Source organism: Furipterus horrens, unplaced genomic scaffold, assembly GCF_987537825.1.
Source record: "Furipterus horrens unplaced genomic scaffold, mFurHor1.1.pri manual_scaffold_33, whole genome shotgun sequence".
NCBI classification, from domain to species: Eukaryota; Metazoa; Chordata; class Mammalia; order Chiroptera; family Furipteridae; genus Furipterus; species Furipterus horrens.
The window spans coordinates 1-52147 of record NW_028327203.1 but is presented as its reverse complement, the minus strand read 5'-3'; the positions used below and the strand labels follow the sequence as shown (position 1 = coordinate 52147).

General features: G+C 46.5%; 2 long non-coding RNA genes across 9 annotated transcripts; one reads left to right on the top strand and one right to left on the bottom strand.

The window, feature by feature from the left end:
- Nucleotides 1-5434: 5434 nt before the first annotated feature.
- Nucleotides 5435-27952, top strand: LOC149990038 (uncharacterized). Of its 5 annotated transcripts, none has more exons than XR_016508983.1 (4): nucleotides 5435-5588; nucleotides 7473-7580; nucleotides 10875-10966; nucleotides 14753-14812. It is a non-coding gene; the product is annotated as an uncharacterized LOC149990038 (long non-coding RNA). The 5 variants fall into 5 exon arrangements; XR_016508985.1 differs by lacking the exons at nucleotides 5435-5588; nucleotides 14753-14812 and adding exons at nucleotides 5595-5674; nucleotides 27867-27952; XR_016508986.1 differs by lacking the exons at nucleotides 5435-5588; nucleotides 14753-14812 and adding exons at nucleotides 5595-5674; nucleotides 17625-17666.
- A 5382-nt stretch (nucleotides 27953-33334) lies between these two features.
- LOC149990037 (uncharacterized) lies at nucleotides 33335-45559 on the bottom strand. 4 transcript variants are annotated; one of them, XR_016508995.1, is made up of 4 exons: nucleotides 45330-45409; nucleotides 43424-43531; nucleotides 40038-40129; nucleotides 33335-33379 (listed from the first exon to the last, which is right to left on the bottom strand). It is a non-coding gene; the product is annotated as an uncharacterized LOC149990037 (long non-coding RNA). The 4 variants fall into 4 exon arrangements; XR_016508993.1 differs by lacking the exons at nucleotides 33335-33379; nucleotides 45330-45409 and adding exons at nucleotides 36192-36251; nucleotides 45416-45559; XR_016508992.1 differs by lacking the exon at nucleotides 33335-33379 and adding an exon at nucleotides 36192-36251.
- Between the last annotated feature and the right edge of the window lie 6588 nt (nucleotides 45560-52147).

Below are 52147 nucleotides of genomic sequence, written 5' to 3'. Positions count from 1 at the left end.
AGGAGCGCGGACAACTGGGTGCCGCTGGCGGACCAAGGGAAACTGGCCACCTGGGGGAGCTCTGAGCTGGCCCCCTGGTCCCCAGGGCGGGGGGTGGGGGCAGAGTGCACTCAGGCAGTTGCCCATTGGGCGCGTCTGGGAGCTCTGTCCGGGAGCACAGAAACCTTCCTCAGCAGCCAGCGAGAGCTCGCCAGGAAGTATCCGTTGGGGCTGTTGCCTGGATACACTTGGAACTCCCCGGTGGGGGGGCGCGGGGAGGGCGGGCACGAGGGGGGGCGCGAGGATGGGTGCGCGGGGAGGGCGGGCACGAGGGGGGGCGCGGGGAGGGCGAGCACGAGTGGGGGGCGCGGGGCGGGCGCGAGGAGGGGGGGCGCGGGGAGGGCCGGCAGGAGGAAGGCGCTCGCGCCAGCTTGCCCAGATTCTGTGGCAAGGGCGCGCCCAGACGCCTCTCGAGGTCGCTTCCGTGCTTCTCCACCTCGAGCTGGGGCACGGGCACCGGCCGCCGCGGGCCCTCCGACGGCCTCTCCTACCTCCGCCGCCGCCGCTGGGACCGCCGCCGCTACCACTCCAGCCGTTGCCACCCACCGCTCCTGCCGCTCCCGCGGCTCCCGTCACTGCCGGCCCCGTTCCGATCGCCGGCGCCCCCGCTCCCGCTGCCCCCGGCCCCGGTACCACCGCCGCCGCCCCCGCTCCAGTCGCCACCGGCGCCGGTCCCAGTGGCGGCGGAGGTAGGAAAGGCCGTCGGAGGGCCGGTGCGGGGTCGGTGGCGCCGCCTGTCGGATCAGCGGCGGCGTCTTTGACAGAAGCGGGGACGGCGGCGGAGGTGCTACCGGCGGGAGGGCCCGGAGCGGCGGCGGAGGAGGCGGGAGCGGGGGCGGCGGGAGAGCCGGTGGCCCATAGCACCTCCGCCGCCTCCCCAGCTCCCGCTCCCGGCGCTCCCGCCGCCGCGGCCGCCGACCCGGTCCCACCGCCGCCGCCCTCCCAGCTCACGCCGCCGCCGGCCCCGGTCCCACTGCCGCTACCCCCGATCTCTCCACCACCGGCTCCGGACGCAGCGCCGCCGCCCCCGCTCCCGCCGCCGCCGGCCCCGGGTCCCACAGACCCCGCTCCCGCTCCAGCCGCCCCTCCGAAGGCCTCTCCTACCTCTGCCGCCACTGGGACCGCGTCCTCCGCCGCCGCCGCTCCTGCCGCCCCTCCGACAAGTTCTCCTGCCTCTTCCGCCGCTGGGACCGGGGCCGGCAGCGGCTGGAGCGGTAGCGGCGGCGGCGGAGGTAGGAGAGGCCGTCGGAGGGCCGGTGGCGGGCGGCGCGGGGTCGGTGGCGCCGCCTGTCGGATCAGCGGCGGCGTCTTTGACAGAAGCGGGGACGGCGGCGGCGGTGCTATCGGCGGGAGGGCCCGGAGCGGCGGCGGCGGAGGCGATGGGAGCGGGGGCGGCGGGAGAGCCGGTGGCCCATAGCACCTCCGCCGCTGCCCCAGCTCCCGCTCCCGGCGCCGCCGCCCCGATCCCACCGCCGCCGTCCCCGCTCCCGGCGCCGCCGGCCCCGGTCCCACCGCCGCCGTCCCCGCTCACGCCGCCGCCGCCGCCGCCGCCGCTCCGGGCGCTCACACCGACCGCACCTCGGCCGCCGCACCCCCCCTTCCGCTCCCGCCACCGGCGCTCCCGCTCCCGCCGCCCCTCCGACGGCCTCTCCTACCTCCGCCGCCGCTGGGGCCGTCGCCGCCGCCGCTCCCGCTCCGGCCGCTGCCACCCACCGCCTCCTCCACCGCCGCAGCTGAGAGTGCTCTGCGGGCCCCACACCAGCCCACCCAACCTGAAGGCTCCATCGCCGCGCCCCACCTTACGCTAGTGACCTTACACGGCTGCCCTTTGTCCCCGCCCCTGGCTTCCATTGGCCGAGGGCTTTCTTTGGTAGCCGAAGAGCGGCGCTGCCATTGGCCGAAAGGGCCGCCGATCACTGCCCCTCTGGCTTCCTCCTCCCCTGCGCCCGCCCACCAGACTGCCCCGCCCCGCCCCGCCCCGGGAGTGGGTAAAGGCTCCGGTGTCATTTGCTGCGGCCGCGGGGCGCCAGGGGCACTCACTGGTGGTGGGTCCGACCGCAGGGACCCGCAGCGGCCCGGCACCTGAGAGGCGGGCCGAGCACAGGGAGGCAGCGGGCCCAGGAGGCCGCGTCCATGGGCCCGCGACGGCCGGGCGCTAGGGACCGCGCGCTCTATGACTTCTCTATATAAGGACTTCCTAGTTACCTTTTGTTACTGGTTTCTAGATTAACTGCGATGACAGCAAGAAACATACTTTATACAGTGTCGAGCTCTTAAAGTTTATTGAAACATGCTTTATAGTTAAATAGAGTCAGTTTAAAAAATGTTCCAAGTGTGCTTTTCTGCTGCCATCTCGTGTATGTCTTCAGCGTAACACCTTAGTGCAGGTCAACGGGAATGTTGTTGGGTATAGTGTCATGTGTATGAACGTTGACTCCAATGTGCTGTTTGTATTAAGTTGTTTATATCCTTACTGATCTTTTGTTGGCTTCTATTGTTTCTGAAAGAAGTGTGTTTATCCCTGGATGAGAGAAGTGTGTTAAATCTATTATGATTATATATCTGACCCTTTCTCTTGATCTCTTTTATAATTCCAGTTTACATTAGGGAGTGCATGCAAATTTGGAACTTCTTGATATGAAGTGCTTTTTATTTCTAGGAATGCTTTTTATTTTATTTTATTTTTTTTGTTTTTCAATTACACTTCTCCCATTTTCCCCCTATTTTTCTCCCCCACCTAGCCCACCCCTTCTCCCACAAACATCTACCTCCCCGTTGTCCATGTCCATGAGTCATTTATACACGTTCTTTGACTAAACCCTTCCCTTTCTTATCCCCCTTCTCTCCCTCCCCCCTCCCCCCTCTTGACTGCTATAGGAATGCTTTTCGCCTTCCAGTTGACTCAATGTTATTATATAATTTTATTTTTGTTTATGATTGCATAGTATACCTTGTCCCATTTTTTCATGTTCAGTGTCTTTATACTTTCATATTTTAAGGAGTTGTCAGTGTTTTATATTAGTTACGAGTGGCTCTTAAAACCCATAAAGAATTGGTTTTGATGGGGGAGTATGATGTAGGGGTCAACTCTTTTTTCACATTCAGTTTTCTAAACACCATTTACTATAGGATCCATATTTTCCCGCTGATCTAAGGAGACATCTTTATTGTTGAAAACTTCTCTATCATTTTGAGTCTATTACTGGAACTTCTGTTTCATCAGTTTGTCCGTTCACAGACCATTATCACATTCTTGTAATGACCATAGCTTCATAATACAATACACTTTTATATCTACTTGGGATAACTTCTATTCATTACTTTGGTTTTTCAGAATTTCCTTTTAAATTCTTTATTTTAACAGGTAAGCTTGTTTGGAAAACCTTTCTAATATTTATTATAGATTATATTAACCATATAAACAATTATGAGAAATTGACCTCTATGCATGATTTTTCTAATCAAGAATATGTTGTTACTTTCCACTTGCCCAACTTTCTTTTATTTGGGTAGCACTTAAGAATCTGTTCATCTAGATCATGAAAATTTTTAAGTTGGTTTTGTTGCTATTGGTTCTTTTCTTTGATTGTATCTTTAAATTACTCTTTGTCTATATAAAATATATTTATTTCTGCATGCTATTTACCCCCTTTACTAAATTGTATTATTTGTACTGTCTTAAAAAACACTTGGTTTATTTTTAGAGCAAGGGGAAGAGAGAGAGAAAGAGGCCGGAGGGAACATTCAATGTGTGTTTGCCTCTCATAAGCCCCCAACTGGGCACCTGGCGCACAACCCATGCATGTGGCCTGACTAGGAATCAAACCGGCAACCCTTTGTTTCTTAGGCCAGCACTCAATCCACTGAGCCACACCAGCCAGTGCTCTTTGTAACAGTTTTTAAGTTGATACTTGTGAGTTGTCAAGCTAAATAAGATATCATGCAATAATAAAATTATGTTGGTTTAGCTATATAAAACGTGAAAATGAGTTAAAGCTCAGAAGAAAACATGAAGAAATGAGGAGTTGAACTTTTGTGTTATAATCATGTTAATAATTGAATACATTAGCGTTTTAAATTAGTTCGGGACCCGGAGCAATGGTGTTCTATCAATCTGAAGTGTTTTGTAAGTAGAAGTGTGCCTTGTGTAGGCTATCTGAGGATCTCACAATACTGCAAACGTTCACATTTTCAAAGAGGAGAACATTAGATGGCGAATTCTGGAATCTAAAAGAGTATTCTAAGTAACTTTAGGAAAGTCATTAAAGAGCGATTTATGGGCAATGAAAAAGCAGCAGGTGACCCTCAGGTGTGTGCTGTGGTTTATGGCAGTGCGATTCAGTCTGCTAAGGCGTCAGTCGCCTCAGCCTCTGAGTTTTTGCCGCTGCTTCGCCAAGGACGCTCCTCCCCGGTCTTTGTAATGTGGCTCCCTTTTCTCGTGGTGGTTGTCCTTGAGCTCTCAGCTTCCATGCCGCCTTTCCAAAAAGAGGCACGATTTTGCAGAGTCACGTGTTGTTACTATTCTAACTTGACTCTTCATCATGCTCCATATAGAGCAGGGTTTCTCGTTCTCAGTACAATGAGTAATTTTTCTCGGTATTGTACATGTTTATTAGCATTCATGACCTCTATTCACTGCATGTGAGTAACAGCCCCCCCCCCAACCACACCCTAATGACAAGCTAAAAGATCTCCACACAGTCCCAAATGTCCCCCTGGGGGCAAAATCAATCTCTGGTTGAAAACCATTGATCTTGAATCTTTGATCATTTTTGGAACCTCAATGATCTAGCCTTGGTATGCAATATTCCTATTATCATTCTGTTCAAATGATTTCTTAACCCGCATTGTGTTTTATTTTGGGAGGGTAATTTGAAGTGTATTTCATGACTTTTAAGTACTTTTTAGTTACTCATTTCTAGATTAATGGCAATGACAGCAAGAAACACTACACACACGTATATAAATAAATGAATGCACAGATATAAATTTCAAGCCTTTGAAATTTGTTGGCACTTGCTTTATATCATAATATGGTCAGTTTTGAAGAAGTTACAAGGCCGCTCAGAAATCATCTGTCACTTGCAGCTTTTGGGTACAGCAGAGTACTTTCACAGCCTCCCCGAGGTCCTCACCCCCGCAACGGCCGGCCCGCTTCCGGAACCCTTCTCAGTCCGCAGCCTGTGCCGGTCCCCCGCCCGCCGGTGCCCTCCCTTCCCTCCCAGCGGCCGCAGACGCCCCGTCCACACGTACGCGTGCGCGGATGACCACGCCGTGGGCACGTACGCGTGCGCGGATGACCACCCCGTCCACACGTACGCGTGCGCGGATGACCACGCCGAGGGCACGTACGCGTGCGCGGATGACCCCACGCGCGCGTGCGCGCAGATGACCCCACGTATGGAGGCGTGGTCGGCGCAGGGCTCAGGAGGGGCGTCAGCTGCGGTGCGCGGGCGGCGAGCGCTCAGCGAGGACAGCGGAAGGGGGCGGCGCGGGCGCGCTCTGTTCCAGAACGGCGGGAGGAGGACTAGTGACTCGGAGGCTGCCAGGTGCGGGCCTGGAGGGGTGCGACGGGCGGAGGTGAAGGCGGGGCTGCCGTCCCGGCAGGTCGGGGTGGCGGTGAGGAGAAGCCCAGGTGAGAAGGCGGACGGAGGCGCGTCTGGAAGGACGGCCGGAGCCCTGTGAGCCGTGCGGGAAGAGGTGGGCCGGGGAGAAGGCTGGACCGGAGACGTCCGCGGCACGCGGTGAGAGGGGGAAACTGGAGGCGGGGTGGGGGGAGGGCCCGGGCAGAATTGGGGCGAACAGGAGCGGACTGAGGCCTGCGGAGCGGAGACCTGTCGGTGGGCGGAGGTGACAGAGGCCCCGAGAGGCTGGAAGGAGAGCTGGGGAGGCAGGGCACGGGACAAGGGGCCCGCCGCTCCCACAGGTTTGGGGGTTCCTTCCCCGTGCGGAGGAAGAGGGAGCAGAGCGAAGCAGCGTCGCCGCAAACCGGCCCTCCCGCCAGGCCTCAGCCGTGACCGGGGCGGGAGGGCAGGTCGGGCGGGTTTGCGCAGCTGGCGCCGGCTGGGGGTTCACGGCGCTGTGCTGGCCAGGGCCGCCGGGCTGCTGCTCTTTTCTCCCGGGAAGAAGAGAGACGGGGACCCTGGCGCCCCGGGAGCGTGGTCAGGAGCGCAGGACTTCTCCGGTTGCCAGCGGAGCCGGAGGAGGGAGGGAGCGGTGAGCCGTGCTGCCCCCTGGGGGCCGAAGCGGGCGCTCTGGACGTGCGGGCGAGGGGCCGGGGCCCGCGCGCGGCGTCTGGGCAGCGGGCTCGTGGCGTGGGCGCTGTGCTCTCCAGACCGTTCTCCTGCTGCTCCGGGGCCGGGAGGGAGACGTCCTGGGGTTCGTGTCTCCACTGCAGCTGGAATGTCCCCCAACGAATGGATTTAAGCAGGACGGCTAGAAGGGAACCCAGGGCCCGGCTGAACTGTGCGGCGCCGGCCGCCCCCGTGTCCCAGGGGACTCCCGTGCGCCGGCGTCTCGCGGGTCCCCGGGCTGGCTCTGTGCTGTCAGGCCGCGTCCGTGGCTCCGCGCGGTGCCGCTGGGCCGAGGTGCTTCACCGGCTTCTGCAGCCCCGGGGGGCGCCTCCGGGGACCGGGAGGCGCAGGGGGGCGGCGGGAGCGTCATCTACAGAGGGCCCGCAGAGTCGGCTCGGTGAGGACATTCGTGGGGTTTTGAGGTTTTTGTGTGGCGTCAGGGAGAGTTTGGGTGAGGGTTAGGCGGACAGAACACAGGCTTGTTTGTGTTTTGCTGCAAATGATAGACAGATTTAGGCGATTTGAGACTTAGTAAACACGTCTTGTGGAATATTAAAAATGTGTGCTGTGAATAAGTAATCTCTAGAAGTGATCGAATTTGTTTATCAGTGTCAACCTAAAGAATACTGGTGTCCCAGAGAATTGACAATTTCTTACTCTTAGTTTTCACAAGGAATTAAAATTTTTTAAAGGTTAAGAATTCAAGTGAAAGGTCCAGAAAAAAGCCGTAAAGTACTGTGTGTAAGAGAAAGGTATTGAGATACGGGCATGTATATTTCAGAGAAATGTAATTAAGTTTGTTCTAAGTGAGGCTGGTTGTGCCAGAGTGGACAGAGGAAAAGCAGGACAAAAGCTGAATGTCAGGAGGAAAGTGGAAGGTCCGTGATGAGAAATGCAGAGAGAGGACGTTTTCTATACGGTGAAGCCGAATACGATGGGACGAAATTCCATTAAGTAAATGAATGTAAATATGAAAAGTGAGCTGACGTAGAAGCACGGTTCAGTTCTATTTTATTTTGTTGAAATGACAAAAATTTTCCCATATTGTGTAGCACCAGATAAGGTAGTATGAGAGTTTTTCTGCCTATAAAACAGAGATACTATGTTTCCTTAAAATGTTTCTGCTTCATATCGTTTCAGTCAGGTCTTTGATTACTAAAGAAGACAGTCTTCTGCATCCTAAGAACCGAAGATGTGATAATCACATACTGACCCAGAGCTGCTGTCACAGGACCCCTGCTCTCTCAGGTAAGACCCCTCCTGACACTCACAGGACTCAGAGGGGCAGTGACTGGACACCCCACACTCCCTGCCAGGACTCAGAGCTGACATTCCAGCACCCCCTAATCTCTCATGCTGGACTCCTCCACACCGTCCCATGACCAGGGCTCCGTACTCTCTCCGGTAAGACCCCTCCCGGCACTCAGAGAATCCACGGCTGAAGTGACAGGAGTCTCTATGCAGGCAGAGAGAGTGGAACCCCCCACAGGCTCAGATGCACACTCCAGGAAATGCTCTTCCCTGCTGCCATCTAGTGCACATCCTGAGACCGGCGCCTATGTACTCAGCAGCAGCTCTTACCATTTTGCAAGGGCAATATGAATCTCCAAGGCAACTCACGCCACACCTTGCTCGGGATGTCTTACAAACGCATCCGTCGTGGTAGGGCCCGCAGTACCTGTGGCAGGACCCGCTACTCTCACGTGACACTCCTCTCCATGGTGGCTCGGGGGATAGTGTTGCAGCTATGTAGGTGAGATGGAACGCTCTGAAGCCGTGTATAAAGTAAGGAAAGGATTTTAATAATGACCAGGAGTTGGGCAGACCCTGAGCCGGCCTCTAACATGCTCCAACCTGCAATGGAGTCTAAAACGCGGAGTTTTTATACTGATGAGGCCCCCTTTGCTGCTTCTTTGGCGGGAAACGGCCTTAGGAAGAGGGGGCTGGGCAGGACTGCAGGAATGTCTTGGCAGTAACGGGAACAGAAATTGGCAAGGCTATAAGGTTATCTCTGGTGGCAGCATAGCTCTTCAGCCAGGGACGAACTCCCTGCGAAGCAATCTGTCTTCAAAGGGCTAGACATTCTGCAAAGCACAACCTTCACAAATGTTCTAAACCAGACACAAGTAAATGGAAGGTGATAGAGGCTGAGGTCCTTTTAGCTTGTAAATCACCAATTGCTACACTCCTTCTGACATTCCTCTCTTCAAGGCTTTTTAGCAAGTCCTTGCTACTTTTTACAAAGAACATCTGAAGCCCCTACGTGTTTACGTATTTAGCAGACCTTTGAAACTTTTTACAGGGACTATTTGGTGCCCCTACAACAAGATCCACTATTCTGTCTGGTGCGACCTTTCCCCAAACTAACAAGACATACAGCCAGTTTGACCAGACCCCCAGTTCTCCCAGAGAGAGCCCCCTGTTCACAATCACAGAACTCAGAGCTGAAGTGACATGGCCCCTTACTCTGTCAGGTGGGAGCCCCTCCTCATACTCATAGGACCCTGAGCTGATGTCACTGGACCCGCTATTCTTTCTGGGTGAAACCCCTCACCACATTCACCGGACCCAGAGCTGACGTGACACAACCCCTTTTTCTCTCTGATGGGACTCCTTCCAGTGCTCACAAGATGCAGCGCGATTTTCAGAGGACCCCCTACTCTCCCAGACTGGCCGCCTCCACTCACAGGACCTACACCTCATGTCACAGATCTTGCCCTACTCTTGGGTGGAACTCCTCATCACAGTAATAAGACTCCACACCGAAACAACAGGGCTCCTCACTGTCTCTGGTGGGTCAGCCAACGACCACAGGAGCAAAGGCTGAAGTTACCGTACCCTCTGCCGTCTCAAGTGTGACCGTACCCGACAATCACAGGACCCAGAGCTGATGGGACAGGATGACCTACACTCTAAGGGAGGGGCCCTTCCCCACACTCAGGAGACCCAGAGCTGATATGACAGAAACCACTGTTCCCGCTGGTGGGACTGTTTTCCAAACTGATAGGAGACAGAGCCAGTGTGACCGGACACCCTACTCTCTCTAGTCAGACCCCTCCCCGCAGTCACTGGACACAAAGGTGAAAGGTCAGGACATTCCATTTTACAGGGAGACGCCTTTCTGACCCTCACAGGACACAGTTGTGTAGTAACAGGACACTCCAGCCTCTCATGTGTGATCCTCTCCACATTCCAATGACCCAGACCTGATGTCACAGGACCCACTATGCTCTCAGGTGGGGCCCCTCCCCTTGCTCATAAGCCCCAGAGCTGACCGGACACAACCTTTGATTTTCTTTGGCGAAGACCCAGAGCTCGCATTACAGGGCTCCATGCTCTCTTAGGTAATACTTCTCCCAACAGCCAGAGGACCCAGGGCTGATGTGGCAGGTCGCCCTGCCGTGTCAGAGTGGGGCCCCTTTGTACACTCTGCTGCACACTGCCTGCCATCTAGTGCGCATCTGTGGAATAACAGCCGAGGCGAGGCCGCCAGGAAATGCTCTTTTTCGTTGCCATCTTGTACATCTTGGGAATAGCACCTTTTTTCGAAGCATCTGCTCTTATAATTTTGCAAGGAGACTTGAAGCCCCAAGGCACCTTACACCACCACTAGCTCAGTATGTTGTGTACACCCGTGTTTCCATTCCAATTCTAATACTCTTCTGCACGTGGGGTTTCTGACTCTCATGTGAGTGAGGTTCCCATGCCTACGTATGTCTAAAATTTGGTTATTTTCATTGGCTAATCTGTGTCATACCTATTGGGTTATTGGACCAGCCTAAAGATTCTTGAGGTTAGAGGAAAGATTGCTTCTCCACCACGTAGGCAAGCGAGCAGTGAGGTATTTAATAGGTAAATTTGGGGAGTACATATATGTCACCATTTCCTTAAGTAAGGTTTAGCAATTTAGCTAAAGCAACTTATTCTCAAAACTGAGTGATTATGTCAGTGAAATATGGAACAAGGCACCATTTTAGCTTGTGGCTATAAACCTTTTATTCAAACTTTCAAAGGTGGTAATGAAGGGGGCCAGAATTTTCTACTCGGCATGTTGATTTTAAACTGGCTGTTAAGAAAGGAAAGACTGAGAAATTACTTATGTTTATCATCTCAGTTCTTCCTAAGCAGTTTAATGGCCAAAATTTGGTTTAGGAAAAGAGCTTTAGCACAATCACCTTAGCTTGAGACAGTAATAGTCCTAGCAAAAGCCCGTCCACCCTCTTATCTTACTTCTTGTGTGTTATAGTCTTTGGGGGGTCGCCGAACAAAAATTAACCTGCCAGGTATGCTGCCTTTTTTCTAAATTAACCTGAATGTACCCATTTCACCATTAAAGTCCAAGACTCTGTTCTTCCGTTTTCCAAAATGTCCTTTATACCCGATATCACCTCATTGTGTTTGGCATTCATTTCAATATGAATTCCCCTTGTGCACGTATTAAACATTGAGTATCTCCTCTTAATCTGATTGTGCGAGTTTGACTACTATCTCAGGTGTCAGAATTTAGAAGGTATGACAAAAGTAGTTTTTAATCTCCCACAGTTTTGGTGAGCCGGCGCGGTGACATTCATGGCAGGGACACTTAACTTCTGGAAGGTGCAGCAGCCGAGAGATCATGGACATCTCTGGCAAAAGTAAGCACTATTTTTTCTTGTTGTTGCTCGTCTTTTTGGTTTATTTCTGCAGGGTTTGGCGTTATTTAGTAATTCTGTGAGTTATTTTCCTCTCTTGTACATTTACATTGGCCTGAAAAATATTTGTGACACTAGCTGCTCCGACTTAGTGAGTCACACGAGCTCTTCATTAACTCTCAGCTCTGCTCACAGGGTGAGGACTTGGTTCTGCTCCTGCATCTGGCCCCTGGCAACTGGGGTCCATTGTCCAGCTCCAGCTCTGGAGTCTGGCTATGGGTTCTTGCTTACAGATGTGGATTCTGTCTCCAGGGTCCGTGGCCCGGGGTCGAATCTGTATTTGGCTGTGTGTCTGGGAGCTGGGGTCTCTTTGGGTGTGTCTTTGTGCGCTGGGTTTGTGTGTGGGGTCCACGTGCAGTTCTGGCTCATGAGTCTGATGTATGGAAGCTGGTGTCCAGAGTTCGCTGTCAGTCTCTGGTGTCTGGTGTCTGGCATTCAGGGTCCACGGTCTGGCTTGGGTCTTGGAGAGAGTTTTTGGATTGGGGCAGGGGTCTGGGGTTCAGCTTTTGGTTCCGAGTCTGCTCCAGGGTCCAGGGTCCTGAGTCCAGGGTCTGTGTCTGGAGTCCTGAGTGTGTCCTGGGTGTGTGTGAACTGACACCAATTCAATGTCGACAGGAGTTCCAGAGGTGGGATGCGTTGAAGAAGGAAAGCTTATTGAGTGCAAATAGCTCGGTTTTGGTACTGAACGTCTGTGAGTGGGTGCACAGCCGTTAAGAAACCCAGGATTGTTACGGGTGAGTTGTGAAGCGGCACTGCCGCGGGTCAACTCAGTGGTGCCGCTTCTCAGTTATGGAGCGTCACGGCTGTGGGACAGCCCGGGGACAGACTCCCTCAGGCTGCGGTTCTCAGCTCTTCGCTATTTATGTGAGTTCTGTTCCCATCGTTTCCTCTTTGCTCTGCCACCTTGGCACAGAAAGCAGCACAAGTTTGCAAAGGAGCCCCTCTGGGTGACAAGATCAGTGCAGGTGAGCAAACAAAAGGCTTCTGGTGTGGTTATTTTTAAATTATGCCATGTTTTCCTCTAGAACTCCTTTTTACCCAAACCGAGAAAGCCTTTCTTTGTTGCAGGTTACTTACATTATCTAGGAGAATAAAAATGTATTCAAAATCCTACCCAAACAGGTTAACTGCTACTGTTATAAGTTTAGACCCTTCAAGACATCTCTACTTGCATAATTATATTCTTCTGCTTCCTCTGGATTTAATTTTTGTTACTCTGGGTTTGTGATATGATGCAAACCTTGTGAATTCCCATAGGTTCTTAAAATATTACTTCTGTCTTAACTATATTTTTTAGATTTTATTTATTTATTTTCAGAGAAAGGGAGGGAGGGAGAAAGAGAGGTAAAGAAACTTGGATGTGTGAGAGAATCATCCATCGGTTGCCTCTCTCATGCCCCCAACAGAGGATCCGGCCACGGCCCAGGCATGTGAAGCAACCGGGAATCAAACCTGCATCCTTTTGGTTCGCAGGCCAGCGATTAACTCACCAAGCCACACCAGCCAGGGCTCCAGTAGGTTTTAATGCATTTCTTCTTATTATTCAGTTCCAATTATTTTTAACTACAACTGCGATTTATTTTGAGAGTTATTTAGAAGTGTATTTCATATCTTTTAAATGTAGGGATTTCTACTTACCATGTATTACTGATTACTCTGTTAACTACAATGAGAACAAGAAACTCACTTTATATAATTTCAACCCTTTGAATTTGTTTGAAACTTGCTTCAGACTACAATAGGGTCAGTGTAACAGACGTTCCAGGCGTGCATCTCTGCTGTCATCTCTTGTTCATTTTGGGAATCACAGCGTCGTGCAGGTCAGCGGGGAAAGTTGTGTGCGCTTGGTTGTCTGTGAATGTTGACTCCAGTTTGCTGCTCACGTTCCTTATATCCTTACGGAATTTTCTGAGGGGGTCTATTGTTTCTTAACGAGGTATGCGCTATCCCTAATGATTATAAATTCTTCTTTGTATCTCTTCTATATAATTTGAGTTTATTATATTGAGTATGTTGTGAATGTGGATCTTCCTGGTAAATTAAACTTATTTATATGAAGTGCTCTTCCTTTCTAGTATTGCTTTTTGCATCGAAGTCTGCTGGATGGTATTATGTCATTTTCACTTGGTATGTTTGCCTGATACAGGGTGAGACAAAAGTAGGTTTAGAGTTCTGAGTACAAGAAACAAAATTTGTTGTTGTATTATTATTCAGTGTTCATACTATTAAACCTACTTTTGTACCATCCTGTATAGCTTTTCCCATTCTTTCACTTTCAGTCTTTTTGGACACTGTGTTTTAGGTGACTGATGTTTTTGCCCAGTTTTTGTCTTGTCTTTTTATTCTGTGAATAAGTTCTTTTACAGAGTAGTCTTTAATTTTACAAATTATACATTATAAATCCATTTCTTCATGAAACTTCATGTCCAAAAGTATACCTGATTCCTGGCTGATTTTGTTGAAACGGATCACTAAAAATCCAACTTAGAGATGAGGGGCGGGGCCTGTCTTAAGGTGAAAGGCGGAATCGGGCTGGAGGCGAGAGGCAGGGTCAGGCCAAGGATGTGGGTCCGCGCTGGGTGGGAGACTCATTGAGGCTGGCAGGCCTGAGGTGAGGGCAGTTGTGGAGGAGAGATGAGCAACTAGGTGGTCCTGAGATCAGGCGCTGCCCGCCGCCTGTCTCCGTGGGTCATGAAATGACACTCATGGCCAAAGGTGATGCAAGCAGTGAAATCCAGGGAGGTCAGGTGAGCTGCGTGGAGGTATGAGGTGAGGGGATTGGGGAGCGGCTACAGCCAACCTGTAAGGAGCAGAAGAGGGTGGCCAGAGTGTTTGTGGGGTACACATCTCAGGTCCCAATTTAAGCGACACTTCCTGTGGGACAACTTTTCTATTTCAATATAGATACTACATTTAGAGAGAACTTTGGTAAATAGGTATCATCATTCTTTTATCCAAGAACTTGATAATGCTTTTCAGTTGTTAAAGTGTCTGTTATTGGGTAGCATTTTCCAATTTTGTTCATGCAGATCTTGTGCATGGTTGTTAAGTTGATTCCCAGGTTTTTCATTGTTTACATGTTTTGTTGTTAGTTTTTTTAAAAATTATATCTTTAACTTACTATTTCTAGAAATAAAATTTATTGCAGCATGTTATTTCCCCTTCGTTGTAGTAAATTCTATTTGTAATACTTTTTAGTTGATTCCCATTAAATATCAATGTAAATATGCTATCACTCAACAATGATCATTACATTCTTGTAAGCGTATATGATGTAGGAATAGTTAAAACATGTAAGAAAAGAGAAAATGAGGTTCTGTTAGGAGCTAGAAAATATTTTCTGTTAGTCACAAATATCTCCACGACTAAAGAATAGAGTAACATCATTCTTAGCATTTTAAACTAGGCCATAGCCTGGACACATGGTATTATAGAAATCCAAAGTACTTTGTTAGTGGAAACGTGCTCCAGGTAGGCTCTCTGAGGAACACACGACATAACAAAGGTCCACACTTTGAAAGAGGAAAACTTTTGATGGTGAATTCCGGAATCCAAAAGAGTAAGGCCGTTTGTTCTAAGTGACATTATGAAACAGTTATTCAAGTGCTTTGTGAGCAATGAAAAGAAGCAGTGACCCTCAGATGCCTACTGTGTTTATCACAGGGTATAGGAGACTGAATTGTAGTCTCCTAGGTTGTCAGATCTTGTTTTGCCTCCTACTCTTTTCAGGTGACTTCTCAGCCTGGGACAGTCCTCCCCGATATTTGCAGGACAGCTGGCCTTTTTTGTTCTGTAAGTTGCAGACTCCATGCTGCCTAATCAAAGAAAGGCAGCATTTCTGGCCTAGGAAGCAAAGTGACATGCTGTTTTAATTCGAGTGGACTCTTCATGATATAGAGCAGGGTTTCTGGACCTTTTGGGCCAGGTAATTCATTCTCCTGGGGGACTGTCCTCTGCGTAGTAGGTGCTTTTTGGCATTCATGACCTCTGTTCACTGCATGCAGATAAGACCCTCCCTTCCCCTACCCTCATGACAATCTAAAATGGCTGCAAACATTGCCTGGTGTCCCCTAGGGGGCAAAAATCACTTTTGTTTGAGAACCACTGATTTTGAAGCTTTTATCATTTTTGAAACCAGAATGATCTGGCTTTGGTATGCAGTATTATTATTTTTCCATGTCAATTACTTTCTAACTCCAACTGTGACTCATTTTGGAGACTTATTGGAAACATCTAATATAGGGATTTTCTTGTTACCTTGTTACTGGTTTCCAGGTTAATGGCAAAGAAGGCAATAAAGGTAGTTTATGTGGCATTCGTTGGAACTTGCTTTACCGCTTCCGTCAGTTTTTGAAAAGTTCTAAGTGTGCTTGAAAATCATTGGTAATTTGTGTTGTTTGTTGCAAGTTCCTTAAACAATGAGAAAAATAAAAATTACTCAGAATGCTACACTGAGAGGTAAAAACTAAAATAAAATAAAATTGTAATCATTTTATGTATGTACCCTTCCAGACATGTGTGCAGTCAGTGTTTCCTTCCGTTTCCACTGGATTTCATTTGCTATTTTAGGTTCCTAATACGCGTGCAAAAATGCTCACACGTCTGCCCTCAAAGGGTTGTGTGACGCTCACCGCTGGTAGCGATGGGGCTTGGCCAGCGCCGCGTGGCACCCCTAAGTTGGGGAAGTCAGAGCACATCCAGGGGTCCCCTACTTGACCTCAACCCTCCTCCACTCCCCCTTCCTCCCCACCCCAGGGTCGGCCCACGTGTGTGCTTCAGCCAGCCCTGTCTTGAGAAGGTTATGATCTCGTGGTGAAGAGAAGTGAGCAGATCAGTGACTGCAGACAGCATAGAATGACCGGTGTCCTGGTATGGATGCGTGTACACACACACACACACGCTCACACACAGACACACACTCACACACACACACACACGCTCAGACACACACACTCTCACACACACACTCAGACCCAGGCACACACTCATACTCTGGGGAAGGAGAGGAAGTTAATCTCTGTCTTCAAGGTGCTTTCAGTCTAGTGGGAGAGATCGCAGAAATAACTACACCCTGTGACGTGCTGAAAGGAAACAGCCTCGCTGGCGGGAGGGGACAGACCTTCCGGTCTCCACTTAGCAGCTCAGGGTGGCAGTCTCTCCAGGTCCTGCCCTCCCTTGTTGTCCTTCATCTCCTAGGTGTAGCCTTCTGGGGAAGATGTCGCGTGGTCTCAGTGTGCGTTTATCTAATCACTAGTGATGCGCGGCATCATTTCATGTATTGTCCGTTTCTGTATTTTTTAGTAGGAAGGAAATGCCTGTTTACACCCTTTGCCATTTTTAAATGGATTCATCTATCATTTTATTGTTGAGCTGTAACTGTTTAAAAAAGATTCTGGGCTACTATCTCCTTATCAGATACTTGATCTGCAAACCTATTCTTCTATGCCCTAGGCTGTTTTACTTTATTGGTGGTGTCCTTTGAATCATAATTTTTAAACTTTTGACAAAGCCCAATTTATCTTTTTTTTCCCCTTGTGTTGATTCTGTCTTTGGTGTTTTATCTGAGGAATCATTACCTACTCTAAGGTCAAAAAGTTTTACACCCATGATTGATTGGATTTTAAGATCGGTGTGTTAATTTCTGCATAATAGGCAGCTTGGATTATCTAGGGAAACCAGTTGAGGAAGTGTTGTCACTTTAACAATATTAAATCTTCCTGTCCATAAACATGAGTTTTTATTTATTTAGGTGTAATTCAGTTCCTTTCAATGATGTTTTGTAGATTTCAGGGAACAGATCTTCCAGTATTTTCTTGAAATGTTTCCTAAACACTTTATTCTATTTGGTGCTATTATAAATGGAATTGTTTTTCTAATTTCCTTTTCAAATTGTTAATTTCTAGTATATAGAAAGACAATGGGTTTTTGTATATTCATTTTATATCCTTCAAGCTTTGTTTTTATTATAAAATACCAAGTAATTTACATTGTAATTGAATTTTGTTATGCTCTATTGAATTTTTGGGTTGTTTGAATGTATTTCTTTGCTCCAATAGTCTGAGTTTTTTGTTTGTTTTCTTGTTTCTTTTAGAATTCCTTATGATTTTCCACATACAAGAACCTGTCATGTAGAAGTAGATAGTTTCACTTCTCCCTCTCCAATCTAGATGCCATTATCTTCTCTTTTCTTTTTATTGATTTTTTCAGGTGACATTGGTCAATAAAATTATGTAAGTTAAAGGTGTACAATTCTATAACGCAATTTAGGTATATTGTAGTGTGTGTTCACCACCCCAAATCAAGTCTTCTTCCATCACTCTTTATCCCCCAGTGACCTTCTCCTACCCCTCCGCACCCTGCTTTTTCTCTGGTAATCACCACACTGTGGTCTGTGTCTATGAGTTTGTTTGTCTTTTTGCTTAACCCCTTTATCTTTTTTCACCCAGTCCCCCAATGCCCTCTCCCTGACAGCTGTCAGTCTATTTTCTGGACCAAGGAGTCTCTTTCTGTTTCGTTTGTTAGTATATTTTGTTCGTTAGATTCCACATGAAGGTGAAATCATATGGTACTTGTCTTCCTCTGACTGGCTTATTTCACTTAGATAACATTCTTCAGCTCCATCCATGCTGTCGCAAAGGGTAAGATTTTCTTCTTTTATATGGCCGATTAGAATTCCATTGTGTAAACGTACCACGGCTGTTTTCTCCTGTCGTGTACTGATGGGCACTTGGGCTGCTTCCATGGCTCGGCGATCGTAAACAATGGTGCGATAAACACAGGGGTGCGTGTATTGTTTCAAATTAGTGTTCTGGGTTTCTTCAGATATATTCCCAGAAGTGAGATGACTGGGTCAGAAGGCAGATGCATTTTTACTTTTTGGAGATAACTCTACACTGCTTTCCACAGCGGCTGCACCAATCTGCATTCCCACCAAGAATGCACAAGGGTTCTTCTTTCTGCACATACTCAGAAGCACTTGTTGCTGATTTCTTGATGGTGGCCATTCTGACAGGTGTGAGGTGGTATCTCACTGTGGTTTTAATTTGCATTTCTCTGATGATTAATGAAGTTGAGACTTTTTTCATATGTCCATTGGCCATCTTTGTGTCCTCTTTGCAGAAGTGTCTATTGAGAATCATTGTCCATTTTTTAAATTGGATTGTTTATTTTGGTGGTAGTTGTGGAGTTTTTAATAAATTTTAGATATTAACCCCTTATCAGAAGTACCTTTGGTGAATATGTTATTCCATTCAGTAGGTTGATGGTTTCCTTTGCTGTGCAAAAATTTTTAGTTTGATGTATTAATAGTTGGGTTTTTTTTTTCTTCTTCTTCTTCTTTTTATCCCTTGCCTGAAGTGATGTATCAGAAAAAAAAAATATCGCTACAGGAAATGCCTGGGATTTTCCTCCCTATATTGTCTTCTTGGATTTTTATGGTTTTCAGTCTAACACTTAAGCATTTTATCCATTTTGAGTTTATTCCTGTGTGTGGTATGAGAGGTGATCTAGTTTCACTTTTTTGCACATATCAGTACAATTTTTCCAATGCCATTTATTGAATAGACTCTCCTTACTCATTGTATGATTTTGTCTCTTTTGTCAATAGATTAATTGGCCGGATAGGTGTTGGTTAATTTCTGGGCTCTCCTATTCTGTTCCATTGATCTAGGTATCTGTTTTTAGGCCAGTTCCATGCTGTTTGATTACTCTGGCCTTGTCCTATAGTCTCACGTCAGGTAGTGTGGTTCCCAAAACTTTTGTTCTTTCACAAGATTTCTGAAGCTAGTCAGGGTCTTCTGTGGTCCATATAAGTTTTAGGAATATTTGTTCTACTTTAGGGAACACTTTTTGTATCTTGATAGGAATTGTGTTGAATCTATAGATTTCTTTGGGTAGTATGGACATTTCAATGATATTAATCCTCCCTATCCATGAGCACAGTATGTGCTTCCAGTATTTGTACCATCCTCAGTTTTGTTCTTCAATGTCTTATAATTTTGTGAGGACATATCTTTTACAATCTTGGTTAGTTTTATTCCTAGGTATTTTACTCTTCTTGAAGCAATTGTGAGTGGGATTGTTTTATTCATTTTCCTTCTGTCAGTTTCCTATTTGCATATAAAAACGCAACTGATTTCTAAATATTAATTTTTTATCCTGCTAGTTTGCGGAATTCATTTATCAATTCTAAGAGTTTCTTAGTGGAGCACTTGGGGCTCTCTATGTACAATATCATGTCATCTGCAACTGAAGACAGTTTGACCTCTTCCTTTCCAATTTGGATGCTTTTTACTTCTTCTAGTCAAATTGCTGTGGCTAGGACTTCCAGTGCCATGTTGAATAAGAGAGGAGAAGTGGATATCCCTGCCTTGTTCCTGATCCTAAGGGAAATGTTTGTCGTTTTTGCCCATTGAGTATGATGCTGGCCTCAGGTTTGTCATCTATGGCCTCTATTATGTTTAGGTATGTTCCCTATGTGCCCACTTTGCTGTGAGTTTTCTTCATCAAAATTGGTGCTGGATTGTATCATGCTTTTTCTGCATCAATTGATATGGTCATGTGGTTTTTATCCTTCATTATGTTGATGTGGTTAATCACATTTATGGATTTGTGAATGTGGTACCAACCTTGAATTCCTGGAATAAATCCCACTTGATCATTGTGTGTGATCTTTTTGAGGCATTGCTGTATTTGATTTGCCAATATTTTGTTGATGATTTAGCATCTTTGTTCATCAGGGATATTGGCCTATGATTTTCTTTCTTTGAGAAATAAGTCATTTAAAGAAAAACAAAACAGTAAAACTGTCACTCTTTGCAAATGACATTAGACTACATAGAAAAACTCAAGAGAATCAAACAAAAAATGAATAGAATTAATAAAAAAATTCAGTGAGATATCAAAATGCAAAGTTAATATATATAAATGTGTCACATTTGTATAAAATAACAAAACAATGTGAAGATGAGTCCTCAGTGGTGTGAACAAGTGGGTTGGGCATCAGCCTGCAAATTGAAAAATCGCTGGTGTGATACACACTCAGGGTACATGCCCGGGTTAAGGGCCAGGTACCAGCCTGAGGGCCTGTGAGAGGCATCCAGTCCACGTTTTTCTCATACACCAATGTGCCTCTCCCTCTCTTTCTCCATTTCTTCCTCTCTCTCTAAAAAATAAATAGATGAAAACTTTCAAAAATCTGAAGAAGAAATAAGTTCAATAATAGTATTTACAACTACATGAAAAAGAATTAAATGCCTGGAAATTAACATAATCAAAGATGTGAGAGGTGCTTGAATCAAAGTTATATGACATTGAAGAAAATTTTGAATAGAACATGAGAGAACTAGAAGAACAGTTTATGCTCACAGAGTAGAAAGGTTAAATTTTTAAAAATGACCATACTTCCCAAAGCAATTTACAGGCTTAATGCAGTATTTGTTAAAATACCAATTTTATTCTTCTCAAAAATTTGAACAAATAATTTTAAAATTTATATGGAACAACAAAAGATCCCAAATAGCCAAAGCACTCCTGAGAAGAAAAAAAGAAGCAAAAACTTGGAGGTATCACGAAACGAGATCTCAAACCACACTACAAAGAAATAATAATCAAAACAGGACGTCATTGGCAAAAAAAAAAAAAAAAAAATCCCACAAAGATTAATGGAAATAATAGAGAGCCCAGAAACAAACCCTCCCCCATAAGGACAAGTCGTGTATGACAAAAGATGTAGAAATCTACACTGAAACAATGACAGTTCCTTCAAGTGATCTTGAGAAAACACGACAAATACATGCCAAAAATAGACCTAAACACTCTCTTAAACACTATACAAGAATACTCTTAAACTGAAGCCAGCCCTACACAATTTTCCCAGAATCCCAACTGACACCAACCGTGCCCACCTATTTCTGTCTTTAAGCCGATTGCAGATTTTCCCACATCTGTTTACCTTCCAGTTGACACCAGCCTTGCTCACAGTCTGCAGTCCAACTGATGATGGCCCCAACAGTCTGATCCCAAACTACCTCTCTTCTTATCTTGTTTATTCACACACCTCATTTTTTAAAAAAGCTCAAAACCTGAGATCACAAGTGTTAGAGAGCACCAGTGTTGGAACACCCCTGTTGCTCATGTAAAACCTTCAAAGAAGGTGTCCCAGGGAGAAACATTAGAGATTCTCACTCCCAGTTGTCTTAAGACTGGGTCTCATTTATGGCCTCAGCTCTTCCCAGCTTTCCACCTGGGACAGCATCTGTCTCTCTGGTTAATGGCCCCTGGGCCATGCTACCAAGCTTTCTGTCCTCCTGAGCCTCACACCCCTCATGCCATAGTTCTGGAATCACATGACAAAATGTAGCAACTCGGAATTTTTACCAAATTCCTCACACAGGACACAGCTTTGCCCCATCACAGAGCCACATCCACAGGCTACAGTGCCTTCAAACTTATACATATTTTGAAGACTGAAGGACAGCAAGCACTTCGTATGCATCTGCATTGGGGCTTTTCAAGGAGAGCAACTATTGACATTGTAGGTCAGAGTGTTCTTGTTCTGGACGGCCATCAACCGAATCAAAGAATATTCATTGGGTCCTTTAACACAACCCAAAATATGGTAGTCCCCAAGTCCCCAAAATTGGTATTAAAAAAGGAGAAGAGACAGGGAAAGAGAAAGGGGAGAGGCAAAGAGAGATAAAATAAAAGATTGAAACAGAAGTAAAAAAAGGAAAACAACTCAAAAAAGTTTATGAGAGAAAAGTGACATTATTGTTAAATACAACTTGCATGTGACTTCATATCACCTGGCTGTATCGTGTGCTGGAGTATGTGGTTGGCAATCACTCAGTGGTGATACAGAGATGTGCATATCAGGAGGCAGGGTCCACTCGGAGCCATTGTGGCGTCTGCCCATCATGCAGGCCCACATGACACACAAGGTCTGATCCTAAGTATGACAGGACAACATAAAAGGCTTATATGAAATAAAGGATAATACCTTTGCTTTCCTAACTTCAACCTCTTTAAGGGGAAGACCTAAAAATGTGGCCCAGGGCAGTATGACCCTCTTAGGATCACATTGCTGAATCCCAGGCCTAAGCCCTTCTTTTAATTTTGCCATCTTTGAGTTTTGGGATCAAATCCTTGAAACAGTGGCCCACAGATAGTGTGGGTTTTATGTTATACACACCTGACAATGTATGTAGGGATTAGTCTCTTCTGTCATCTCCACTGTGCAGCTAAAGTTACTCGGGAGGGCCAGGAAGACTCATGGATTATGCGGGAAACTAAGCAAGTCAGAAATCGCAGGTCTAAATGCAGCTGTCTCTCCTGAAAGCCAGGACCCTGGATTCATTATGAAGAAGGTGTGGGGAGGGCTATGTTGGGAATATTTGCATATTTATGGAGGTGCTGGCAGTGAGCTCTTGAAAGTGCTGAGGGGTTTACAGGCAAGTCTGGTGATTGGAGAAGGCCCATGGGATAGAATGTTGAAGAAGTTGTTTCACTTCTTTGGTGATAGAACAATAAAGGTGTTAGAACCCTGGTAACCAAGCACCCACATTTCCGAGACAGGCCCCTGACTACCTGCCTTCAGTAAAGACAGTTGAGAGAGCAGGATGTTTTCCCATTGTCTCCAGACCTTCTTAGGCTTCGGCATTTGGAAAGCCTGTAATAAAATTGTTTCACTCACGGTAGACAGTGGCTCCAACCTCTTGTTTAACAGCTGTGGTCAGTGAGCAGTGAGCAGCCTTGGGTCACGTATGGCAGCTCAGGGCAGGCCACCCAAGGTAAGGCCACATCTGTCATCTCACGTGGGAACCTTCCAGCCCCTGCCACTTCTGTGTGCTGGACTGGGTGAAACTGCAGGTAATTGTTCACAGCATTCTTGAATGATTCTAATCTGTGGTGTCAGATAAAGCATTTTTTTTATAATTTCTGATTATTTCTATTTTTTCTGCTGGATGAGTCTTACAGGAAGCTTGTCAATTTCATATATTTTGGAAAGAATCAGCACTTGGTTTTACTAGTGTCATCTTTTGTATTTCAATTGTATTCATTTGCACTCTGATCCCTGTTATATTCGTTTCTGCTACTTAAGTATTCTTTCTGGTTTGTTCAAGAATAAATTTTAAAGTTTTTAAAAGAGTTTCTCCTGGTGAGATAAACCCGTACAACTATAAATTTTCCTCTTGTAAGTGATTTTGCTGTATCCCAGATTGAGTTAGGTTGTTTTCCAGTTTTCCTATGTCTCTAGGTAGTTTCTGTTTTTTTTTGTTATTCTCTTTGATCTGCTGGTTATTTACAAACATGTTGTTCAGATGCTTGTACTGCTTTCTGTTTTATTTTCTTGATATTTTATTTCAACTTCCCTACCAATGAGGTCAGAGAACATGGCAGATATAATTTAACATTTTGGACTTTATTTGTGGCCTAGTACAAGATCTTTCTTGGGAATTGTTTCATGTGCATTAAAAATGCATAAAATGCAAGTTTTTGCCTTAAATGATCTATAAATGTCTACCAAATCAATCTAGTCTAAAGTGGAAGGTAAGGACATTAGTATCTTAAATATTTTTAGCCTCACCTGAATATACGATTTTTAACTGAAAGGAATTTAGACAGAAAGGAAAAGAGACAGAGGAGTAGAGAAAGAGAAAGAGAGAAACTTTGATGTGAGAAAGAAGTAGTGACTGGTTCCCTTTCCTGTGCAGCTTGACTGAAATTGACCGTACAACGTTGGTATGTGCCCTGATGAAAAATTAAACTCACTAGTCATTGGTGCAAGGGATGATGCTTAAACTAAATAGGCCACCTCGCCAGGGAAAGTTCTTAAATTACTTAAAGTACTGTATTTTAAAATAACATATATTATAAAAAAGCATCTCATACCACATTTAATTTTCAAAGGAATCATGAGGAGACTTGAATTGGATGGTGAACACACAATACAATCTACACACGCCTTATGACAGAATTGTGCACTTGAAACCTGTATAATTTTCTTAACTAATGTCCTGCCAGTACATTGAATTAAAAGTGTTAAAAATAACCTTTTGAGGTAAGTGCTTTTTAAATCATGGTGTTACAAATGAGAATACAAAAAGAGTTCACTACTTTAAATTCACATGACTCATACGTGTCAGGTTCACGTTTGAACATGACATTCCCTTCCTCACCTCTCCTGCATATCTTCCAATAGTGCAGCAGTTAAACTCAGAGAGAGTTAAAACAAACTGATAAAAGGAAATGGGGTGCTCTCGTCAGGGGTCTCTCACCAGGATTTGTACAACTAACTCGGTGGAGCTCACTTTAGTGGTTTTGGCTGTACATTCTCTGAATGGCACAGGTTGGTGATCTAAAGTTGAGTGTGAAGGGCACCAGGGCCAGCTCAGAAGCTAGAGTGGGAAAGAAAAGAAGTGGTCACGCCCTCAGACACACGTGGACCATATGCCCGTTTGTGCCAGGCCCTTTTCATATACAACTGTATGCTCTCTTTTTCAAGCCATGTTCTGTAGATACATGAGGTCTTTTAAACGGATCCAAAAATCATTTAATTTTGCACATGATCTTGTGACCCATTTTTCTGGTCACCATTTGGACATGCCTACAGATGCACAGAAGACTATGAGGATTCCAATCGTGACATACAAGACAGAGACCTCAAATGATGTCCAGGTGACGGTCTGACACTTTGGCTAAAACCGAAGCTCAGTATTGTGCCCACTTCTCTCACTGAGTCATGCTGCATGTCCCAGATATGCCTGCATGTATCAGGTGTTCATATGCACAAGTGCAAGAGGAACTAAATTACCAAATTGTCCCAAATAATTGAGTTGTCCTGAGGCTTCACTGCTGCTTCCAGGGTTCCCTGATGTGGCCACAGATAGTACAGGAAAAAGAGTCCCATAGATGACATCTCCAACTGCATGACAGGTTGCTTTCAATGTGCATGCATTTGACTCTGCATGTGATACTCCTAGTTCATGAAGGCCCTGCCTGAGACACTTACCATAACACAGTGTAAGATGGAGACACAACTATTGATCTTCAATTTTGGTCACAGAATCAGGCAGCAAACAAACTACACATCATTGGAGGTCTCCTCCACATATGTCGTATATATATTTTTAGCATATTTGGATCTGCAGGCATTTTCTAAATGTGGACTTAACTGATGAATCACAGAAATAAATATAGGTTAGTGACCTTTTGAGTCCAGAGAAAGGGCCTCTTGTTTTTACAGTATATATGTTGGGAAAAGAAAATGGCATTATGGGTGAGAAGGGCCTGGAAATACTCTGGCTTTTGTCCAAACTTTTTGTAAAATCGTGGCCACTTTGTGCTTTTTTTCACTTCAGCTGGTGGTCTTGACCTTGTGCCTTTTCTCCATCAACTTTACCGGCTTCATCCTGTGCCATACAGAGGACATGCTGCTACACTCTGTGAAGTTCAGACCCACGGAGTCTGTTGTACAAACGCTAGTGAGAACCACTTACTCAGAGCCACCTAATACTCTTTCCAACCTTTCTTCTTAATCTATTTAAATTACCTTTCTGTACAATTAGAGGATATAGGTGGCTGGGGAAACAGACAGTTCCAGGTTGAAAAATGGGAGGTGCCACAGGTGAGTGTTATGATTTTAAAGTAGTTAAAATGCCTTGTAATTTCCTCATCCATTATCTGAGATTGGAAAAAGCATTTATTTAAAAGGGTCAATTTGATAGTTCAGTGTGGTATGAGATTATTAAAGAACAACACTCTTATTTTAAAATACTGCATTTTAGACAATTAAAAAATAAAAAGACTTAACTGCAAATCAGGTTTGATTGATAAATATTTATAGAACATTGCATTTACAACTGCAGGGTGCACATTTTTCTCTAGATTACATGGAAACTTTCTGAGATAGATCTTATACAAAGGGAAAAAACAATCTTCAGTAAATTAAAAAGTTTTAAGCTATAGTAACCATATTTTCTGACCACACTGGTAAGAAACTAGAAATGAAATATAGGAAAAAACATAATAAAAAAAAGGATTGGGAGACTGTAAAACATGCTATCAAGTCCCTAGTAAATCAAAAATGGAAACAAAAAAAAATCCAACAACAACAGTTAGACAAATAAACATTTAAACATGGCCGTAGAAAACCTGGATTTAGTAGAGCTGTTATAAGTGGAAACTCTATAGCTATACCATTCTAACTATAGAGCAGGAAAATATCAATAAAATCATTTGAATTTATTTCTAAATACCTTAGAAAAAGAAGTACCAAAACAAAAAAGTTAGTTGTAAAATAAAATGAAAACCAGTGCCATAATAAATAAATTTTTAAAAAACAATAAAAAATAATAATAAAACGAATGGCTCCTTCTTTGAACTGATAAGTAAATTTGAAAAACCTTTAGTAAGACTCATCAGGCACTAAAGACAGAAAAAAAGTAATAAATCAGAAAAAAATGAAACTATAATCCAAACTACCAGAACAGAATTATTCAACATCAGCAATTATATAAAACAGATTTGACAATTTAATAAAATGGAAAATTTTTAGATCTTACACTTTTGAAGCTAAACCAGAACGAATCACATAATCTGAACAAACCAATGACCAGCAACAAATTTGAATCACTAATCAAAACACCTAAAAAACAAAAGCCCAGGACTAGATAGAACTACAGGAGAATTCTAGGAAATATTTTAAAAATAATTAGTATATATCCTTCTCAACCAACCCATAAATTGATGAAGTTTACTTCCAAATATATTTCATGAGACCTGAATTATTTTGATACCAAAGCTAAAGAAAGACACTGCAAAGAAAGAAAATTACAGGCCTATATTCTTGATAAATGTAGATGCTGAAATTCTCAACAAAATAGTAGCCAATCAAATTTGACTATATTAAAATGATTCTATATTCTGATCAAGTGTGAATTATACCAGTGATGCAAGAATGACCCAGCACCCAGAGAACAATAGATGTGACTCATCACATGAAAAAGGAAATAAAAATGAAAAGCATATGAATATTCAAGAAATACAGAAAAAGTACTAGTATACAATATGCATTAGTAATAAAAATATTTCAAAGAAGGTTTGTAGAAGGAAATGATCTAAGCTTCATAAAGGCTGCATATGACAACCTCACAGCTAGCAGTATACTCAACTGTGAAGTAATTGAAGTTTTCCTTTTCAAATCAAAACCAAGTCAAGAATGTTCGTTCTCATTATTATTTTTCAAAATAGTAGTGGAATATTTAGACATAGCAATCAGAGGAGAAAAAGAAATACATTTAAGTAAAAAAGAAAGAATTAAAATTGTCACTATTGGTAAATGACATGATACTCTATATAGAATTTCTTAAATAATTCAACAGAATTAATAGAGTTAATAAAATAATTCGGCAAGAAACAAAATACAAACCGAATATACAGAAATCTATCACATTAATATAAACAATAAAAGAAAAATCAAAGTAATCCCTTTTCCATTTGTGTGAAAGAAATAAATGCCTGTGAATTTACATAACTAAAAAGTTGAAAGGGGCCTTTGCAAACTTTGCTCTTTCTCACTTCCTCTCTCCTTCTTTCTCTCTCTCCTCTGTTCTTTCTTCAAGTTAGGAAGAAAAAGTGTGGCACCTGCTCCTCAGGTGGAATCGTTCTAGACTGAGGCAAAGAGAAAAGTACTATCCTACTCATCCTTTGTCTCTTTTGTATACTTACTTGTTCTACAACTTACAAAGAAATAGTAAACTATTTAAAAAGGGAAAAATATATCAAACATCACAACTTCATTTTTTTAATCCTCATGCAAGTGTATTTTTTTCATTGCTTTTAGAGAGAGAGGAAGGGAGAGACACAGAGAGAGAGAAACATCAATTGGTTGCTTCCTGCTACATGCCCCGACTATGGGTCAAAACAATCACCTGGGTAAGCACCCTGACTCGGCATCGAACCCACAACCTTTCAGTCCACAGGATAGTGCTCCAACCAGCTCAGCCACAAAGGGCAGGGCCACGACCTCATTTTCATTTCAATATGTTATTTTGACACAAAACATAATTTATTATTTTTAACACCCTGGCTTTAAGGAGGCTACCATAGCCATTATATTTTAATAGGCTCTTTTTTGTTTATTTTGTTTCAAATCTGATGATTACCTTATTTGACATATTCTCAGGAACGAGGGGTGAATACACTATTTAACAATGATTTTCAGCTTACTAAAATGTTCTTCCAGCCCTGGCTTCTGTGGCTCAGTGGATTGAGCATCGGCCTGCGAGCCAAGTGTCGCTGGTTCACTTCGCAGTCAGGGCACATGACTAGGTTGCACGTCAGGACCCCTGTTGGGGGCACGAGTGAGAGGCAACCACACAGTGATGTTTCTCTCCCTCCCTTTCTCCTTTCCCCTCTCTCTAAAAATAATATAAACAAACAAATAAATTATTTAAAAACATAAAAAAACAAAATAAAATGTTCTTCTGCAGACTTTTCCTCCATTGCTCCCCCACAGCCCACCCCCTCTCCCACAGTTCAACCCCCACCCTGTTGTCCATGCCCATGGGTCATTTATAGCAGTTCCTTTACTAAACCCGTCCACTACTGACCCCTTCACTCCATGCGCCCCTCTCCCCTGGTGCCTGTTACTCTGTTCCTTGTTTACGTGTCTCTGGTTCAGTTTTGTTCATTTGCTCGTGCTGTTCATATGGTATTTTTCTTTTGTTGTCTGGCTTATTTCGTTAAGCATAATTCTGTCCAGTTCCATCCATGTTATCACAAATGGCAGGAGTTCCTGCTTTTTTTCTGCTGCATAGTTTTCCATTGTGTAGATGTACCACGGTGTTCTAACCCACTCATCTACAGATGGGCACTTAGGCTGTTTCCAGCACTTGGCTATTGTAAACAGGGCTGCTATGAACCTAGGGGTGCACAGGTTCTTTTCAATTGGTGTTTCAGGATTCTTCGGGTATAATCCTAGCAGTGGAATCGCTGGTTCAAAAGGCATTTCCGTTTTTAGTTTCTTGAGGAAATTCCACACTGTTTTCCACAGTGGCTGCACCAGTCTGCATTGCATTCCCACCAACAGTGCAGTAGGGTTCCCGTTTCTCCGCATCCTCGCCAGCACTTGTTGTTTGTTGATTTGTTGACGATGGCCATTCTGACTGGTGTAAAGTGGTATCTCATTGTGGTTTTATTTACATCCCTCTGATGGCTAATGATGCTGAGCATACTTTCATATGCCTATGGGCCCTCTGCATATCCTCCTTGGAGAAGTGTTTGTTTAGGTCCTTTGCCCATTTTTAACTGGGCTGTCTTCTTGGTGTTGAGATATGTAAGTTCTTTTTATATTTTGGAGATCAGTCCCTTATCTGATGTATCATTGGCAAATATATGTTCGCATATGGTTGGTTCCCCTTTCATCTGGCTGATGTTTTCTTTGTTGAGCAGACTCTTTAGTTTGATGTTGTCGCATCTGTTTGTTTTTTCCTTTACTTCCCTTTTTTTAGGAGACGTGTCAGTGAAAATATTGTTACGTGGGATATCAGAAATTTTCCTGCCTATGTTTTCCTCTAGGATTTTTATGGTGTCATGTCTTACATTTAAGTCTTTGATCCATCTTGAGTTTATTCTGGTGTGTGGCATAAGTTGCTGGTCTAGTTTCATTTCTTTGCATGTCACCATCCAGTTCTCCCAGCACCATTTGTCAAAGAGGCTCTTCTCATGCCATTTTATGTTCCTTCCCCCTATGTTGAATATTAGTTGACCATAGAGGCCTGGATTTATTTCTGGGCTCTCTGTTCGGTTCCATTGATCTATATGTCTGTTCTTATGCCAGTGCCAGGCTGTTTTAATTACAGTGGCCTTGTTGTATAGTTTGATGTCAGGTGTCGTGATACGTCCTGTTGCGTTCTTCTGTCTCAAGATTGCTGCGGCTACTCGGGGTCTTTTTTGGTTCCATATAAGTTTATGAAGTATTTGTTCTAGGTCGGTGAAATATGTTGCTGGTATTTTAATAGGGATTGCATCGAATCTGTAAATTGCCCTGGGTAGTATGGATGTTTTAATGATGTTTATTCTTCCCACCCATAAACATGGTATATGCTTCCACTTATTTGTATCTTCCTTAATTTCTTTCTTCAGGGTTATGTAGTTTTCTGAGTACAGGTCTTTTACCTCTTTGGTTAAATTTATTCCTAGGTACTTTATTTTTCTTGTTGCTATAGGAAATGGAATTTTTTCCTAGTTTCTATTTCTAAGAACTTATTGTTGGTGTAGAGAAATGCCTTCAATTTCTGAATATTGGCTTCGTACCTTGCTGTTTTGCCAGATTGACTTATTGAGTTGAGTAGTTTTTTCGTGGCGTCTATAGGGTTTTCTATGTATACTATCATGTCATCTGCAGTTAATGACAGTTTTACTTCTTTTCCAATATGGATGCCTTTTCTTTCTCTTCTTGTCTGATTGCTATGGCTAGAACTTCCAAACTACGTTGAATAGGAGTGGAGAGAGTGGACATCCTGGTTTTGTCCCTGATCGCAGGGGAATGCTTTCAGTTTTTGTCCATTCATTGTGATGTTGTCTGCGGGTTTCTCATATATGGCCTTTATTGTGTTGAGGTATGCTCCCTGTGTTCTAAGTTTCCTGAGTGTTTTCATCATAAATGGGTGTTGTACTTCATCAAATGCCTTTTCAGCATCTATTGATATGATCATGTGATTTTTGTCTTTCATTTTGTTTATGTGGTGTATTACATTTATTGGTTTGCGAATATTAAACCATCCTGGCATCCCTGGGATGAATCCCACTTGATATTGGTGTATGATCTTTTTAATGTGTTGCTGGATCTGATTTGCCAATATTTTGTTGAGGATTCTAGCATCTATGTTCATCAGCGATATTGGCCTGTAGTTTTCTTTCTTTGTTGTGTCTTGACCTCGTTTTGGAATTAGGGTAATACTGGCTTCATAGAAACAGTTTGGGAGTCTTCCCTCTTCTTGGATTTTTTGGAATAGTTTGAGAAGGGCAGGTGTTAGTTCTTCCCTAAATGTTTTGTAGAATTCGCCTGTGAAGCCATCCGATCCAGGGATTTTGTGTGCCTGGAGTTTTTTGATTATTGTTGCAATTCATTCTTTGTTATTGGTCTCTTCAGACTTTCTGCTGTTTTTCTTTAAATGACTTATTTCTCAAAGAAAGAAAATCATAGGCCAATATCCCTGATGAACAAAGATGCTAAATCATCAACAAAATATTGGCAAATCAAATACAGCAATGCCTCAAAAAGATCACACACAATGATCAAGTGGGATTTATTCCAGGAATTCAAGGTTGGTACCACATTCACAAATCCATAAATGTGATTAACCACATCAACATAATGAAGGATAAAAACCACATGACCATATCAATTGATGCAGAAAAAGCATGATACAATCCAGCACCAATTTTGATGAAGAAAACTCACAGCAAAGTGGGCACATAGGGAACATACCTAAACATAATAGAGGCCATAGATGACAAACCTGAGGCCAGCATCATACTCAATGGGCAAAAACGACAAACATTTCCCTTAGGATCAGGAACAAGGCAGGGATATCCACTTCTCCTCTCTTATTCAACATGGCACTGGAAGTCCTAGCCACAGCAATTTGACTAGAAGAAGTAAAAAGCATCCAAATTGGAAAGGAAGAGGTCAAACTGTCTTCAGTTGCAGATGACATGATATTGTACATAGAGAGCCCCAAGTGCTCCACTAAGAAACTCTTAGAATTGATAAATGAATTCCGCAAACTAGCAGGATAAAAAATTAATATTTAGAAATCAGTTGCGTTTTTATATGCAAATAGGAAACTGACAGAAGGAAAATGAATAAAACAATCCCACTCACAATTGCTTCAAGAAGAGTAAAATACCTAGGAATAAAACTAACCAAGATTGTAAAAGATATGTCCTCACAAAATTATAAGACATTGAAGAACAAAACTGAGGATGGTACAAATACTGGAAGCACATACTGTGCTCATGGATAGGGAGGATTAATATCATTGAAATGTCCATACTACCCAAAGAAATCTATAGATTCAACACAATTCCTATCAAGATACAAAAAGTGTTCCCTAAAGTAGAACAAATATTCCTAAAACTTATATGGACCACAGAAGACCCTGACTAGCTTCAGAAATCTTGTGAAAGAACAAAAGTTTTGGGAACCACACTACCTGACGTGAGACTATAGGACAAGGCCAGAGTAATCAAACAGCATGGAACTGGCCTAAAAACAGATACCTAGATCAATGGAACAGAATAGGAGAGCCCAGAAATTAACCAACACCTATCCGGCCAATTAATCTATTGACAAAAGAGACAAAATCATACAATGAGTAAGGAGAGTCTATTCAATAAATGGCATTGGAAAAATTGTACTGATATGTGCAAAAAAGTGAAACTAGATCACCTCTCATACCACACACAGGAATAAACTCAAAATGGATAAAATGCTTAAGTGTTAGACTGAAAACCATAAAAATCCAAGAAGACAATATAGGGAGGAAAATCCCAGGCATTTCCTGTAGCGATATTTTTTTTTTCTGATACATCACTTCAGGCAAGGGATAAAAAGAAGAAGAAGAAGAAAAAAAAACCCCAACTATTAATACATCAAACTAAAAATTTTTGCACAGCAAAGGAAACCATCAACCTACTGAATGGAATAACATATTCACCAAAGGTACTTCTGATAAGGGGTTAATATCTAAAATTTATTAAAAACTCCACAACTACCACCAAAATAAACAATCCAATTTAAAAAATGGACAATGATTCTCAATAGACACTTCTGCAAAGAGGACACAAAGATGGCCAATGGACATATGAAAAAAGTCTCAACTTCATTAATCATCAGAGAAATGCAAATTAAAACCACAGTGAGATACCACCTCACACCTGTCAGAATGGCCACCATCAAGAAATCAGCAACAAGTGCTTCTGAGTATGTGCAGAAAGAAGAACCCTTGTGCATTCTTGGTGGGAATGCAGATTGGTGCAGCCGCTGTGGAAAGCAGTGTAGAGTTATCTCCAAAAAGTAAAAATGCATCTGCCTTCTGACCCAGTCATCTCACTTCTGGGAATATATCTGAAGAAACCCAGAACACTAATTTGAAACAATACACGCACCCCTGTGTTTATCGCACCATTGTTTACGATCGCCGAGCCATGGAAGCAGCCCAAGTGCCCATCAGTACACGACAGGAGAAAACAGCCGTGGTACGTTTACACAATGGAATTCTAATCGGCCATATAAAAGAAGAAAATCTTACCCTTTGCGACAGCATGGATGGAGCTGAAGAATGTTATCTAAGTGAAATAAGCCAGTCAGAGGAAGACAAGTACCATATGATTTCACCTTCATGTGGAATCTAACGAACAAAATATACTAACAAACGAAACAGAAAGAGACTCCTTGGTCCAGAAAATAGACTGACAGCTGTCAGGGAGAGGGCATTGGGGGACTGGGTGAAAAAAGATAAAGGGGTTAAGCAAAAAGACAAACAAACTCATAGACACAGACCACAGTGTGGTGATTACCAGAGAAAAAGCAGGGTGCGGAGGGGTAGGAGAAGGTCACTGGGGGATAAAGAGTGATGGAAGAAGACTTGATTTGGGGTGGTGAACACACACTACAATATACCTAAATTGCGTTATAGAATTGTACACCTTTAACTTACATAATTTTATTGACCAATGTCACCTGAAAAAATCAATAAAAAGAAAAGAGAAGATAATGGCATCTAGATTGGAGAGGGAGAAGTGAAACTATCTACTTCTACATGACAGGTTCTTGTATGTGGAAAATCATAAGGAATTCTAAAAGAAACAAGAAAACAAACAAAAAACTCAGACTATTGGAGCAAAGAAATACATTCAAACAACCCAAAAATTCAATAGAGCATAACAAAATTCAATTACAATGTAAATTACTTGGTATTTTATAATAAAAACAAAGCTTGAAGGATATAAAATGAATATACAAAAACCCATTGTCTTTCTATATACTAGAAATTAACAATTTGAAAAGGAAATTAGAAAAACAATTCCATTTATAATAGCACCAAATAGAATAAAGTGTTTAGGAAACATTTCAAGAAAATACTGGAAGATCTGTTCCCTGAAATCTACAAAACATCATTGAAAGGAACTGAATTACACCTAAATAAATAAAAACTCATGTTTATGGACAGGAAGATTTAATATTGTTAAAGTGACAACACTTCCTCAACTGGTTTCCCTAGATAATCCAAGCTGCCTATTATGCAGAAATTAACACACCGATCTTAAAATCCAATCAATCATGGGTGTAAAACTTTTTGACCTTAGAGTAGGTAATGATTCCTCAGATAAAACACCAAAGACAGAATCAACACAAGGGGAAAAAAAAGATAAATTGGGCTTTGTCAAAAGTTTAAAAATTATGATTCAAAGGACACCACCAATAAAGTAAAACAGCCTAGGGCATAGAAGAATAGGTTTGCAGATCAAGTATCTGATAAGGAGATAGTAGCCCAGAATCTTTTTTAAACAGTTACAGCTCAACAATAAAATGATAGATGAATCCATTTAAAAATGGCAAAGGGTGTAAACAGGCATTTCCTTCCTACTAAAAAATACAGAAACGGACAATACATGAAATGATGCCGCGCATCACTAGTGATTAGATAAACGCACACTGAGACCACGCGACATCTTCCCCAGAAGGCTACACCTAGGAGATGAAGGACAACAAGGGAGGGCAGGACCTGGAGAGACTGCCACCCTGAGCTGCTAAGTGGAGACCGGAAGGTCTGTCCCCTCCCGCCAGCGAGGCTGTTTCCTTTCAGCACGTCACAGGGTGTAGTTATTTCTGCGATCTCTCCCACTAGACTGAAAGCACCTTGAAGACAGAGATTAACTTCCTCTCCTTCCCCAGAGTATGAGTGTGTGCCTGGGTCTGAGTGTGTGTGTGAGAGTGTGTGTGTCTGAGCGTGTGTGTGTGTGTGTGAGTGTGTGTCTGTGTGTGAGCGTGTGTGTGTGTGTGTACACGCATCCATACCAGGACACCGGTCATTCTATGCTGTCTGCAGTCACTGATCTGCTCACTTCTCTTCACCACGAGATCATAACCTTCTCAAGACAGGGCTGGCTGAAGCACACACGTGGGCCGACCCTGGGGTGGGGAGGAAGGGGGAGTGGAGGAGGGTTGAGGTCAAGTAGGGGACCCCTGGATGTGCTCTGACTTCCCCAACTTAGGGGTGCCACGCGGCGCTGGCCAAGCCCCATCGCTACCAGCGGTGAGCGTCACACAACCCTTTGAGGGCAGACGTGTGAGCATTTTTGCACGCGTATTAGGAACCTAAAATAGCAAATGAAATCCAGTGGAAACGGAAGGAAACACTGACTGCACACATGTCTGGAAGGGTACATACATAAAATGATTACAATTTTATTTTATTTTAGTTTTTACCTCTCAGTGTAGCATTCTGAGTAATTTTTATTTTTCTCATTGTTTAAGGAACTTGCAACAAACAACACAAATTACCAATGATTTTCAAGCACACTTAGAACTTTTCAAAAACTGACGGAAGCGGTAAAGCAAGTTCCAACGAATGCCACATAAACTACCTTTATTGCCTTCTTTGCCATTAACCTGGAAACCAGTAACAAGGTAACAAGAAAATCCCTATATTAGATGTTTCCAATAAGTCTCCAAAATGAGTCACAGTTGGAGTTAGAAAGTAATTGACATGGAAAAATAATAATACTGCATACCAAAGCCAGATCATTCTGGTTTCAAAAATGATAAAAGCTTCAAAATCAGTGGTTCTCAAACAAAAGTGATTTTTGCCCCCTAGGGGACACCAGGCAATGTTTGCAGCCATTTTAGATTGTCATGAGGGTAGGGGAAGGGAGGGTCTTATCTGCATGCAGTGAACAGAGGTCATGAATGCCAAAAAGCACCTACTACGCAGAGGACAGTCCCCCAGGAGAATGAATTACCTGGCCCAAAAGGTCCAGAAACCCTGCTCTATATCATGAAGAGTCCACTCGAATTAAAACAGCATGTCACTTTGCTTCCTAGGCCAGAAATGCTGCCTTTCTTTGATTAGGCAGCATGGAGTCTGCAACTTACAGAACAAAAAAGGCCAGCTGTCCTGCAAATATCGGGGAGGACTGTCCCAGGCTGAGAAGTCACCTGAAAAGAGTAGGAGGCAAAACAAGATCTGACAACCTAGGAGACTACAATTCAGTCTCCTATACCCTGTGATAAACACAGTAGGCATCTGAGGGTCACTGCTTCTTTTCATTGCTCACAAAGCACTTGAATAACTGTTTCATAATGTCACTTAGAACAAACGGCCTTACTCTTTTGGATTCCGGAATTCACCATCAAAAGTTTTCCTCTTTCAAAGTGTGGACCTTTGTTATGTCGTGTGTTCCTCAGAGAGCCTACCTGGAGCACGTTTCCACTAACAAAGTACTTTGGATTTCTATAATACCATGTGTCCAGGCTATGACCTAGTTTAAAATGCTAAGAATGATGTTACTCTATTCTTTAGTCGTGGAGATATTTGTGACTAACAGAAAATATTTTCTAGCTCCTAACAGAACCTCATTTTCTCTTTTCTTACATGTTTTAACTATTCCTACATCATATACGCTTACAAGAATGTAATGATCATTGTTGAGTGATAGCATATTTACATTGATATTTAATGGGAATCAACTAAAAAGTATTACAAATAGAATTTACTACAACGAAGGGGAAATAACATGCTGCAATAAATTTTATTTCTAGAAATAGTAAGTTAAAGATATAATTTTTAAAAAAACTAACAACAAAACATGTAAACAATGAAAAACCTGGGAATCAACTTAACAACCATGCACAAGATCTGCATGAACAAAATTGGAAAATGCTACCCAATAACAGACACTTTAACAACTGAAAAGCATTATCAAGTTCTTGGATAAAAGAATGATGATACCTATTTACCAAAGTTCTCTCTAAATGTAGTATCTATATTGAAATAGAAAAGTTGTCCCACAGGAAGTGTCGCTTAAATTGGGACCTGAGATGTGTACCCCACAAACACTCTGGCCACCCTCTTCTGCTCCTTACAGGTTGGCTGTAGCCGCTCCCCAATCCCCTCACCTCATACCTCCACGCAGCTCACCTGACCTCCCTGGATTTCACTGCTTGCATCACCTTTGGCCATGAGTGTCATTTCATGACCCACGGAGACAGGCGGCGGGCAGCGCCTGATCTCAGGACCACCTAGTTGCTCATCTCTCCTCCACAACTGCCCTCACCTCAGGCCTGCCAGCCTCAATGAGTCTCCCACCCAGCGCGGACCCACATCCTTGGCCTGACCCTGCCTCTCGCCTCCAGCCCGATTCCGCCTTTCACCTTAAGACAGGCCCCGCCCCTCATCTCTAAGTTGGATTTTTAGTGATCCGTTTCAACAAAATCAGCCAGGAATCAGGTATACTTTTGGACATGAAGTTTCATGAAGAAATGGATTTATAATGTATAATTTGTAAAATTAAAGACTACTCTGTAAAAGAACTTATTCACAGAATAAAAAGACAAGACAAAAACTGGGCAAAAACATCAGTCACCTAAAACACAGTGTCCAAAAAGACTGAAAGTGAAAGAATGGGAAAAGCTATACAGGATGGTACAAAAGTAGGTTTAATAGTATGAACACTGAATAATAATACAACAACAAATTTTGTTTCTTGTACTCAGAACTCTAAACCTACTTTTGTCTCACCCTGTATCAGGCAAACATACCAAGTGAAAATGACATAATACCATCCAGCAGACTTCGATGCAAAAAGCAATACTAGAAAGGAAGAGCACTTCATATAAATAAGTTTAATTTACCAGGAAGATCCACATTCACAACATACTCAATATAATAAACTCAAATTATATAGAAGAGATACAAAGAAGAATTTATAATCATTAGGGATAGCGCATACCTCGTTAAGAAACAATAGACCCCCTCAGAAAATTCCGTAAGGATATAAGGAACGTGAGCAGCAAACTGGAGTCAACATTCACAGACAACCAAGCGCACACAACTTTCCCCGCTGACCTGCACGACGCTGTGATTCCCAAAATGAACAAGAGATGACAGCAGAGATGCACGCCTGGAACGTCTGTTACACTGACCCTATTGTAGTCTGAAGCAAGTTTCAAACAAATTCAAAGGGTTGAAATTATATAAAGTGAGTTTCTTGTTCTCATTGTAGTTAACAGAGTAATCAGTAATACATGGTAAGTAGAAATCCCTACATTTAAAAGATATGAAATACACTTCTAAATAACTCTCAAAATAAATCGCAGTTGTAGTTAAAAATAATTGGAACTGAATAATAAGAAGAAATGCATTAAAACCTACTGGAGCCCTGGCTGGTGTGGCTTGGTGAGTTAATCGCTGGCCTGCGAACCAAAAGGATGCAGGTTTGATTCCCGGTTGCTTCACATGCCTGGGCCGTGGCCGGATCCTCTGTTGGGGGCATGAGAGAGGCAACCGATGGATGATTCTCTCACACATCCAAGTTTCTTTACCTCTCTTTCTCCCTCCCTCCCTTTCTCTGAAAATAAATAAATAAAATCTAAAAAATATAGTTAAGACAGAAGTAATATTTTAAGAACCTATGGGAATTCACAAGGTTTGCATCATATCACAAACCCAGAGTAACAAAAATTAAATCCAGAGGAAGCAGAAGAATATAATTATGCAAGTAGAGATGTCTTGAAGGGTCTAAACTTATAACAGTAGCAGTTAACCTGTTTGGGTAGGATTTTGAATACATTTTTATTCTCCTAGATAATGTAAGTAACCTGCAACAAAGAAAGGCTTTCTCGGTTTGGGTAAAAAGGAGTTCTAGAGGAAAACATGGCATAATTTAAAAATAACCACACCAGAAGCCTTTTGTTTGCTCACCTGCACTGATCTTGTCACCCAGAGGGGCTCCTTTGCAAACTTGTGCTGCTTTCTGTGCCAAGGTGGCAGAGCAAAGAGGAAACGATGGGAACAGAACTCACATAAATAGCGAAGAGCTGAGAACCGCAGCCTGAGGGAGTCTGTCCCCGGGCTGTCCCACAGCCGTGACGCTCCATAACTGAGAAGCGGCACCACTGAGTTGACCCGCGGCAGTGCTGCTTCACAACTCACCCGTAACAATCCTGGGTTTCTTAACGGCTGTGCACCCACTCACAGACGTTCAGTACCAAAACCGAGCTATTTGCACTCAATAAGCTTTCCTTCTTCAACGCATCCCACCTCTGGAACTCCTGTCGACATTGAATTGGTGTCAGTTCACACACACCCAGGACACACTCAGGACTCCAGACACAGACCCTGGACTCAGGACCCTGGACCCTGGAGCAGACTCGGAACCAAAAGCTGAACCCCAGACCCCTGCCCCAATCCAAAAACTCTCTCCAAGACCCAAGCCAGACCGTGGACCCTGAATGCCAGACACCAGACACCAGAGACTGACAGCGAACTCTGGACACCAGCTTCCATACATCAGACTCATGAGCCAGAACTGCACGTGGACCCCACACACAAACCCAGCGCACAAAGACACACCCAAAGAGACCCCAGCTCCCAGACACACAGCCAAATACAGATTCGACCCCGGGCCACGGACCCTGGAGACAGAATCCACATCTGTAAGCAAGAACCCATAGCCAGACTCCAGAGCTGGAGCTGGACAATGGACCCCAGTTGCCAGGGGCCAGATGCAGGAGCAGAACCAAGTCCTCACCCTGTGAGCAGAGCTGAGAGTTAATGAAGAGCTCGTGTGACTCACTAAGTCGGAGCAGCTAGTGTCACAAATATTTTTCAGGCCAATGTAAATGTACAAGAGAGGAAAATAACTCACAGAATTACTAAATAACGCCAAACCCTGCAGAAATAAACCAAAAAGACGAGCAACAACAAGAAAAAATAGTGCTTACTTTTGCCAGAGATGTCCATGATCTCTCGGCTGCTGCACCTTCCAGAAGTTAAGTGTCCCTGCCATGAATGTCACCGCGCCGGCTCACCAAAACTGTGGGAGATTAAAAACTACTTTTGTCATACCTTCTAAATTCTGACACCTGAGATAGTAGTCAAACTCGCACAATCAGATTAAGAGGAGATACTCAATGTTTAATACATGCACAAGGGGAATTCATATTGAAATGAATGCCAAACACAATGAGGTGATATCGGGTATAAAGGACATTTTGGAAAACGGAAGAACAGAGTCTTGGACTTTAATGGTGAAATGGGTACATTCAGGTTAATTTAGAAAAAAGGCAGCATACCTGGCAGGTTAATTTTTGTTCGGCGACCCCCCAAAGACTATAACACACAAGAAGTAAGATAAGAGGGTGGACGGGCTTTTGCTAGGACTATTACTGTCTCAAGCTAAGGTGATTGTGCTAAAGCTCTTTTCCTAAACCAAATTTTGGCCATTAAACTGCTTAGGAAGAACTGAGATGATAAACATAAGTAATTTCTCAGTCTTTCCTTTCTTAACAGCCAGTTTAAAATCAACATGCCGAGTAGAAAATTCTGGCCCCCTTCATTACCACCTTTGAAAGTTTGAATAAAAGGTTTATAGCCACAAGCTAAAATGGTGCCTTGTTCCATATTTCACTGACATAATCACTCAGTTTTGAGAATAAGTTGCTTTAGCTAAATTGCTAAACCTTACTTAAGGAAATGGTGACATATATGTACTCCCCAAATTTACCTATTAAATACCTCACTGCTCGCTTGCCTACGTGGTGGAGAAGCAATCTTTCCTCTAACCTCAAGAATCTTTAGGCTGGTCCAATAACCCAATAGGTATGACACAGATTAGCCAATGAAAATAACCAAATTTTAGACATACGTAGGCATGGGAACCTCACTCACATGAGAGTCAGAAACCCCACGTGCAGAAGAGTATTAGAATTGGAATGGAAACACGGGTGTACACAACATACTGAGCTAGTGGTGGTGTAAGGTGCCTTGGGGCTTCAAGTCTCCTTGCAAAATTATAAGAGCAGATGCTTCGAAAAAAGGTGCTATTCCCAAGATGTACAAGATGGCAACGAAAAAGAGCATTTCCTGGCGGCCTCGCCTCGGCTGTTATTCCACAGATGCGCACTAGATGGCAGGCAGTGTGCAGCAGAGTGTACAAAGGGGCCCCACTCTGACACGGCAGGGCGACCTGCCACATCAGCCCTGGGTCCTCTGGCTGTTGGGAGAAGTATTACCTAAGAGAGCATGGAGCCCTGTAATGCGAGCTCTGGGTCTTCGCCAAAGAAAATCAAAGGTTGTGTCCGGTCAGCTCTGGGGCTTATGAGCAAGGGGAGGGGCCCCACCTGAGAGCATAGTGGGTCCTGTGACATCAGGTCTGGGTCATTGGAATGTGGAGAGGATCACACATGAGAGGCTGGAGTGTCCTGTTACTACACAACTGTGTCCTGTGAGGGTCAGAAAGGCGTCTCCCTGTAAAATGGAATGTCCTGACCTTTCACCTTTGTGTCCAGTGACTGCGGGGAGGGGTCTGACTAGAGAGAGTAGGGTGTCCGGTCACACTGGCTCTGTCTCCTATCAGTTTGGAAAACAGTCCCACCAGCGGGAACAGTGGTTTCTGTCATATCAGCTCTGGGTCTCCTGAGTGTGGGGAAGGGCCCCTCCCTTAGAGTGTAGGTCATCCTGTCCCATCAGCTCTGGGTCCTGTGATTGTCGGGTACGGTCACACTTGAGACGGCAGAGGGTACGGTAACTTCAGCCTTTGCTCCTGTGGTCGTTGGCTGACCCACCAGAGACAGTGAGGAGCCCTGTTGTTTCGGTGTGGAGTCTTATTACTGTGATGAGGAGTTCCACCCAAGAGTAGGGCAAGATCTGTGACATGAGGTGTAGGTCCTGTGAGTGGAGGCGGCCAGTCTGGGAGAGTAGGGGGTCCTCTGAAAATCGCGCTGCATCTTGTGAGCACTGGAAGGAGTCCCATCAGAGAGAAAAAGGGGTTGTGTCACGTCAGCTCTGGGTCCGGTGAATGTGGTGAGGGGTTTCACCCAGAAAGAATAGCGGGTCCAGTGACATCAGCTCAGGGTCCTATGAGTATGAGGAGGGGCTCCCACCTGACAGAGTAAGGGGCCATGTCACTTCAGCTCTGAGTTCTGTGATTGTGAACAGGGGGCTCTCTCTGGGAGAACTGGGGGTCTGGTCAAACTGGCTGTATGTCTTGTTAGTTTGGGGAAAGGTCGCACCAGACAGAATAGTGGATCTTGTTGTAGGGGCACCAAATAGTCCCTGTAAAAAGTTTCAAAGGTCTGCTAAATACGTAAACACGTAGGGGCTTCAGATGTTCTTTGTAAAAAGTAGCAAGGACTTGCTAAAAAGCCTTGAAGAGAGGAATGTCAGAAGGAGTGTAGCAATTGGTGATTTACAAGCTAAAAGGACCTCAGCCTCTATCACCTTCCATTTACTTGTGTCTGGTTTAGAACATTTGTGAAGGTTGTGCTTTGCAGAATGTCTAGCCCTTTGAAGACAGATTGCTTCGCAGGGAGTTCGTCCCTGGCTGAAGAGCTATGCTGCCACCAGAGATAACCTTATAGCCTTGCCAATTTCTGTTCCCGTTACTGCCAAGACATTCCTGCAGTCCTGCCCAGCCCCCTCTTCCTAAGGCCGTTTCCCGCCAAAGAAGCAGCAAAGGGGGCCTCATCAGTATAAAAACTCCGCGTTTTAGACTCCATTGCAGGTTGGAGCATGTTAGAGGCCGGCTCAGGGTCTGCCCAACTCCTGGTCATTATTAAAATCCTTTCCTTACTTTATACACGGCTTCAGAGCGTTCCATCTCACCTACATAGCTGCAACACTATCCCCCGAGCCACCATGGAGAGGAGTGTCACGTGAGAGTAGCGGGTCCTGCCACAGGTACTGCGGGCCCTACCACGACGGATGCGTTTGTAAGACATCCCGAGCAAGGTGTGGCGTGAGTTGCCTTGGAGATTCATATTGCCCTTGCAAAATGGTAAGAGCTGCTGCTGAGTACATAGGCGCCGGTCTCAGGATGTGCACTAGATGGCAGCAGGGAAGAGCATTTCCTGGAGTGTGCATCTGAGCCTGTGGGGGGTTCCACTCTCTCTGCCTGCATAGAGACTCCTGTCACTTCAGCCGTGGATTCTCTGAGTGCCGGGAGGGGTCTTACCGGAGAGAGTACGGAGCCCTGGTCATGGGACGGTGTGGAGGAGTCCAGCATGAGAGATTAGGGGGTGCTGGAATGTCAGCTCTGAGTCCTGGCAGGGAGTGTGGGGTGTCCAGTCACTGCCCCTCTGAGTCCTGTGAGTGTCAGGAGGGGTCTTACCTGAGAGAGCAGGGGTCCTGTGACAGCAGCTCTGGGTCAGTATGTGATTATCACATCTTCGGTTCTTAGGATGCAGAAGACTGTCTTCTTTAGTAATCAAAGACCTGACTGAAACGATATGAAGCAGAAACATTTTAAGGAAACATAGTATCTCTGTTTTATAGGCAGAAAAACTCTCATACTACCTTATCTGGTGCTACACAATATGGGAAAATTTTTGTCATTTCAACAAAATAAAATAGAACTGAACCGTGCTTCTACGTCAGCTCACTTTTCATATTTACATTCATTTACTTAATGGAATTTCGTCCCATCGTATTCGGCTTCACCGTATAGAAAACGTCCTCTCTCTGCATTTCTCATCACGGACCTTCCACTTTCCTCCTGACATTCAGCTTTTGTCCTGCTTTTCCTCTGTCCACTCTGGCACAACCAGCCTCACTTAGAACAAACTTAATTACATTTCTCTGAAATATACATGCCCGTATCTCAATACCTTTCTCTTACACACAGTACTTTACGGCTTTTTTCTGGACCTTTCACTTGAATTCTTAACCTTTAAAAAATTTTAATTCCTTGTGAAAACTAAGAGTAAGAAATTGTCAATTCTCTGGGACACCAGTATTCTTTAGGTTGACACTGATAAACAAATTCGATCACTTCTAGAGATTACTTATTCACAGCACACATTTTTAATATTCCACAAGACGTGTTTACTAAGTCTCAAATCGCCTAAATCTGTCTATCATTTGCAGCAAAACACAAACAAGCCTGTGTTCTGTCCGCCTAACCCTCACCCAAACTCTCCCTGACGCCACACAAAAACCTCAAAACCCCACGAATGTCCTCACCGAGCCGACTCTGCGGGCCCTCTGTAGATGACGCTCCCGCCGCCCCCCTGCGCCTCCCGGTCCCCGGAGGCGCCCCCCGGGGCTGCAGAAGCCGGTGAAGCACCTCGGCCCAGCGGCACCGCGCGGAGCCACGGACGCGGCCTGACAGCACAGAGCCAGCCCGGGGACCCGCGAGACGCCGGCGCACGGGAGTCCCCTGGGACACGGGGGCGGCCGGCGCCGCACAGTTCAGCCGGGCCCTGGGTTCCCTTCTAGCCGTCCTGCTTAAATCCATTCGTTGGGGGACATTCCAGCTGCAGTGGAGACACGAACCCCAGGACGTCTCCCTCCCGGCCCCGGAGCAGCAGGAGAACGGTCTGGAGAGCACAGCGCCCACGCCACGAGCCCGCTGCCCAGACGCCGCGCGCGGGCCCCGGCCCCTCGCCCGCACGTCCAGAGCGCCCGCTTCGGCCCCCAGGGGGCAGCACGGCTCACCGCTCCCTCCCTCCTCCGGCTCCGCTGGCAACCGGAGAAGTCCTGCGCTCCTGACCACGCTCCCGGGGCGCCAGGGTCCCCGTCTCTCTTCTTCCCGGGAGAAAAGAGCAGCAGCCCGGCGGCCCTGGCCAGCACAGCGCCGTGAACCCCCAGCCGGCGCCAGCTGCGCAAACCCGCCCGACCTGCCCTCCCGCCCCGGTCACGGCTGAGGCCTGGCGGGAGGGCCGGTTTGCGGCGACGCTGCTTCGCTCTGCTCCCTCTTCCTCCGCACGGGGAAGGAACCCCCAAACCTGTGGGAGCGGCGGGCCCCTTGTCCCGTGCCCTGCCTCCCCAGCTCTCCTTCCAGCCTCTCGGGGCCTCTGTCACCTCCGCCCACCGACAGGTCTCCGCTCCGCAGGCCTCAGTCCGCTCCTGTTCGCCCCAATTCTGCCCGGGCCCTCCCCCCACCCCGCCTCCAGTTTCCCCCTCTCACCGCGTGCCGCGGACGTCTCCGGTCCAGCCTTCTCCCCGGCCCACCTCTTCCCGCACGGCTCACAGGGCTCCGGCCGTCCTTCCAGACGCGCCTCCGTCCGCCTTCTCACCTGGGCTTCTCCTCACCGCCACCCCGACCTGCCGGGACGGCAGCCCCGCCTTCACCTCCGCCCGTCGCACCCCTCCAGGCCCGCACCTGGCAGCCTCCGAGTCACTAGTCCTCCTCCCGCCGTTCTGGAACAGAGCGCGCCCGCGCCGCCCCCTTCCGCTGTCCTCGCTGAGCGCTCGCCGCCCGCGCACCGCAGCTGACGCCCCTCCTGAGCCCTGCGCCGACCACGCCTCCATACGTGGGGTCATCTGCGCGCACGCGCGCGTGGGGTCATCCGCGCACGCGTACGTGTGGACGGGGTGGTCATCCGCGCACGCGTACGTGCCCACGGCGTGGTCATCCGCGCACGCGTACGTGTGGACGGGGTGGTCATCCGCGCACGCGTACGTGTGGACGGGGCGTCTGCGGCCGCTGGGAGGGAAGGGAGGGCACCGGCGGGCGGGGGACCGGCACAGGCTGCGGACTGAGAAGGGTTCCGGAAGCGGGCCGGCCGTTGCGGGGGTGAGGACCTCGGGGAGGCTGTGAAAGTACTCTGCTGTACCCAAAAGCTGCAAGTGACAGATGATTTCTGAGCGGCCTTGTAACTTCTTCAAAACTGACCATATTATGATATAAAGCAAGTGCCAACAAATTTCAAAGGCTTGAAATTTATATCTGTGCATTCATTTATTTATATACGTGTGTGTAGTGTTTCTTGCTGTCATTGCCATTAATCTAGAAATGAGTAACTAAAAAGTACTTAAAAGTCATGAAATACACTTCAAATTACCCTCCCAAAATAAAACACAATGCGGGTTAAGAAATCATTTGAACAGAATGATAATAGGAATATTGCATACCAAGGCTAGATCATTGAGGTTCCAAAAATGATCAAAGATTCAAGATCAATGGTTTTCAACCAGAGATTGATTTTGCCCCCAGGGGGACATTTGGGACTGTGTGGAGATCTTTTAGCTTGTCATTAGGGTGTGGTTGGGGGGGGGCTGTTACTCACATGCAGTGAATAGAGGTCATGAATGCTAATAAACATGTACAATACCGAGAAAAATTACTCATTGTACTGAGAACGAGAAACCCTGCTCTATATGGAGCATGATGAAGAGTCAAGTTAGAATAGTAACAACACGTGACTCTGCAAAATCGTGCCTCTTTTTGGAAAGGCGGCATGGAAGCTGAGAGCTCAAGGACAACCACCACGAGAAAAGGGAGCCACATTACAAAGACCGGGGAGGAGCGTCCTTGGCGAAGCAGCGGCAAAAACTCAGAGGCTGAGGCGACTGACGCCTTAGCAGACTGAATCGCACTGCCATAAACCACAGCACACACCTGAGGGTCACCTGCTGCTTTTTCATTGCCCATAAATCGCTCTTTAATGACTTTCCTAAAGTTACTTAGAATACTCTTTTAGATTCCAGAATTCGCCATCTAATGTTCTCCTCTTTGAAAATGTGAACGTTTGCAGTATTGTGAGATCCTCAGATAGCCTACACAAGGCACACTTCTACTTACAAAACACTTCAGATTGATAGAACACCATTGCTCCGGGTCCCGAACTAATTTAAAACGCTAATGTATTCAATTATTAACATGATTATAACACAAAAGTTCAACTCCTCATTTCTTCATGTTTTCTTCTGAGCTTTAACTCATTTTCACGTTTTATATAGCTAAACCAACATAATTTTATTATTGCATGATATCTTATTTAGCTTGACAACTCACAAGTATCAACTTAAAAACTGTTACAAAGAGCACTGGCTGGTGTGGCTCAGTGGATTGAGTGCTGGCCTAAGAAACAAAGGGTTGCCGGTTTGATTCCTAGTCAGGCCACATGCATGGGTTGTGCGCCAGGTGCCCAGTTGGGGGCTTATGAGAGGCAAACACACATTGAATGTTCCCTCCGGCCTCTTTCTCTCTCCCTTCCCCTTGCTCTAAAAATAAACCAAGTGTTTTTTAAGACAGTACAAATAATACAATTTAGTAAAGGGGGTAAATAGCATGCAGAAATAAATATATTTTATATAGACAAAGAGTAATTTAAAGATACAATCAAAGAAAAGAACCAATAGCAACAAAACCAACTTAAAAATTTTCATGATCTAGATGAACAGATTCTTAAGTGCTACCCAAATAAAAGAAAGTTGGGCAAGTGGAAAGTAACAACATATTCTTGATTAGAAAAATCATGCATAGAGGTCAATTTCTCATAATTGTTTATATGGTTAATATAATCTATAATAAATATTAGAAAGGTTTTCCAAACAAGCTTACCTGTTAAAATAAAGAATTTAAAAGGAAATTCTGAAAAACCAAAGTAATGAATAGAAGTTATCCCAAGTAGATATAAAAGTGTATTGTATTATGAAGCTATGGTCATTACAAGAATGTGATAATGGTCTGTGAACGGACAAACTGATGAAACAGAAGTTCCAGTAATAGACTCAAAATGATAGAGAAGTTTTCAACAATAAAGATGTCTCCTTAGATCAGCGGGAAAATATGGATCCTATAGTAAATGGTGTTTAGAAAACTGAATGTGAAAAAAGAGTTGACCCCTACATCATACTCCCCCATCAAAACCAATTCTTTATGGGTTTTAAGAGCCACTCGTAACTAATATAAAACACTGACAACTCCTTAAAATATGAAAGTATAAAGACACTGAACATGAAAAAATGGGACAAGGTATACTATGCAATCATAAACAAAAATAAAATTATATAATAACATTGAGTCAACTGGAAGGCGAAAAGCATTCCTATAGCAGTCAAGAGGGGGGAGGGGGGAGGGAGAGAAGGGGGATAAGAAAGGGAAGGGTTTAGTCAAAGAACGTGTATAAATGACTCATGGACATGGACAACGGGGAGGTAGATGTTTGTGGGAGAAGGGGTGGGCTAGGTGGGGGAGAAAAATAGGGGGAAAATGGGAGAAGTGTAATTGAAAAACAAAAAAAATAAAATAAAATAAAAAGCATTCCTAGAAATAAAAAGCACTTCATATCAAGAAGTTCCAAATTTGCATGCACTCCCTAATGTAAACTGGAATTATAAAAGAGATCAAGAGAAAGGGTCAGATATATAATCATAATAGATTTAACACACTTCTCTCATCCAGGGATAAACACACTTCTTTCAGAAACAATAGAAGCCAACAAAAGATCAGTAAGGATATAAACAACTTAATACAAACAGCACATTGGAGTCAACGTTCATACACATGACACTATACCCAACAACATTCCCGTTGACCTGCACTAAGGTGTTACGCTGAAGACATACACGAGATGGCAGCAGAAAAGCACACTTGGAACATTTTTTAAACTGACTCTATTTAACTATAAAGCATGTTTCAATAAACTTTAAGAGCTCGACACTGTATAAAGTATGTTTCTTGCTGTCATCGCAGTTAATCTAGAAACCAGTAACAAAAGGTAACTAGGAAGTCCTTATATAGAGAAGTCATAGAGCGCGCGGTCCCTAGCGCCCGGCCGTCGCGGGCCCATGGACGCGGCCTCCTGGGCCCGCTGCCTCCCTGTGCTCGGCCCGCCTCTCAGGTGCCGGGCCGCTGCGGGTCCCTGCGGTCGGACCCACCACCAGTGAGTGCCCCTGGCGCCCGGCGGCCGCAGCAAATGACACCGGAGCCTTTACCCACTCCCGGGGCGGGGCGGGGCGGGGCAGTCTGGTGGGCGGGCGCAGGGGAGGAGGAAGCCAGAGGGGCAGTGATCGGCGGCCCTTTCGGCCAATGGCAGCGCCGCTCTTCGGCTACCAAAGAAAGCCCTCGGCCAATGGAAGCCAGGGGCGGGGACAAAGGGCAGCCGTGTAAGGTCACTAGCGTAAGGTGGGGCGCGGCGATGGAGCCTTCAGGTTGGGTGGGCTGGTGTGGGGCCCGCAGAGCACTCTCAGCTGCGGCGGTGGAGGAGGCGGTGGGTGGCAGCGGCCGGAGCGGGAGCGGCGGCGGCGACGGCCCCAGCGGCGGCGGAGGTAGGAGAGGCCGTCGGAGGGGCGGCGGGAGCGGGAGCGCCGGTGGCGGGAGCGGAAGGGGGGGTGCGGCGGCCGAGGTGCGGTCGGTGTGAGCGCCCGGAGCGGCGGCGGCGGCGGCGGCGGCGTGAGCGGGGACGGCGGCGGTGGGACCGGGGCCGGCGGCGCCGGGAGCGGGGACGGCGGCGGTGGGATCGGGGCGGCGGCGCCGGGAGCGGGAGCTGGGGCAGCGGCGGAGGTGCTATGGGCCACCGGCTCTCCCGCCGCCCCCGCTCCCATCGCCTCCGCCGCCGCCGCTCCGGGCCCTCCCGCCGATAGCACCGCCGCCGCCGTCCCCGCTTCTGTCAAAGACGCCGCCGCTGATCCGACAGGCGGCGCCACCGACCCCGCGCCGCCCGCCACCGGCCCTCCGACGGCCTCTCCTACCTCCGCCGCCGCCGCTACCGCTCCAGCCGCTGCCGGCCCCGGTCCCAGCGGCGGAAGAGGCAGGAGAACTTGTCGGAGGGGCGGCAGGAGCGGCGGCGGCGGAGGACGCGGTCCCAGTGGCGGCAGAGGTAGGAGAGGCCTTCGGAGGGGCGGCTGGAGCGGGAGCGGGGTCTGTGGGACCCGGGGCCGGCGGCGGCGGGAGCGGGGGCGGCGGCGCTGCGTCCGGAGCCGGTGGTGGAGAGATCGGGGGTAGCGGCAGTGGGACCGGGGCCGGCGGCGGCGTGAGCTGGGAGGGCGGCGGCGGTGGGACCGGGTCGGCGGCCGCGGCGGCGGGAGCGCCGGGAGCGGGAGCTGGGGAGGCGGCGGAGGTGCTATGGGCCACCGGCTCTCCCGCCGCCCCCGCTCCCGCCTCCTCCGCCGCCGCTCCGGGCCCTCCCGCCGGTAGCACCTCCGCCGCCGTCCCCGCTTCTGTCAAAGACGCCGCCGCTGATCCGACAGGCGGCGCCACCGACCCCGCACCGGCCCTCCGACGGCCTTTCCTACCTCCGCCGCCACTGTGACCGGCGCCGGTGGCGACTGGAGCGGGGGCGGCGGCGGTGGTACCAGGGCCGGCGGCAGCGGGAGCGGGGGCGCCGGCGATCGGAACGGGGCCGGCAGTGACGGGAGCCGCGGGAGCGGCAGGAGCGGTGGGTGGCAACGGCTGGAGTGGTAGCGGCGGCGGTCCCAGCGGCGGCGGCGGAGGTAGGAGAGGCCGTCGGAGGGCCCGCGGCGGCCGTTGCCCGTGCCCCAGCTCGAGGTGGAGAAGCACGGAAGCGACCTCGAGAGGCGTCTGGGCGCGCCCTTGCCACAGAATCTGGGCAAGCTGGCGCGAGCGCCTTCCTCCTGCCGGCCCTCCCCGCGCCCCCCCTCCTCGCGCCCGCCCCGCGCCCCCCACTCGTGCTCGCCCTCCCCGCGCCCCCCCTCGTGCCCGCCCTCCCCGCGCACCCATCCTCGCGCCCCCCCTCACCACGCCCCCCCCTCGTGCCCGCCCTCCCCGCGCCCCCCCACCGGGGAGTTCCAAGTGTATCCAGGCAACAGCCCCAACGGATACTTCCTGGCGAGCTCTCGCTGGCTGCTGAGGAAGGTTTCTGTGCTCCCGGACAGAGCTCCCAGACGCGCCCAATGGGCAACTGCCTGAGTGCACTCTGCCCCCACCCCCCGCCCTGGGGACCAGGGGGCCAGCTCAGAGCTCCCCCAGGTGGCCAGTTTCCCTTGGTCCGCCAGCGGCACCCAGTTGTCCGCGCTCCTCCACCTCCTGCAGGGCCAGCCCGCCAGCACCTGCTCACATGCGGTGTTGCAGCCTTCGTGAGTGTCTGTGTGAGGATCCCCCAGAGCCTGTGGCGTTTGCTCGGGATCCTGAGGTCCCTGTACCAGTGGGCCTGTGGGGGGCACGGGGAGGAGGTAGGTGAGGAGGGGGGGGAGCCCACTGTGCCAGAGAGTGAGGGTGAGGGCTGTGAGGGAGCCCCGCCTACCTGCAGGCTCCCGGGGGCCCAGGGAGGCCTCCGTGCCTCAGTGCTGAGGCCTGGGCCCCTGCAGGGCGTCCTGCAGGCGCAGGGCCGGGAAGACGGAAGGCGCGGTAAGTCCCAGGCCTCCGTGAGGGGCTCCCCCTGCCTTTGCAGGAAGAGGAACCCCATCACCAGCTCCTATAGCTCCACCCGAGGCTGCCCTCCGGTGGAGAGGGGGAGGCGTGCCGCCCCTTGCCAAGCCGGGCTGCCCCAGAGGGCCGGGAAGACGCTGAGGCAGCAGCGCCCTGGGGCTCCCTCCTCAGCTGCCGCCCTGCCACGGAGGCTGAGCCAGCCTGAGCAGGGCCGGGGTGCCACCAGAGGGGACACAGCACCCTCCAGGCACCGCAAAAGGAAGGTCTGCCTGCTCCCGCGCAGGCGAGGGCCCCCTCTAAGCCTGCCACCAGGTCCCGACCCCGGGTACAGGGTCACCCCAGAAGATTTGGACAGAGACCGAGAAGCGCGGTGGCGGATCCTCAGGGCTCTGCGTGGTGAGGCGTGGGCCCTCTCGGGCTGCGGGGCTCCAGAGCCTGTGCCTTCCTGCCCGCAGCCTGTGCCTGCCCTCAGTGCCCCTGTGTCCGCCGGTGCTCCAGTCACCTCTGTGCTGAGCGCCAGCCCCTCGGCCTGCACATCGGCAGGCTTGGCTGCCAGGCCAGCCTCTGACAGCGGGGTGATTCCCATGGACACCAGCCCACCTCCCAGGCCAGCCTCTGACAGCGGGGTGACTCCCATGGACACCAGCCCACCTCCCAGGCCAGCCTCTGACAGCGGGGTGACCCCCATGGACACCAGCCCACCTCCCAGGCCAGCCTCTGACAGTGGGGTGACCCCCATGGACACCAGCCCCGCTCCCTATGCACTTCCCTCGGGGGCTC